Source organism: Eucalyptus grandis, chromosome 5, assembly GCF_016545825.1.
Source record: "Eucalyptus grandis isolate ANBG69807.140 chromosome 5, ASM1654582v1, whole genome shotgun sequence".
Classification (NCBI taxonomy): Eukaryota; Viridiplantae; Streptophyta; class Magnoliopsida; order Myrtales; family Myrtaceae; genus Eucalyptus; species Eucalyptus grandis.
This window is the reverse complement of record NC_052616.1, coordinates 28,734,135-28,806,223: the sequence shown is the minus strand read 5'-3', so window position 1 is coordinate 28,806,223 and position 72,089 is coordinate 28,734,135. Positions and strand designations below refer to the sequence as shown.

General features: G+C 40.8%; 5 protein-coding genes across 5 annotated transcripts; 2 read left to right on the top strand and 3 right to left on the bottom strand.

Annotated features, from left to right (window-relative positions):
* Positions 1–17,617: 17,617 nt before the first annotated feature.
* Positions 17,618–18,330, top strand: LOC104427576 (cytochrome P450 76T24-like). Its single transcript, XM_039313019.1, has one exon. The coding sequence runs from the start codon at positions 17,648–17,650 to the stop codon at positions 18,209–18,211; it is 564 nt and encodes a 187-aa protein (XP_039168953.1). The 5' UTR covers positions 17,618–17,647; the 3' UTR covers positions 18,212–18,330.
* An 11,109-nt stretch (positions 18,331–29,439) lies between these two features.
* On the bottom strand, positions 29,440–32,372 carry LOC104427577 (cytochrome P450 76AD1). Its single transcript, XM_039313567.1, is given in 4 exon segments — positions 29,440–29,573; positions 29,806–30,322; positions 30,596–31,409; positions 32,368–32,372. Coding segments are annotated over 4 exon segments (1,470 nt in total).
* A 2,477-nt stretch (positions 32,373–34,849) lies between these two features.
* Positions 34,850–37,570, bottom strand: LOC120293810. Its single transcript, XM_039313566.1, has 3 exons — positions 37,558–37,570; positions 36,193–36,769; positions 34,850–35,129 (listed from the first exon to the last, which is right to left on the bottom strand). Exons 1-3 carry the CDS (start codon positions 37,568–37,570, stop codon positions 34,955–34,957), a joined length of 765 nt encoding a protein of 254 aa, XP_039169500.1. The 3' UTR covers positions 34,850–34,954.
* Positions 37,571–38,269: 699 nt separating this feature from the next.
* LOC104427578 (chalcone synthase 6-4) lies at positions 38,270–39,937 on the top strand. Its single transcript, XM_010040650.3, is given in 2 exon segments — positions 38,270–38,447; positions 38,931–39,937. Coding segments are annotated over 2 exon segments (1,185 nt in total).
* A 10,626-nt stretch (positions 39,938–50,563) lies between these two features.
* On the bottom strand, positions 50,564–52,215 carry LOC104430945 (chalcone synthase-like). The gene is given in 3 exon segments (XM_039313565.1): positions 50,564–50,949; positions 50,952–51,566; positions 52,038–52,215. Coding segments are annotated over 3 exon segments (1,179 nt in total).
* Between the last annotated feature and the right edge of the window lie 19,874 nt (positions 52,216–72,089).

Genomic DNA, 72,089 nt, shown 5'->3' with positions numbered 1-72,089 from the left:
AACTGTCATTAATTTTGAAATCATTTCAGATCATTAAACTGTCATTAATTCCGAAACTGTTTTCGATCATTAAACCGTCATTAATTTTGAAATCATTTTAGATCATTAAACTGTCATTAATTCTGAAACCGTTTCAAATTATTAATATGATCGTTAAATCAGATATCGTTTCATATCATTGATGTGGTTGTTAAATCTGAAACCATAATATTAATGTTATCGTTAAATCTAAAACTGTTTCAGACATTTAATTTAGCCGTTAAGTCTGAAATCATTTTAGATTGTTAATTTGGCTATTGATTCTGAACTCACTTCAGATCATTAATGATGCCATTAATTATGGGCTTTACTTCATATCATTAATGATGCCCTAAGTAGTACCAACACATAACACGGACACGCGACACGACACAACACGTCATTTCCCAAAAATAGAAAATTTTGACACGTTAGGACATGTTGTATATTAAATGAATATTTTTATTTTTAATTAATTTGATTCAAATTTATAAATAAATAAATAATTTAAAAAAAGCCCATAATGAATTTACACTAATAATATTAATAAATTGACAAAAGTTATTAATGAAACTAAGAAATTAGATACAACTTATTTAAATAAATCCATAATATTTTATAATGACCAAAATTTATCACCATTCAACATTCAGTAGTTTTATTTTTGAAATTATTTTTTAATATAATTGATTTATTTTTCCAATTAAAAAAAGTCTCACCATGAGGTCCACCCTTAACCCCCGCCCTAACTTCCTTCTTTCCCTCGTCTTTGAAAGTGCTAATATAAACACCTAGAGGGGGGTGAATAGGTGTGAAGACAATTTTTCGCAAGGAACAATGGAAATATTTTGCTTTTAAAATTGAGTTTGAAAAATAATAGACTTTGAGCAAGTTCAGACTTTAGTAATTAAATAGAACTACAAACAAAATAAAGGAGTTCGGGGAAGAGAATAAGAACACATAATTTATAGTGGTTTGGCTTAGACCAAACCTACATCCACTCTTCACGCCGACAGCCTTCGGCTAGATTACACTAAAAATCAAAAGAGATTTTACAGCCTTGTGATCTCGATTTCACGGTGAAGAGTCTCTACTGTTCTCTCACTAAGTCACACTATAATATTCTCTCTCTTTTGAGTACAACTTTGAGCTCTGTACTTGGAATAACAAGGAAATGGAAAGCTTCGGATTTTGAAATTTCTCTTTCACACACTCTATCTAACAACCACCTTAAATACTCCTTCATGCATTCTCGACCGTTGGCACTTTCCAAAGGAATTATTTCAATCTACTCATTGGACAGAATCAATTAAGGAGATCTCGAGCCGTTTGAAGATTGTGATGAAAGCCCGTCAATCATGTTCGCCCCGTACAATCAAGATCTTGGTTTTCATAAGTAGATTCTTTCCATATTTACTTGCAATTCGAAAAATTTGATTTACTTAAATTGATTTCAATAAAGATAATCAATCTCGTAAGTCATATATCCATCCCAAAAGCCATTCATAAACCATACGAATCGAACTCCTGAAGTAATGAACAAGATCTCGCATCAGATAAGTCTTCATTCTTCAATAATGTTCAGTTTGGAATTTGTCAGAGTGGGCAGACTTTGACACAAAGTATGGGAGTATTCAGACTTTGACACTAGAGTCTGGTTATCTTCAGACTTTGACGCTAGAGTCTGGTCATCTTCAGACTTTGTTACAGAATATGAAAATCTTCATAATAGACTTTGGATAAGTTTTGTCAACTTCAAAACATCAAAGGAGTTTTCTCCAACAGTCTTTTCCCACCCCCACCCCCACCCCCACCCCCAAATTTATTTCTCTTTTATTTCCTTCCCCCACCACCTAACACATTGTCACTTCCCCTCTCTCCAAAATTAAAAATCAACCCCCTTCAACTCCCTTCTTTCCCTCGTCTCTTCCCCCCACCTCCAAATTTATTTCTCTTTTCGTTCCCTCCCCTACAACCTAACAAGCTATCACTTCCCCCTCTCTCCAAAATGAAAAATCACGCAAAGTCCATAGAATCCCCCTTTTTTTTTTTTTTTTTTTAATTCTTTTTGAGTTTCCTTCTCAAAAACCGTAGCCAGCGCCCTCCTTCTCCTCCTCCTCCTCGCCGCACGACCCCCTTCCTCTCGATCTCGCTTGCTCTCGGTCCTCGTCACAATCGTTCACCGCCTCACCTTCGGCCCTTCCTCCCTCGTAGATGTAGCCTTGTCGCCGATCCATCGTAGCATCACAAAGTAGTGGCCCTTGCGGGCTTGCCGTCGCTTATGGCCTCGTCTCTCGCTCCCTTGCCCTCACCTCCACCCTCCATCGTCTTTCGGACACGCGTGTCAAAACGTGTCGAGAAAAGTTGACCACATGTCGGAAAATCCGACACGCATTGACCACGTGCCCGAGTATGTTGACATGTCCGACATGTGTTGGACACAACATGGAAGCACATGCAACATGTTTGTGCTTCATAGATGATGCCATTGATTCTAAACTTACTTCAGATCATTAATACAACTATTAATTTTGAACTCATTTCATATTATTAATTCGGCTATTGAATCTGAACGTGCTTCAAATCTTTGATTCGGCCGTAAAGTCTAAAACCCACTTCAGACTTTGTATAGTCTTAAGCCCCTTCTAGATTTTTTATTTTTGACCTATTCAATCTAATTGGCTTAACTACAAACACATTTACAATATTGTCTCTTTTTTCCTTCAAACGTCATTCTAATAGGTTATGATGTGTGACATTCCTTGGTTTATCACTAAGCTAGTAGTAGGATTTTTACTAACACATTAGCATAACCAAGAGAACCGATTGTTTAGATCAATCTCCTATCTCTATAAATCATGAGTGACATCTAGCACTATATCATGGTTACTTTGAAATGTTTTAAAAACATAATGAACATGTCAACTTTGACAATTGTGTAATTCGATCATTCAGTCTCACCAAGTCTTGATCGAACAAAGTCCATAGAAGCCATTCGATCATATGCCTAAATCGAATTATCATGTATTCTTCGAGACATGAATCATTCATTCTCAATTATAATCCCGGCCGAGAATTGTTATACTCTGTCGCAATTAAATCGCATAGGACATCAATCTTGTATATCTATATATAATAAAAAGGTAGATTCCATATGGCGCACCATGTGCCTTCGTATGTGAACAAACTATAACTAGTGTTGGCACCTAATTTCTAGTTGATGCATCAAAAATGTAAAAAAAAAATTGAGATTTAGTTTCCGATCACGACGGAGCCTTTTTTCAATGAAAAATGTTGTTTATCATTTCTTTCTTTTGCATTGTTATTTTCAAGCAATTTCTAATTAATTTTCAAGAAAAACCTAAAAAGTTAAATAGTTGATTTCTTGTTAACTTTTTGGTCAATCCTTTGACCAACAATCAATCCAAAGTTGAAAATTAGTTTTTCAGCCAAAAAGATTCGATTTTTCTTTAATTTTACTTTTGTCAAATCAATTTCTCAAAAATTCAAAGATTTGATGATTTTTTGTCAAACGTTTAACCAAAAAAATAGAAAATTCAAAAATCCACAAAAACACTTATTTTATTGTCGATTTGATTTTTTTTTTTGGTAAAGTTTTATTGTCAATTTGATTCGTATGTCAAAAATTTCATAAAATTCGATTAAGAACTTTGTTTTCTGAATTTTACAATTTTAGGTTCTAAATCGTCCAAAAATAAAGTTACTTTTGTTCTAGTCACAATTAGGTGCGTTCCTTTTACGGCATTTGATCTAGGGATTATTTTAAATCCATTCGTTCATTCAATTTTGCGAATTACTATATTGAAAGACGAATTGCCGTCTTAAGCCCTGATCAAGGAATCTAAATCTTTTCTTCATGACTTACGAATGGACGATCGTTTTCCAATCATTCTCTTAAGATAAGTTCGAATTCAGGGTCAATTTCGAGAAATTCACATTAGAACTTCTTGATTTGAGGAATTTTAATCTCTTGAGCATAAGAAAGTCAAGTAATTAAGCTTCAATTGAAGAAATTCAAGTTGACCCATTCAAGACTATGGTTCAATTTCATAGATCTAGGTCCAATTTTAACATTAGGTCTAGGTTCATTTTTGACATAAGCTTGGACACTTCAATTCAAGGCCGATTTGAATACAATATGTGACCTTACACATGGGTGATTAGTTGGATATAGCAATTGCAAATTGATTGAATTGCAACATTAATTGGATCCAATTTCAATCAATTTGCAATTTTACCTAATGAATTGCAAAATCGTTCATTTTAGCCCTTTAAGCTTAATTTTAGGCACCCATGGTTTTGGTTCATTGTCTCTCATGACAATCACTCAATTAAGTCAATATAAGACCCCTAGAATGCATTTATGAAGGTTAATTGGCTTAATTGAATTGAAATTGGGCAATTTCCTCTCGAATCGAGTAAGTTTTCTCTTCAAGGACTAAATTGCATGAATTTAAACCCACATGAGCCACAAGTACATGTATCACTCAAAACTAGTTCAAACTGTCATGCCCGATGCTCGAACGCACACACATCCTTCTACTTGTTCGATTTTAGAATGCGATATCCCAAGACTATGTATCGCCGACACTTTTCTTTTATTAAGCACATGCGGAAGCAATTATAAATCCCTAGACAATAAAACAATGGGATAGGAAAGCAGGCCATATTTTCCATATTGAAATTCACAACCACACTTTCATTAACAGCACAACTTATAGTATATTTACAATATTATTCACAACGTACTTGTCTCACACCTATCTACACTAAGACAGGGTATACAAAAGGGATGGGATCTCACCACATCCGGGTTATACTCAAGATCCCTCTTTGGATCATCTTCTTCTTCAAAAGTCTTTATTCTCTTCAGGTTCCTCCTCCTTAGCTTCTCCTTAGGGTCCTGAAATGGTTATTTAATAACCAATGAGACCACGTCTCAGCAAGTTTTACCCCCTAAGACCCGATTAGTAAGGAAATATGCCCTGAGGGCTGCCTAAGCACATCATGCGTCAGAGGGCTTACCTTGGCCTCAGATCCCACCTGCATGTTAGCACAGATCAACTAGACACCCAAGCAATCACATCATATATCAAAGCATCGATCAAATCGACTTAGTCGATTACATGTCATCAAAACCATTACATGGTCATCCCGACTCTTCATTCTTGACTCTGAATCACGACCCTATAGGCATAATTTATTTTTAGTGGAATCACGGCCCCACTCGGCAAATTTTCTAGACTTGGTGGCATCACGGCCCCACCTAGCAAATGTTTTAGACTTGGTGGCATCACAGCCCCACCTGGCAATTTTTCTCGTTGGTGACACTTTCAGAAAAATATGATCACCAACTTGGAATTCCAAAGACCTTCGACGCTTATCTGCATAACTTTTTTGCCTGCTCTGTGCTGTCCTTAATCTGTCTCTGATTTCTGCCACGTCATCTACTGACTGCTGAACCAACTCTGGGCCTGTTATCTTTCTTTCCCCAACTTCATCCCAACACACTGGTGTTCTGCATGCTTTGCCATACAACGCTTCGAATGGAGCCATCTGAATACTCTGTTGATAACTGTTATTGTAGGCGAATTCTACCAGATGAAGCTGATCTTCCCAACTTCCCTTGAAGTCTATAACACACGCTCTCAGCATGTTCTCGAGGGTCTGTATTGTCCTCTTAGATTGGCCATCCGTCTGAGGATGATACACCGTACTATACTGAAGCTTTGTACCAAGGGCACTCTGCAAGCTCTTCCAAAAAGCAGCAGTAAATCTCGGGTCTCTATCAGATGTTATCGTAACTGGCACTCCATGCATTTGAACCACTCGGCGCACATATAGGTCTGCGTGCCTATCCAAACTGAGGTCCTTTCTAACTGCAATGAAGTGAGCCAACTTTGTCAATCTGTCGACTACTACCCAGATCGAATCATTTCCTCTTTGACTCCTCGGTAGTCTGGTCATAAAGTCCATCGTGATATGTTCCCATTTCCACTCTGGGATCGCTAAAGGTTGCAGAAGTCCTCCTAGCTTGCAATGCTGAGCTTTTACTTGTTAACATGTCAAACACTTGGCCACATGTTTGGCGATATCTGCCTTCATACCTGACTACCAATAGTGTTGACGTAGATTCTGATACATCTTAGTGCTTCCAAGATGAATGCTGTAATTGCTACGATGTGCTTCAGATAAAATTTCTTCTCTAAGCTCTACATCGTCAGGTACAACCAAACGTCCTTGGAACCTTAGAGTCCCGTCATCAGTAATCTGAAAATCAGCCTTCCTTTTATCTTCGTCTTCCTGAAGAATTCTCTGTACATCTGGGTCTGTCAGTTGGAGTTGTTTGATTCTAACTTGGACATCCAGTTCAATTCTGAGGGTGGCCATAAAACTTGAGAGGTGGCCTACCTCGAATTTGAATACTGAATCCCGAGCTTTCTCGATTAAGTTCCACTCCTTAATCAGTATATGAGCCACTGAAGACTTTCAACTTAAAGCATCGGCGACCTTGTTCGCCTTTCCTGGGTGATATAAAATATCACAGTCGTAGTCTTTAAGCAATTCCATCCATCTGCGCTGTCTCATGTTCAACTCCTTTTGAGAGAATAAATACTTGAGACTTTGATGGTCCGTGAAGATCTGAAACTTTTCCCCACACAAGTAGTGTCTCCAAATCTTCAAGGCAAAGATAATCGCTGCGAGCTCTAAGTCATGCGTCGGATAATTTTGCTCATGAGGTTTCAACTGACGGGAGGCATATGCAACAACTCTGCCATGTTGCATCAGCACGCAACCCAACCCTTTAAATGACGCATCACTATAGATCTTGAATCCTCCAAGACCAGATGGAATTGTCATTACTGGTGCGGTAGTCAGCTTTTCCTTCAGCTCTTGAAAACTACGCTCGCACTTGTCTGTCCATATGAACTTCTCGTCTTTCTTCGTGAGCTTAGTTAGAGGCGATGCTAACGCTGAGAAACCTTCTACAAACCGTCTATAATAACTTGCCAATCCCAGAAAACTTATGATTTCTATCACTGATGTCGGTCTCTGCCAATTGATCACGGCTTCTATCTTGCTCGGGTCGACAGAGATTCCTTCTCCGGAAATCACATGACCTAAAAACGCAACACAAGTCAACCAAAACTCGCATTTGCTAAACTTAGCATACAACTGATGCGTCCTTAAATTCTGGAGCACTAATCTCAGATGATTCTCGTGCTCTTCGTCACTTCTCAAATAGACCAAGATATCATCAATAAACACGATCACAAACTGATCTAAATATTCCTTGAATATTCGGTTCATCATATCCATGAAGGCAGCTGGAGCATTCGTCAACCCGAATGGCATCACTGTAAACTCATAGTGACCATATCGAGTACAAAATGCTGACTTAGGAATATCCTCTTTCTTAATTCTCAACTGATGATATCCCGTCCTCAAATCAATCTTCGAGAATAGTGATGCTCCTTGCAACTGATCGAACAGATCATCAATCCTTGGGAGGGGATACTTATTCTTAATGGTTACCTGGTTGAGCTGTCTATAATCGATGCACAAACGCAATGAACCATCTTTCTTCTTTACAAACAAAACTAGCGCTCCCCAAGGTGATGCACTAGGACGAATAAATCCTTTGTCTAATAATTCCTGCATCTGTACTTTCAATTCGTCAATGCCATTCTCGTACGATGCCTTTGAGATCGGCTCTATTCCCGGTGCTAGTTCAATCACAAATTCAATTTCTCTTTCTAGCGGTAGACCTAGTAATTCCTTTGGAAAGACATCTGGAAATTCTTGAACTACTGGAATGTCTTCCACTTTCAACTCCTCAACTGTTGTATCCACGACCGTTGCCAAGTAACTTTGACAACCCTCGTCTAACAGACGAGTTGCCTCTGGTGGCGAGATTAAGGAAACCGTGGGTCCTCCTCGATTCCCAACAAATTCGAAACTCTTACCCTCTAATGGGTCAAACTGAATCGCTTTGCGATAGCAGTCCATTTTAGCTCTTTGCTTGGTGAGCCAGTCCATACCAATTATTAAATCAAAGTCATGCATGGCTAGGACTAAAAGATCTATTTTCCCCTCTCGCTCACCAATCACTAACTTGCACCCCGAACAACCCAAAACCGTAATAACTTTATCTTTCAAGGGTGTAGATATGCACATTGCCGACTCCAATAATACAGGACTGACTCCTATCAACTTAACAAATTGCTCGGTAATGAATGAGTGGGTTGCTCCCGGATCAAACAAAGCATAAGCAGGTTGGTCGTTGAGCGAAACCATACCTGTTATCACATTAGGCGCAGCTTCCGCCTGACCTTGCGTGATTGCATAAATTGTGCCTTGAGCTGGAGGTCTTTGCTGTCCTCCTTGCGGCACATTTTGAAGGGCATACCCTCTTATCTGTCCTCTCGGTGGTGGCGGCGGCAACTGTGGTTGTCCTCTCATTCTTTTCGGACAATTCCTGGCCATGTGACCCAGCTGGCCACACTCAAAACAAGTGCCCGACCTAGATTGGCATGGGGCAGATCTGTGTCGCCTTCCACACCAGCGACATACTCCATTCTGGTTAGGCCCAAACTTGCTAATTCCACTCTTTCTATTGGGCGGAATCTGGAATCTTCCTCCGACCATGGGCCTCTTTCCATGTCGTATTGCATCTCTATTGGAATTAAACCTTGACCCAGACGAGGCGGCTCTCTCATTCTGATCTCTCTCGATCATCCGGGCTCTCTCATAAAGGTCATTATAAGTTCTCAGGTTCAGGGAAATCAACGTACTTCTTAAGTCTAGCTTGAATCCTTCTCTGAACCTCCTCGCTCGGTTTATTGGATTCGCAATTAATTCAGGAGCATACTGCAAAAGTTGAGCGAACTTCCCCTCATATTGATCGACGGTTAGGGAACCTTGGCGAAGACGTTGAAATTCTGCCATCTTCACCTCTTTGGCAGTTTCTGAGAAATATTTGACATTAAAAGCCTCTAGAAAGGCGTTCCACTCTGGAACAACGCCTTATGGGAATATGGTTCCTCGAGTCGTCTTCCACCAAGTATCCGCAACTCCATCCGTTGGTAAGTTGCAAGTGCTACCTTTTCATCTCATTGCACATTAGCAAAGCAAAAGCTTTCTCCAATTTCGGATCCATGAAGTAGCAGCTTCGGGTCTCGGTCCCTAAACGAGGCGGATTCAGCTTTAGGAATTGTTCTACCAACCGATGAATTGGTCTCTGCTTCCCGACCACTATTCCGGGTGGACCTTCAACTTGAGCCGCGGCGGAGTGCAACGATAGGTGCGGCAAAGCGGTATAGGCTGTAGGCTGCGGCAAAGAATAGCAAAGCATTGGCAAAGCAGAAGGTGGCGGCGTTTCCAACGCGGCGAAAGGCGCGCTTTGATCTCGAGCCTATTGCCCCATCATCTCCCGCATAACATCTAGAGCTTGGTTGATTCCAACCGTTCCTTGCTCACCCATGGCTGCTACCCCAGCACCAACAGGAGGTGGTGCTACTCTAGCATCTACAACAGGTGGAATCATTTCACTCGCGCTAGCCTGTGCTGGCGCTCAACCACGGCCTCCTCGGGTACCAACTCTAGTCGGCGCTCTGCCCCAAGTCACAGCCCTACTGGCCCTCTTTGCAGGAGTCCTCGGCTCCTGATCGCTCATGGTGTCACTTTAAACAATTGACACATGCTTCCAATTCAACACCGAATTAGAAACAGAGCAATTCAAACAACAACAATTTTAGCACTCAGCTAACACAGACATGCACCGGCATGAATTTAAAGGCCTTTCCTACTAACTATCCCATGGTTAACGCTCCTTATCACTCCAATCTTGAACTTCGCTCTGATACCACAAAAAGAGGATGTCACGCCCCGATGCTTGAACGCGCGCACATCCTTCTACTTGGTCGATTTTAGAATGCGATATCCCAGACTATGTATCGCCGACGCTTTTCTTTTTATTAAGCACATGCGAAGCAATTATAAATCCACAGACAATAAAACAATGGGATAGGAAAGCAGGCCATATTTTCCATATTGAAATTCACAACCACACTTTCATTAATAGCACAACTCATAGTATATTTACAATACTATTCACAACGTACTTGTCTCACACCTATCTACATTAAGACAGGGTTTACAAAAGGGATGGGATCTCAGTCCACATCCGAGTTATACTCAAGATCCCTCTTTGGATCATCTTTTTCTTCAAAAGTCTTTCTTCTCTTCAGGTTCCTCCTCCTTAGCTTCTCCTTTGGGTCCTGAAATGGTTATTCAATAACCAATGAGACCACGTCTCGGCCGAGTTCTACCCCTAAGACTCGATTAGTTAGAAAATATGCCCGAGGGTTGCCTAAGCACATCATGGGTCAAAGGGCTTACCTTGGCCTCGATTCCACCCGCATGTTAGCACGGATCAACTAGACACCCAAGCAATCACATCATATATCAAAGCATCGATTAAATCGACCTAGTCGATTACATGTCATCAAAACCATTACATGGTCATCCCGACTCTTCATTCTTGACTCTGAATCACGACACTATAGGCATAATTTACTTTTAATGGAATCACGGCCCCGCTCGGCAAATTTTCTAGACTTGGTGGCATCACGGCCCCACCTGGCAAATGTTCTAGACTTGGTGGCATCACGGCCCCACCTAGCAATTTTTCTCGACTTGGTGGCATCACGGCCCCACCTGGCAATTTTTCTCGAACTCACAACCTCACACAGTTACTTTCCCTTCAAGTACCGACATTTTCCCAATTTTGGGATAAATTCTCATATTCACCAATTTCACTAAAATTTCATAATCTAATTCTCGAATAAATAAATAGAAAGCACCATTGGAATCAGCACAAAATTTCTGGTCGGCTATCCCAGCCTAATTTTCGAAAAATAATTAATTAATTAAATAATTACGAAAAATATTAAATAAATGCAATAAATCCAACTTAGGCCCGTTATAGCCTAATTGGAAGCCGATACGAACCCGGAAAATTACCGAGACTCGTTCCATAAATAACATGGCATGCCTACTTGCTAATGTCTATTTTTAACCACCTAACATGCATAATTAAGTCTCTAATTTAATTGATCTAAACTAATCTAACCACCTAATTGCATTTAATTAAATCTAACCAACCCCTAAGTGTAATTAGAAAACTAATAAAGCATTAGTGAGTAAAACTCACTTGATATGAGCAAAGACCGGATCACCGCGACGGTGGCCGAAATCGGACTTTCGACGACACCGGCGGACTTGGACCGGGCCTTAAGCTTGGCCCCAACAAATCTCAGCCCAACTGAGATTTGTTCTTGCTTTTGGGCCAGACCCAAGTTTGGTTGGGCCTGCTAAATTTCTGAACTGAATTTACTTGAGCTGCAAATTGTGGACTGAAATTGGGCCTCAATCCTGCGGGCTTGAAGACTGAAATTGCTGGCCCAATCGTTGAATTCAACTAAGCTGTTGGTGGGTCGAAAGTGCTGGAATTCTGTGGGCTGGAATTGGCGATTGAGACACTGGGTTTCTACAAACTCGCGTGGGCTTGTCGGGCTTCAGCTTCGTTGGCAGATGGTCCACGAAAGTTGCTGGATTTGCTGCTGGGCTTCGAGGATTCAACTGGCCGAAGACACACGAGCTGATGACGCATGGACGGAAGCAGCTGCTGGCGAAGACATCCGTGGAGATGCAGCTGGCGTCGTTGCTGAGAGATGGAGCGGACAGCCGTAGCTTGAAGAACTCTCGTCGATGGAGTCAACACAGGCTCTTGCGGGCATTTTCTATTGACCGAAGACTTGGACGTGAGCTGGCGATGGGAATTCGGTGGATTGAAGCCACGTGAGCTTCGGTGGTCAACAATCGGGAGAAGGGGCAGCTTCGTTTGACTAGCAGGGGACGCGTGGAGACTTGGATGAAGACGATGGACTTCGGTCTTGCTGGCGTTGAGCTGGTGGAGAGATTCACATGAGTTGTTCGGTCAACAAAGAGGCTTCAGTGCTTCCGGTTGTTGACTGAAGAGAACACTTGGTAGAAGACACTTGATGGAGGAGCAGCTTCGCTTGGGCCAAGAGAGACGCGCGTTGAGAGGAAAAGGACGAGGGCAGCTCCTTCGGTGGCTTCGGTGGACTTCGTGGACGCGCGCTAGACGAGGCAACCGCAAGGGACGTCACACGTGAAGCTGCTTCGTTTGTTGTGGGCCGGTCGGTGAGCTCTCGGGCTGAAGCAACAACGAGAGGGAGAGAGAGATGAAGTTGCGGAGGGGGAGATTGGCGAGCGATGATGAAGACCGAAGATGAGGCGCACGTGAAGGAGAAGCAGCTAAGAGGAGGGTGAACTTCGATAATCCTTAGCCATTACATTGAATGCTTTGGCCCCACAAGCCCACAATCTCATCCCCTATGTCTCTCAATCACTTTCAAGCACAATATTCCACCAATAAATCAATTTAAAGTCCAAATTAATGCTGCCCTCCTTTAAATCCGAATTTCACAATTTTTCGGGACATCTATTTCTTCAAAAATTTCCCAAATTCAATGTCCAATTTGATGTAGAAAAAGCCCACATAATTTCTACCAGTCCTCCTCGCCACATGGCTCAGCTTGCAAAACAAAATTTCATTTAATTTGACCTATTCGAATTTCCGTTGATTTTCCGCAACGTCCGAATCCATTTTCCGTAAAAATCTCGATACCTCCGAAAAATCTTCTGACACCGAGTTGACGTTCCTAAAATAACTTGTGACATCACCGAACTTTCGATTTCTGAAATCTGACTTAAATTGACGGTTAATTTCACTCCGGCGTGCTTTTAGCGTGACCTAGACTACCGGGTAGTTTTCAGAACTTTTTAGGGCAATTGACTAGTGGTCGATTTTCTTTGAGCCATAATGAACCCACTCGACACATTGTCGACTCTTGATTGTCGTGAAAATCTTGAGGGCTCGACTACCAACATAGGGTACTAAAACGATAGAAAAATCAAATTAGTGCTGGTTGACGAGAATTTTCCAATTTAGTGGAGTCACCCACGATCGGCCACACATCTCAGTCAAACCGACCTATCTCTGATCTCAATTCGATCTTTAACAGTGCAGTAATGACCTCTAAAGATGAACACGGTCGAGAAGCCGATTTCTGGTCGAATTCTCAAGTCTATTGCCTTAATATTCTTTAATGGCTTACCCAATAGTCTAGTTATCTCGAGAGTGATCGCCCGAGAACAACCCTATAGACGCGTCAATGAAATGCCCAATTAATTTAATAAAAAACAATATTGAAAATTCTGGATGTCATAAAATCGATCAAAAATCGGCCAAACTGATGTGAATAGGTCTGACTGATCCGATAGGTCGCCGACGAGGCAGGCCAATTCATCCCTTTGCCGGCCGGTTCTGGACTTTCGGTGATCGGTGCCAAAATCCTTTTCATGCCAATTTTACTTATGTGCCCTCAATTTCTCATAATTTTGCAGATTGACCCTCGTATTTAGTAAATTTGCAATTTGAACCCTAATTAGGTCTTTTAGCGCAATTCTTGATTTTGGCTTGGGCTTTTGCAAATTGACCTGCTCGATTATTTACCCAACATCTCTAGATGATAATCAAGCTTTCAAAATTTGATTTTACCCGTTGGATTAAAATTTCGACTGCCAAATCGAACCGATGGTCGAGATTGTTTGATTTGGGCATGGTATAAATACCATTTTCCCTCCAAAATCAAAAGGGGCTCATTTGTGCAAATATACTTTCTCTAAAATCAATATTCTCTCTTATCTCTCTCTTCTTCCCACCCTTTTCTCTCTAGCCAAACCAACGTTGCCAGTTTTGCTTCGCTGGACTCACGTCGGTGGTTCACCGATCGCCGATCAGCCCCCTCAACGGTCCTCCTCTCTGTCTTTGTGGTTCCCCGGGTGATTGAGTTCAGCAGAAGCTTGATCGGAACTTTTCAGATCAAGCCTAATCTTGTCACTGTCCAAACCAGTCCGATTCGGACCATTTGTCTTCGTAGCTTGATCTAGTGGTCGGTGGCTACTCAACGGCCGTCCGACCTCACGATCCCTCATTGGGACCATCTCCGACCTAAGAGTGTTCAGAACTTGGCCAATTGGCCACCGGAGGAACACTCGTGGTCCAATCTGGCTCCGACAGTTCAAGGATTGGTCCAATCAACTGGTCCTATTTCCAGGCCAAATCGGTGGTCCAATCCTCATGTGTGGCAGTTCACGGCTACCCGTCCTGTTCATCGGAGGTTCAATCAAGTTCCGGCAACCATTCCTTCGTTCGATTGTGTCAAAAATCGACGAAATCACGAAAAGGTAACTTCTCGAACTTGAATCTGATGAAGTGAGGTTGGCCTATCCAACTAGGGCTAGGGTTTGCAATTAGAATTATCAAATATGTTTAGATCTGAAGATTACGTGATTGTTCGATGATTTACTGAGATTGAAGATTGATTGAGGATGATTTTGTGGTTGATTGAGTGTTTTAGATGTTGAAAAGCAATTTTCGTGTGTGAACCTAGGTTAATGTTTGGCCTAAAAAGATGCATCAGATGGCTTTGCTTGATCTCGATGTCTTCTATACTTGGAAAATACGTTCCGATACCTTCAATCAATAGGTCACACAGCTTGAACAACCAACATTTGCCCCGAAAAACACCTCGTAATCTGCTCGATTTTGCAGCGATTTTGGTATGTTTTTGGTTCTATTTTGTTCTGCCTTCTGAATTTACTATTTTTGTGCCGTTTTCTATGATCGATTTTTGATAAAATTGTCTTCATGATTTTGTTCAAAATTGTTTCGTGTATGTCTTGTATTTTTATTTTTATTTTTTAGATTTTTCGGATAGGTTTTGATGGGTCAAAACAGCATAGGACAGTCTGCCCTACACCATTCTGAATTGCACTTTTGTAAAATTGAGCTTATAAATGAGTTTAATTGGTCTTAGAATATTCATTGGACATGAATATATGTTGTGTACATTTCAACGATGCATGATTTGCATAATTTGCCTGTCATTTGGTATGTCATTTGCATAAACAAACACATTGGTTCTCCTCTAATTAGACACTTCATAACGTGCATATGTGTTGTTATTTTTATCGAGGTTTGTGTGATCTTAATTGGGCTTCGATGCCTGAATAGAAAATGATTGCCATTATTCATTCTACATGCCAAATTTTTCTTTAGTTTTTTACATGTCCTTAGGTTACCAAAGTTAAGCATGTTTTGCGACGTTGAGGTTAGGTTAAAGACCTTATTATGTATGCACTTTATCATGCTCGTTTGGGTCTCTTAGACACCAAATCTCACGTTATTGCCTTCCCGAATTTTAAAGTGTGCATAACAAGATTTTGTGTTCATATGTGCTCCGTCATGATCGAACATCATTTAGCATGTGAACATAATACCTCAATTAGGCTAGTTGCATTGCAAAAACGCCAAATATATCATTTTAGTTCTAAGTCATCTTGCATTATCAATGACTTGTATGATTCTTTTGTATGTCAACTTAGGGTTAGATGTTTACCTGAATTATTTGTGGCATCAAATCCTTTGTCGCTTGTGAATTTCATGCCATTCATGCATTGCTTAAGTGACTTTAGAATTTGTTAATACATATTGTGTTTTGTTTTGTTATTGATTGAAGTGCACACTTTCACGAGCCTCAACTTTAGAGCATTGAGTTGATTTCAATTGAACTCAGACCCCTTCCAGGAAGTCGTAAAGCACATCTAGACCTTTTAAATGTCGCTGGGACATTGTCATCATGGGGATCAATGACATTCACCGCATCCACACCATGGTGCAGTACTTCAATAATTCAATTTAAAAAGGTCATTCACATTGCTAATGCACAAAAAACAACTCATGTTTCAGAACCCACCAACCTTTATCCATTGATAAATCATAGAAATGGTATAAAACTAGTTAGTCGGCAATATCAGTCTTAAAAGACAAGTTACAAACAGATATTTATCCAAAATCCCCAAAATTGTCCCAAAAGGGCAGTTTGCACACCTTTGTAAATCACTAGCGTTCGTTAAGTAAATCAGTTCCAAAAATTACTAAACTTTAACATGATGTAGATGAAACCCTGAGGAACATTTTTTGTGAAGAACTCCAGACCCGGTTTGGCTTGTGCAACATAATAAAATTTAATCATTCTGAGCCAAAAACAGATTTAAATTCCAGAGCTCATGTGGCCAGAAAGACAGACGTATCATTGGTGAAATGAACTCTAAAAATCATGGAAATTTTATATGTTATAGTTTAAGATGTATTTTAACTTTCATACAGAACACTCGTCCAAATTCCTTGTCAAAAATTCTGTAGAAAATCATGATTTTGTAAAGGTCAGTACCGGTGTTTGAAAAACTGATTTGAAACTCGTATGTTTTTCAAATATAAAATCATCACGTGAAGTCCGAAAAATCCGAAAATAAATTATGTTATAGAGCAAGGTATACGATGCGACTTTCATGAAAAAAGCCCCAAAAAATTCGTACTACACAAATCGCTACAAAACTGACAACATTGCTGGTCTACAGTGACCCGAACCTGTAAACAGCGACATTCTTGGGGTTTCGTCCACAATTCGTCTCATTCGACCTCAAACATGCATAAACCTCAACAATTAGCACCTCAAAAACACATTCAAGTGCCTTATAAACCATGCACTCAACAATGCTAGCTATGTACGTCTTCCGAAATCGCCAATTAACACGATCGTATACGAAATCAACAGTGACTGCAGAAATCCAAGAAAATCATCCTTGTTTAGCAAGGACCGACCTACATAGCATAGAACAGAGGACAATCTACTTTCCTCGGATCTTCAGAAATGCCTGGTGTAGCTTGACGGAACGACTGCTCTTCCGGTGAGTCGAGTCAAGCTGAGAAGACAACGCGGAACGACCGAGTGGTGATATGAGTGTTGGCTAAGCCAAGGGCGCCGCCGGTGGTTGATGGCGTGAGGACGCGATGGTGCGTGCAAGCAAAGAGTACGATCGTGTGGTGACAGAAGATGCAGTTGAATGTCCATGTCTTCAAATAACCATTGCAACCATAGCAATTCTAATGACGTATTGTTAAGGGCACAACATTCTACTTCTGCGCTATACCAAAAGGGATAGTGATTTATATCTCGTAATACAATGAGATAAGCGAGGGGAAAATTTTCCAAATAATCACAAATCTATTGTACAGAAGCCAATTTAGTTCAAAATATTTTAATTTTGTCAATTTAGTCCTAAACATCTGCATAAATTCTAATATAATCATTTCGGTCAAGTTTCACGTGAAAATCACTAATGTCTACTAATTATTGGCTGTCCTAAGTGACACATTGTCGCGTTAGTGGTTTCCAATGAAAAGTAACTAGAATAACTATATTGAAATTTTGTGCAAATATTTAAGACTAAATTTAAAAGAAAAGTTACTGATCAGCTTTGGACAATTATTTTCTATGTTCTTCAGAAAAAGAAGTTGCGTATAGCAAAAATCACTCAGCTATTTCTCACAATTTATTTGCCAGACTCGTTCATCGCAGGAGTTGACACGAGCACGAGCTCGTTGGAGTGGGCGATGGCAGAGCTGCTGCACAATCCGGAGAAGATCGAACGTGCCCATGAAGAGCTCGACCAAGTAGCCCATGGCAATGAGGGAACCCTGCAAGAGCCCGACATCGCAAGGCTCCCGTACTTGCAAGCCATAGTCAAGGAGACTCTGAGGCTGCACCCGCCGGTCCCATTCCTCATCCCGCATAAGGCTGAGAGCGACGTGCAGATATGCAGGTTCCAAATACCCCGGCACGCCCAAGTGCTAGTCAACGTGTGGACCATGGGGCGGGACCCTAGTATATGGCCCGATCCGGGCAGCTTTGTGCCGGAGCGGTTCGTGGGGCGCGAGATTGATTTCAAGGGCCGGGATTTCGAGCTCATCCCATTCGGGAGTGGGCGGAGGATATGCCCCGGGATGCCCTTGGCCTATAGGATGGTGCACTCGATTTTGGCCTTTCTGTTGCGCTCATTTGATTGGAAGCTTGAGCAGGGTGTACGGCCAGAAGAGATGGACATGACTGAGAAATTTGGGATTACATTGCAAAAGGCAACGCCTCTCCGTGCTATTCCCATGAAGGTGCGACTTTAACTAGCCATGTACTGGCGCTCAGTGAGAGATACACGCAAATGTTTCTCCGTATTATACGGTAGGATTTTCGTTCTTATGTTATTTTGCTACTATATCTATTAAAAATAAATTTGATTGTATGCAACCTTGAAAATATGTGGTGACACGGTCGTTAATGTATATGCAGTGGCATGGGTGAGCTTGTAACATAACAAGACGATATAAATGACCATTGGATGTAGATACGTGTACCTAAGAGAACAACTCGAACCAACTCGGAATTTTCCTGATTGAGCTTCCTTTCGGTTTGGGTAGTAACTAAACCAATGAGTTACAAATGGTTTGTTTTGATTTCGGGTCATAAACCCAAACCAACACAAAACGCCTCACTGAACTTGTTTGGAAATCATAATAATCAGAGTCCACGGTATTTACCTAAAGAACACTAACGCATTCACCAACACAGAAATGGAAAGCCCGACTCTTGTGAGCCATCAATGGAGAATGACTTCATCCAATGTGACCTCTGGAAACTGGCAGCCACGTTCAGACAATTCTTGTAGTGGAGTGAGTTTCGTCGTAGACGAGTCCTGTACAAGAAGACCTCGGACGCCTCTCCAAGCACCAGCAGTTCGCCTTGATAGAAGACCTCCTCGAAGACTAGAAGCGGTACGTGGGGAGTGCCAACGACAAAATTCGCCGTCCGTTTGATAAGTCTTTATGGGAAAGCGGGCATGCTCGAGCGTGCCCAGAAGCTGTTCGGCGAAATGCCCACCCTAAAGAGGGACAGCTCGCTGCTGCAGCTGAATGCCCTTTTGGCCTCCTGCATTTGCTCCAAGAAGCTCGATAAGGTCCACTAGATTTTTGTGGCTATCGTAGAGAAACCATTAGAAGGAAGCGGTTTCAAGTTCCAAATACTATGAACCCGAAAATTATTCGTCGAAACATGTTCTCTAATTTTAAGACTTAGAATCTACCCTACATATCCAAAAACTTGGAATTTACACTAAAACCTGGAACTTACACTATCACAGGCTTCAAAGTCCACCTAAATTCTACATGTATTCTTAATTGAACGATTATATGAATCATAATCCATCGATTACATCTCATATTTGAATACATAAAGATTATGAAATATTAATAAAGTAAAGTCTCATATATGGATATCACTAGAAATGGAATTTTGAACTAGTGTTTCGTGTCACACACTCATCGTTAGAGGCCATAGAATGCCGCAAAATGGTGCAAAAACATATAACAAGAAAAGCACAAGAGACTTGTTCCAAGTTTCAAGTTCCAAGTAGAAATTGCCAATCGAAATAGATTCCAAAATTTTTGGAACCTGAAATCTAGTGTGCATATGCTAAAACCTAGAACTAGACCAGTTCTTAAGTTCTCAGTTCCACCTTAGAATCATGCTTAACCCTAGAAATTGTCGCTAGGCGTCAATGTTTGCACTTATAGTACAGTTACCAAGGGTTATTAATCTGATACAATGACTATACTAGATCCAAATGGTTTTTCGATTTAGGATCTCCGCAAGTCAGGTCATTGAAAACACTTGCCCTTCGTCCATATGGGGTCGAGTATCAGCGAGTACTCGAACCGAATTGACCATTGACACCCCTTAATTATGTCTTAACAGGGACAAGTTCCGAATGGGCTATCTCCACATCCTGTACAATGAAATCCGTCTATTTTTTATCGAAGAGATAAAATTACTCTTAACCATCCAATTGAAATGTAAAGTGAGGACTCCAGATTTTTCCACTTCCCTTCTTTTCTATTTTTATTTTTCAATTTTTTTCGATCTTATTGCCATGATTAATAAAACCGCATATATTAATGTTCTTTCATTAATAAGTGGATGTAACGATGCAGTATAAAAGCATTATGTTTTACTTTCTTTATTTTTAGAATTTAGCACTTCACATATTAGTTTTGTTGAAGAGAGAAATACTCAAGAAACCTTGGACGCGTCAGAAAAACTCAATGATAAAGGGAAAGCATTTTTTTTTAAAATATGATTAGTTCTCCTTTATGTGGTAATTTATGATCGAAAACGTTTTTTTTTTTTTTTTTTTGACGTTTTGATGTTTTTGAAAAATTGATTTTAATAACTGTGACACCTAAATTTTGACGATTTAGTTTATTTATTTATTGCATAGGAAATTAGGGCTTAATTTTATTAATTACATAGCATATAGATTTAGGTGCATTTTATTTTAATTGGCATTTTATTTATTGGACCGGTGCGGATGGGTTCAAATTAATTGGACTAAGCCCACGAAGCGAGCAAGTTGGCCCAAGCCCGTGTTTTTAATAATTAAAAAATTATCTCGTGGGAATATAATATTTTAAAATTTTTCCGAGATATGAATCTTTTTTTGGATAGGCCGATGGGTAAAAGAATATTGCAATTTGGTTTTGAAAGATTTGGATTTAGAGAAAAATTCTATCATAATCTTGAATCCTTATCAATATGGGATAAAATTGGTGAAGGAATATTGCGTTCGAAAAATTCTCGTGGATGTTGATCTAAAACCCTAGTTCACTCACCTATAAATAGGTTGCTACACCACAGGAAAAAAAAGGAGGCCACACATATTGAATACACGGCCATTGAGAGAAAAAGCTCTTTCGTTGGGGGACTCCTCTAGGGTTTGAATACGTGAGAAAAGAGAGAGGAATTCTCTTGGCGAAAACACGTTGTCACTGCCCTCGCTCTCATCATCCGTGACAACTTGTCGACGATCCGCAAGCCTTGCCATGCTGAGCTCGCTGTCTTCAACCTTGACGATGCTGCTGCTCTAGTTTAGCCGCGTTGACGACGAAGCTACTGTTCACTCCACGATAACGCTAAGTTGCTGATCTCACTACCCGCATCACCTGTGCCGCACCACTTGTCCCCAGGAATCAACGAAATCCCATCTTCATCATGCCTTTCCTTCTTCGACAAGATCAACACGTGTAAAGAAGACAAAAGGTGCCATTACACGAGAGAAAGTCCTCATATTCAGAGGTCAATAGTCAACAAAGATGAGGGCCGCACAATTGATACATCCATACAATTGAGGGGGAGACGTTCGTTGACTATAGGTCAAACGGAGCCCAGAACGCAGCAAGTTCCAGTGCTGATCCGACGAAGTCAAACCAGCGGACTCCAAGCGGCGTCACAGCAGTTTGTTATCGATCCCAGCAGCGCCCTCGGCTTCTCTAGCAAGCACTCAGACCTTCAAGCGTCAATTGAGCCACCAGTGGACTCCCGAACGCAGATCTTGGAGCCTTACCAAGTTGCTGCTTTAGCGAAATTTCTTAGACGATTACACGGTATCTAACTCTTGGCTTTCCTCGACAGTTTGTTGGGGCAATTCAAGTCCAATTCAGTGAGCTTCAACACCACTAAAATCCAGTCCCGACATCCAAGTCTGAGCTGTGAGCCTCGCCGAGCATTACCATATCACTCGCGAGTAGCCGCGTAACCGTTCGAGGATTGGAATTTGGGAGCCAATATTCGGAACAGGTAAAAATTTTGTCTATTTTGATTTCCGAAAATTCCGTTTCCTTATTTGATATATTCGTTGATGCACATGATTGAAATCCCTAGCGTGATATTCGCAACTCGAGGAGCTCTCAAATTAGGGATTGACAGTCCGATTTTCACGACTGAAATCCGACTCGCAATTCCTTACAAAAATCGACAATCCAATCTCAAGCCCGAGATTCGATTCGCGATTTAATTTAAAATTGGCTAACCCGATCTCATGCGCGAGATATGGTTCGCCAATTTTTGGATATCAATCTTATCTTTTGTTTGATTTGTTATCGTCAAGTTGGTTGAGTCAAATCTTATTTTCGTAAAATAAAAAATCAAAAAAATCTTAATTAGGATTAGGTTTGTTGGGTGCGTTTGGGAAGACTTTTGGGGAAAGTCTTTAGGAAAATGCAAAGACCTTTAAGTTAAATGTGTTTTCTAAAATGCAAACTGTGTTTGGTAAATTATAATTTAAAAGCTCTTTGTGAAGTATCTTTGAGTAAAATGGCATTTGGGGGACAAAGGACTTTTGTGAAAAAAAAAAAAATATCAAAAGAAAAATAAAAAAAATAAAAAATGAAAACCAAAGAAGGGCGGGCGGCATCCGGCGGCCGGCGGCGACCTCCGGCGACCCGGATCCGGGCCGGCGACCCACCGCGCCACGAGAGGTCGCCGGCGACCCATCCGGTCGCGCGTGAAGGTTGCGGCCGGCGTGGTCGCGACCGATCTGCGACCGGATGGGTCGCGCGAAGGTCGCGACCTCCGCGGAGGTCGCCCAAGCATGGCCGGCGACACAGATCTGGTCGCTACTAGATCTGCGTCACGACCTCCGCGAAGGTCGCGGTCGGCGACCCATCCGGTCGCAAATAGCGCGAAGGTCGCGACCGATGGGTCGCGCGAAGGTCGCGAGCTCCGCGGAGGTCGCCCGGCACGGCCGGCGACGCGGATCTGCGTCGCGACCTCCGCGAAGGTCGCCTGAAGGTCGCGGTTGGCAACCCATCTGGTCGCAGCGCGAAGGTCGCGGCCGGCGACCAGATCTGCGACCAAATGGGTTGCGAACGCGACCTTCGCGGCGACCTCTCTAGCGGGGTCACGCGACCCTCGCCGAAGGGTCGCGCGGCCGCGGCGGAGGTCATGGTGCGGCGGGTCGGAGTGGTGGGCGCGACGGTCGCCGGCGATTGCGTGCCCTTCATCGGCAACCGCTCACGAGGAAGAAAGAAGAAGAAGATGAGCAGTCAGGGTAAAAAGGGAAAAGCGAAAAATCAACGGGGACAATTTGGGAAGGAAATGTTTTTATTTAAGCTCACCAAGATGCCGAGAAGGCTGAAAGCCCAAGGCAGCCCCCACCTGCCTTGGGCTTTCAGCCTTGGGAATGCTTGGCATTCCCCAAATGGGGTTTGGAAATTTTTACCAAACACCCACAAATTAGCCCAAAGGGCTTTGAGAGTTCAAAGTGGCTTGCAAATGCCACTCCCAAACGTAGCCGTTGTCATATTGCATATTTAGGATTGCAATCTTATTATGAATTTTTAAATAAAAAAATCCAAAAAAAAGAAAGTGCATTTATTTAGGTTGTTAGTTTTTTTATTTGAATTGCATGTTTAATTATGTGTTAGTTTTAATTTCGAATTTCTTAAAGAAAAACACAAAAAAAAATCATTGTGCATATTAGATTAGAATTGCATGTTTCATTTTAAATTTATATCATCTTTTTAGATAAATTGCATTTTAGATTTAGATAATGTCTTAGTTTAAATTAGGATTTAATATGACTTAATCCCTAGTTTAAATTAGATAGAATCTTAATCTAGCTAGATCATTTCAAATTTCATAAAATTTGTCTTAGGATAAATTAGTTGCAATTTCTAGGATAGATTGCATTTTTAAAATAAAAATGTCATTTGCATGTCATATAGAATTAGGTTCATGAAATGCATGTCATTTTAGTGATTATTGTTAGGTTCATTTCTAATTAGAAATTGTCCGTCATTAGATTATGTCATTTAATAAATGTCGCGTGACATATAGCTCGTGTATTAAATTATATGCTGCATGTCATCTTAGTTTAAATAATTTTGTATGTCATTGCATCGCATTGCATGTCATTAGAATTAGGTCATTTAGATTGCATCTAATTATTGCATTTCTTCATGTCATATAGTTTAGGTCATGCTGCCATATCATATTAGATTATTAGAATGCATTGCATGATTTTCATTAAGAAAAGCGAAAACATAAAATTGAGTAATTGCTTGTTAATTAGAAACCATATCTAGGGATGTTGATGTGGAATTCTGATTTAACAATGCAGATGCTTTCATTGCTCCTAGGTATGTTTTGCAATATTTAATTATTTTCTTGAGTGTTAAATTGGTGGTATGCGCACATGTATGATCACCTCACATGTTAGGAAGTTAGTTTAAAATCAATTCAATTGCCAAACACTTTTGAAAATAAAAAGAATGGTACCGAAAGGGCTTTAGAAAAATCTAATGTAATCAAGTCCCCGTACCCTTAGTCTCTGGTTCGTAGGAGTAAAGTAATTCTCCCATTATTTTACTTAGGTATCTAATCGACCTACTATAAACTGATTAGTGACGACTCCTAAATAAAATCAATTTGCATGTTAAGAATTCAAACCTAAGTCGCGAATTGGTATGGGCTTGGGAGAGCCCGAGTTAAGTTTAGGCTTAACAATCCATTAGCCAAACCCTAGGTGGTTCACACCCGAAAAAATTGGTCGCGACAATAACTTTATTTTATTTTATGTTTCCTTTTACTTTTTTCTTCCTCTCCACCGGTTCAACAACCGGTCCACAGGCTTGGGCTGACGCAACTCAAGGTCACCAGAAATGGCAAGGGTTGAGCTCACCCAAGGCTAGCAGGTAAATTTGATAGAAAGTAATAGAGGGTAGATTTGTCACAAATGTGTCTATTTGGGGTTTTTAGTGGTCGAAAAGTTAGTTTGAGATAAATTTATTATATGTGTACTAGTTTAGGGTTTTTGATTGGTCAAAAAATTTGTTTTGGATAAATTTGTCACAAGTATATTGGTTTGAGATTTTTTGTAATATTAACCCTTAGTAGAAAGTTCATTTTGGACAAGTAGAAAGTTCATTTTGGACAACGTATTCCTAGCTTGAAGTATGCATTAGAGGCGCAATCAGCACCTCGTTAGGGAGATTTAGATACACATTGAGCACATCTTTGCTCTCTTTGATCTTCTAAACAAAAATGTTCGAATATATGAGACATCGAAAAAGAAGTTATAAACATCGCCTGCTTAAATAACAATCTACATATTAGAAGTAGCTAGCTAATGAGCTACTTTTCATTGAAAAATATCCATCTTTTCACTTGGTAAGTTGGGAAAAACCACAGATGACTTGAAAGACACAAAATGACCAAAAGATTAGCTGAGATAATTTTGATCCGAATATAATTATCATGGAACATACTTTGTTATTGACACGTTAACAAGTTACCAAGGCATATATAACGTACATGTATATTATCCCGATTCACTGATTTTGTGTTAAAATCAAGTTGTCTTCTCATACATGTGCAATGCCATGTGCCGTGTTTGAATTGTAATTTATTGTGTCAATTAAGAACAGGTACATAAAAAATAAAATTTTTAGACAGTTGCATCAATTTAAACGGACAAAAATAAGTTTTTGTAAGGAAAAAGAACTTGAAAGAGTAGGTGGAGGTTAGAGTGGCATTGAAATACTACTCTTCCTTGTGTGTGGTCAAGAAGAAATCAACTTTCCAAATTTCAATATATATATAACTTGCATTCATTCTTGTATATCACCTATATTATAAATCAAGCCAAAATGCAATATTCGGCCTCGAACATTCTTCGAAAAGTACCATGAAAATCCGTGCTTGCTGTTGTAAGATGAATAATTAGGAGTGAGTAAGGTCCGAGTTTGGTCGGTCCAATACCTAACCCAAGGACCGACTCGCATAGTGTTGGTCCTCAATTTTTGGGATTGAGTACCAACCCTACTGAGCCTAGAACTAAAGATCGAACCGACCATATGGGTCTGTTCTAGCTCCAAGATCAATTCTAAATCAACCTATTATTTTTTATTTCATTTTTTGTATTTCTTCAATGTAAAATATATTCTTTCAAATTACATATTTATCAACAATGCAACATTTTGCAATCAAACCATGAACGCCGGTACATATCAAGCATAAGTGAGTTAATACTTTGAAAAATCTCAAACTAATTTTTTGACCAAGAAAAATCTCTTGACTGGTATACCTGTGATAAATTTATCCTAAATGACCACTATAAACTTCAAATTGTTATACTCATGACAAATTTATAACAAACTATATATATATATATATATATATATATATATATTAATATATTGGTGACCGAGAATTCGCCAGAGCATGCCCTTGTCGGCTTACGCCGATTCGGGGTCTCATGAGCCTCCGCGATGGAAGACCTACAATGCCTATACCTCAGGGAGAGTTGGCCCAACAACCCATCGCTAGGACCCCCCACTTAAATCGCTAGCGACGCAAGGTTTCAAACTCTCAACCTCCATGCGCTAGAAAGAGTTGATCTTAGCCAACTGTGCTGCCCATGGGTGAGTTATGCCAAACTAATTTGTTCGATCGTTAAAAACCCCAAATTGATACATTTGTGACAAATATACCATTCGCTAAAGTGAATTAATATCACAAGAAACCACAAAAATGATTTGTGACAAACAGAAAATAAAATCCTAAACTAGTACATCAGTTAACTATCACGTGTCATCTAATTCAACAATTTGACAGTAAAATTTAATGGAAACTAATAGATGGCATATTTATAACAATCGTATTAGTTTGAGATAAATTTGTTCACTTTTGCAATTGTTGAGTTAATTCATGAGGCAGGCCAAGAGAGGTGAGGGATTTTCATTGGCTAAAATGTGCTCATGAGGCGAGCGAGGCCAATGAAGAGAGCAAGTGGTGAGCAAGGTAAGCAAATAGAGCAAGGTGAGCAAAGAGAACTTTTTTTTTTTTTTTTTTTAAAGTTGAATCTAGAATGGGTTTTTACTTTCTAATTCACACAATAGAAAAGAAATAATAGAAGCAAAGGCGCTAGGGTTTAGAATAGATAAAAATAATAATAATAATAATAGGGTTTTTTTAGGTTGGATCAACTCTAAAGTCTCAAGACCCAAAACCAACCTACACAATGTAGGGTCCAAAGGTCCTAGGACCAAGAATCAACCCAATCTCCCTAGGAACCAGACTAGGACTGGCCGGATTGACCCAACCTAGGGTTGGTCTAGGTTTGATTCTAGACTAATACTCACCCCTACTCCCTACAAGACCAAACAAAGGGAAACTACTACTTAAATTGATTGACAACACAACCACGTCATCCAACAAAATTCTCATGGATTCCAAATTCTTCTTTTTTTGAAAAAAAGTACATTCAATTTTTTTTTAACATAAATCAAATCTCAAATATTTCCCCATTTTATTAAAACCCTTTTTAATTTTTGATAAATAGTTGTGTGAATTTTGCTAGTGTTCATAAAGTAAACAATGGCTGAAAATTTAGATTCTTCATTTGGGTAAAATAAATAAATAAATAGATGGATGTGAACTCCATCTTTTAAGTTTGGCATTGCAAATCGGAAAGGATTACCCTTTTATTCTTTGTTGATGACCTATTCCTTTTTACTCGTGGGAATGTGAACTCCATCTTTTGCCTTGTTAATGCCCTTGATTATTTTACGGCTCTTATAGGAATTCGGCTTAACCCAGACAAATGTCATAACTTTTTCTTTGGGTTGTTTGAGGATGAAAAATTCTTTATATTGGATCCCACGTCTTTTTCCATGGGCACCCTCTCCATCAGATACCTTGATGTCCCACTTGTTATACGAAGGCTCATGCACAGGATTATAAGGGCCTAACGAAAAAGATATTCTAGAAAATAGATGGATGGGGCATGAATCATATTAGTTAGGCAGGATCACTTTAATTTGCCAAATCGGTACTTTTTGTTCATTTGTACTTACTAGATGCAAATGTTTCTCCTCCCAGAGCAAATTATATATGAGATTGAAAAGAAAATTAGGCAATTATTATGGTTAGGAAACGCTGAAACTCACAGATCCCACAAAGTTGCAAGGAAAGTAGTGTGCTCACCAAAAAAGGAGGGAGGACTAGGTCCGCTTGATTTGAAACTCTAGAATAAAGTATTGATGGGTAGTATGCTTTGGAGTCTCATCAATCATTTGTCCTCATCTCTATGGACTACTTGGGTTCATCACAGTAAATGTAGAGGTTCTCCCATTATACAACTTGACGTAAAGGGTAATATGGCTTGGAGTTGGCGATGCATTCTCAAGCTAATACTTGTTCTAACACTTATTATCCCTAGCCAAACATACTATTGCAAAGGGATATAGAATGAATCTAGGCAAGAGGGACTGGCAGATAATTGGAATCGATTAATTTGGACCAGCAGTATCAACAAGCATAATTTTATCAGTTGGCTTATATGTAAAGATAGGCTACTGACAACAGTAACCATATCACAATGGTTGTTTTTAGTAGATACTAAGTGTAACTTTTGTATGATTGGTATAGAAGACAAAAATCACTTATTCTTTGAGTGCACCTAGACAAGTAGCGTATGGCGTATTATTCGAGCACAAAATGGGATTTGGCGCTCTGCAAGAGGTTGGAACTTAGAACTTCAATAAATGATCGAGGCCACTAAGAGCAAAAACTTGGAGGCATGACTCCTCAAGCTGTCTTTCTTAGTGACTATCTATGGCATATGGATGGAATGCAACCACATACAGTTTTAAAACAAGTCAACTAAGCCTCATCTTCTGTTTTAAAACGGTTTTAGGTAGCGCATAACTCTATCAACAGTGTAGGCCTTTTTAGGCAAATATTTTATTGGCTATTTTATATAGGCTTCCCTATATTCTCACATAATTAGTCTCTTTGAAATGCTTATAGATTCTCCTAGTTTATACCTCATTTGATTAATGATATTCACATATTTACATCCCCACAAAAAAAAAAAAAAAAAAAGGTTCGTAGCTTTTTTATTTACTCCCACAAAAAGAAGTAAATATAGGGATGATGCGAAATCTCGTCATTAAATTTGGAAATTAATGATAAGATTTGGTGGGGACGTAAAAAAGTTATTCTCCTGTTTTTTTTTTTTCCAGAGAAAATTAGACGTGTGTAGGAGATGTGGGAAATTGTCCTATTAGTCTTAAATCAATTCAATCTAACATTTTCAATTTTGCTAATCTAGTCATAAACTTTTATAAGAAATTTTAATGTAATCATTCTAGTTAATTTTTGTTGGAAATTACTGACGTGGTGGTTTAGTCATTATTGATCATCCTACATAATACAATCGCCACATTGACGATTTCTAGCGAAAATTGATTGGGATGACTACATTTTAATTACACGCAAAAATTTAGGACTAACTTGACAAAATTGAAAAAGTTTAGGATTTAAGAAATTTAAAAGTTTATAATTAAATTGACATTCATTCAATAAGTTTTACAGTGATTGGGTAATTTTTCGGTAGGAGATATTTATAAGTTGTAATTTTTTTGTGGCGAGGCATTTTTCGTGCGCTCCCATCAGAAACTTTAGGATAGAAGTTGTCCTATGGCTTCCAAGTTCCATTACCGACCCAAGTCATTGATCAGTCGTCTTTCCAATCATTAACAGATATGTACTCATTCCAGAGGGACTCCATAGAAGCCGAAGAAATGCAATTCATTACAAGTTCAACCCATCTCATGCTTTTTATAAAATGTGCATATAGCTCCACCCCTTCTGAAATTTGTCACCATTGAGACTCAGCCATGATCATACACACCTTTTCATCGTACAATCTCATATTACACTATTATCTATCCATGTCACCACATACTCATTAACACCATAAATTGCACGCACAAATACATCATAGATGACGTGAAGTCCATCGAATTTATTTCGACCATATATATAGAAGCAAAAGAACATAACGACCAAATGAATGCGTGTATCTCTACGGGCCTCACACCCTGTTCGAGCTTCCAATTGAATCAGCACAAGAGAGAGGCCAAAATCGGGTGCACCATCCTATAGGTCAATGGTATCCCGGGGCACATCCTCCGCCTGCTCCCAAACGGGATAAGCTCGAAATCCCGGCCCTTGAAATCGATCTCGCGCCCTAGGAACCGCTCCGGCGAGAAGCTGTCCTGGTCGGGCCATACGTTCGGGTCCCGCCCCATGGCCCACCCGTTGACCAGCACCTGGGCATGCCGGGGCAATCGGTACCTGCATATCTCAATGTCGCTCTCGGCCTTGTGCGGGATCAGGAGTGGGACGGGCGGGTGCAGCCTCAGAGTCTCCTTGACTATGGCTTGCAAGTAGGGGAGCCTTGCGATGTCAGGCTCTTGCAGCGTTCCTCCATCACCACCGACTACTTGGTCGAGCTCTTCGCGGGCTCTCGCAATCTTCTCTGGATTGTGCAGCTGCTCTGCCATCGCCCACTCCAGCAAGCTTGAGTTCGAGTCGACTCCTGCAAGGAACAAGTCCTGGCAAAAAGCAAATCGTGAGAAATAGCCGAGGGATGTTTGACAAATACACCTTCATCTTTTGAAGCAAATTTTAATTAATTGTCCAAAGTTAGTCAGTAACAAATTCGAGAGCATCGAGATATATAGAAGTCATCCTTTAGTAGTCTAAATAAAGAGCGCACACTGCATAATTTAAAATGAACCTAACAAGAACGAATGCAGAAGAAAATATTCAACAGAAAAGCATGAATAATTCAGATCAAGTCGCGTTTCCCTAAATGATGTACCGACGAGAAGCAAGCTCTTAATATCATCGCCACTTAATTCTCCTCTCTCCTTTAGATTAATCAGAGAATCGAGTACGTCGTTGCTCGGTGAAGATGCAACCTCTGAGGCCCTGGCCCTAGTCCTTTCCTCGATCATGCTGTCGACTTTGGCAAGCAATCTGCTAAAGTAACCTGAGATCCTCCGGCACGCGCCCTCGGGGTCGAACCCCCGGAGCACTGGGAAGAAATCCGACACATTGGGCTTCCCGGTCTCCTCCATCACGCCCCACACAAGGTCCTTGAACTCCTGGGAGGAACGTGCATCGTGGTGTGCCAAGTCGATGGAAAACAGCGTGTTTGAGATTGAGTTGAACACGGTTGTGAAGGCGGCCTTCCCGATGTTGACGCAATGGCCTTGCTGGCAGCTCTCCCGGATGAAGCCAGCAAGCTCCTCCAACTTCTTGCAGCGAAGGAACTGGGTTTCGTCGAGCTTGCGTGCCGTCAGCATCTGCACAGTGCACACCTTCCTGAGCAGCTTCCACTTGTCAAAGGCGGGCAGCCACACGACCGACTTATCATGGTGACCGGTCGCCTTGGCGGTGTCAGGGACCTGCCGGCTGGACAAGTGCTGATCATTCTTCTGGAGGGCTTCCTTAGCAGCCTCTGGAGAGGAGATGACTAGGGTGGTGATTGCCCCCAGCTTTATGGTCAAAACAGGGCCATATAGCTTAGAGAGCTTGGCGATTGCCCGGTGGGGCTTGTCCCCGAGCTCGAGGATGTTCCCAATGATCGGAAGCGGGCGTGGGCCAGGCGGAAGGCGGATGCCACCCAACTTCCAGCTTGACGATCGCCAGATTAGATTGATGCTCCACCACAGGAGGATTAGCAACAGAAGGTAAGGTAGATAGTGTTGGGAGTTTGTTTGTAAAAAGAAAGTAAGTGCAGGTTTCCTTATCCCACATAAGAAAAGTGGGAAAAAGTGGGCAAATTAATAAGTGTGGGGGTTTCTTTAATGTACCTAAAGAAATAATTTGATGTGGGTTAGATCTTATCATACTCGCGTGCGGGTGAACGATCATTAGGCATACTTAGCGCAAAGCACTAACCCCTTTGTTATTTTTATTTTTTTTCTTTTGTACGGTTATCTTATTAACTTTAATCAATTCAAAAGTTGTTTTTGTTTCTTGAGAATTTTTCGGAAATTTAAAAAAAAAAAAAATCGAAATTTTATTTATTAAAATAATAATATTTATTTTTTAATTATTCCGAATTTTTGTTTGTGTCTTTCAAGACAACCTTTGAAAAAGATATTCATTCAGTTTGCAACATTTCCTGAAGGGTTGCATTTGTTCATTTTTTCAACTTCTTCCGAATGGATGCCTTTGTTTATCTAAACAATTTTCGAAAGGATACGTTTGTTCATTTTTGCAATTTGTCACGAAAAGTTGTTTATGTTTTAAGACTTTTTTTTTTTATATATACATGTAAGTTTTCAGAAGAATAAAGTGTGTTACCGTTTTATCATTTCGAGCATTCTTTCTAAAAAAAACTACAGTCATCTTTTCAAACATTTCTTAGAGAGACCATGGAGAAATACTAGAATTGCTATCTAGTATTATCATTTTGAGACTTTGTTGTATTCTGGAGAAAATTTGCCGGTGACTATTAGCAACATTTTGGAGCAAATAAATCCTTAAAGAAAGTGATATCACACCTCAAAGTCCGACTTGATTACTCTAAAGATCCGACTTTATTATTCTACCCAATTTGAAGCCATATTTTCCCAACAGATAGTACTCCATTAAGCGTATGGTGATGCTCCTTTGTTTGGTAAATTAATAGATTGGACGATCAGCCAAAGGCAATGGTATTAATTTTATGCTCGAGTAAAACGTTAAACTAATTAAAATTGACCAGTAAATGGAGCTTCGAACCGACAAATTTGAATTTTCAATGAACAACTTCTGTTCAGGCATGGAATACAGTTTTTAGCTTGAGTTATCTCGTTTGTCCAAAGGATAGATAGTCAACCTCTTTCAACTGGTACTGAAAGAATGAGTTCAACCTAGTTCATTACAAAGTTTCCGAGAAATATATGATTAAAAGTTCGGCCAAAAGAGAATGTCTTGTCTTCATATTTTACCGGACCTATCCTACTTAATCATTCATGTTGGAGATAATAAGGGATATTTTCCAATACTATCCCTAACAATTCATACTTAGTTATTATATAAATTGATATATTTTCGTGCGACTCACTTGTGACGACTTTTGTATGCATTATGAATGCAGGTATAGCAGCAAGAACCTGATTTTTTTATTACAAAAGAAATACATGTGCATGAAAAATGCTAGATAAGTAACGATCGACTTTGTTTATAAGGTACATTCTTTTAATATTTTCGTTTTGTTGCGCGTCTCGTGGTCGCCGAGTCCGCGTGTGAGGTTGGTCTTGAGCCCGTTTAGGGCCGTGGCCGGCCTTGAGCCTCCACAGCACGCTCCCAAACGACGCAAGTATTGTCGCAGAGCTCGGCTATGGAGTAGATAGACTGCTGAATCACGTAAATCCATTGTGTACTGGTTTTATATGTGGAAATTACTTCTTACTTGAATCGCTTGGTTTGTTCCCACTTCCGCATTTAGCGAACCGGGTCGAACCCAACCCAGAAATCCGACCCGAGTCACTTACTATATAATAAAAAATAATGTTTTAATAAAAAAAGTTCATCATTGCTTTGGTCAATGGTGACTAAATCAAATTGAACGAAGTTAATTTGATTACCAAATTTGATAATTATTTGACTTAATTACACTTTTTAAAAGTTTTGCTAAAGTACATTCATATGCATTATGAATGTGAGTATTGTAGCAGAAACCTGATTATTCATTAAAAAAAAAATTTAGAAGTGCGTGAAAAATGCTTGATAAGTACAGAACGAAAACAAAGGGGACGGTCCCCCATGGCATTATCATTTTCAATACTTTAATAGATAATGTTGACGCCACAAATCTCATAAATGAGTAATAACACGAAAACAAATCGACAACAAATTAGCATAAGAACGCTATCTCGGATATAAATATCACTGATTTGCCCGAAACATGGTGGGAGATCCATATGGGATCTCACACTTGATCTTTATTTAGTTTTTTTTTTTTCACTTTTAGTTATCCCAAAAAGGTGTCCCACATTGATCTACAAGAACAAAAGTATTGCTATCTTTTTCTTCTTTTTTTTTTTAACTTTTAAACCATTTGCAGAACAAATGGTGGACATTTATGCTTAGTCATGTTCTCAAGAGTCGGATTGGATAAATCAGTTTTGGAATCGAATCGATACTTATTAGTTTGGTTGTTGCTTCCAAAATTTTGGAATCAGGAGCCACACGATCGATTCTCGACCGACCTTTACTCGATCACCTGTAATGAAAGTAGACCCAACTAAATATGTTGTGAGTTCATATTTAGGCTCCTTCATGGTGATCACTTCAGGTGAAGGTTGAGCCTTTGCTATACACTCTCAACAAATAAGCTTTCGAGGGCTCCTTCTTGCACACCCTTGCTGGCGGCGAACAAGGGCCCGACGACCTTCGTTGGCCATAGTAAAAAATAATAATAATAATAAAGAAGGAAAAAGGAAATAAAAATTAATAAAAGTATAAAAATATAAAAATATTATTGAAAATAGTCCATTTTAGCGCCGATTGTGTTATGTAAAACGATTGATGTCCACGTTAGCAAATTCTAGTCAAATTGGTTAGAGGGACTGAATTGGCTAATTATAAAAAGGTTTGTGATTAAGCCGATAAAATTAAAATGTTTAATAATTGAATTAGCAAAGGAATAATAGATTTAAAACTTTTTGACAATTTTCCCAATTTTGGTGGTCCAGTCTTAATTATGTCTATTGGCCTTCTTCAACAAGTTTCACGATGCTTAGATTATTAATGTTCTCGTAATTCCTTTTGGCCATTATAATAATGCCTCACAACTCAGCTTTCCTGCTTTAGCATCGAGGTCATTTTCTTGTGAAAAAAATGGCCAATCTGTTCCATGTTAGTATCGTGCCCAACAAAACACTTCGGACCAAATAAATATCCGCATCTAGTGATAGTCAGAGTGTCACGCCCCAACTCTCGAGAATGCACATATCCCACTTCGGTCGATACAATTGCCACTTCCCAGGACTAGTCGCCGACCCTTTCATTGTTAATGCACATGCGGAAGCAAACAATAAGCCCTAACAACAAACAACATGGGATAGAAAAGCAGGGCAACATTTCACAAAAGCACACTTTTATAAACAACTGAGTTTATCTACAATAAGAGTCTAGGTAAAGGTCTACAAAATATCGGCTCTCAAAGGAAGCTATCCTACAACATACTAGTAGGACATAAACATCGATCTTTCAGATTCCACCTTCACCGACTCCAGGGCTTTGATCCTCCACCAATACCATTTAAGGACCTGAAAATTGTTATATAATAACCAGTGAGACAATGGCTCGGCAAGTCCACCTTCTAAACCTCTATTAAGAAGGAAATACGTCAAGGGTGACCTAGCCACACAATCATTCAATGAGAACAGGGAACTTATCTCGCCTCAGTTCCTTCTTGCATGTTAGCATAGTTCATATCTCAAATGCATATCATTGATGCACACAACAATTGAAACGTTTCATCAGCTTAATCAATCATTCATGCGTTCCAATTGTTAATATTTTCTCCTTAAGGGTACCACCTACTCATAGGTTCAGTGTCTATTGGCACAGCTAGGTATCGCCTCACCACCATTAAGCACAACCACATTTATATCTTAATAGACTGCTTTTCCGAAGGGGCATAGGTTCAAAATTTACTGTGACCCGCGATCCAATGAATGGATATCTCATATAGGGTAATGTTTGGCTTAAAAGCTTGAGACTAGTCCTCCTTAACCAACACACAATCAAACAATCTCGGCCTAGAACAACATACATTTCACTCAAATATCTCCATTAAAATAGTGATCATGGCCTGTTTTCTTCATATTAAAAACACCCGATGAAAATAATCGTGTGGGCACACGGTCGGCCTAAGCTAAAAATATAATATCATTACTTTAGAAAATCCACTATTTATACGGAGTCTGAAAACATGTTTGGCATTGTAAACCGATGTCCCGGTAATCTATAATTTATTAATGAAATTATACAATTTTGGGATAAATTCCCAAAATTACAACTTAAATTCAAATTGCATAAATTAACATCTAAACACACCATTGCAGTTAGCATGAAATTCCGATCACTGGCTATTTTGGCCTAATTTCCAAAAAATATTTAATAATTAAATAATTACCAAAATTAATTAAATAAATCAATTAAATACCAAAAATAACTAACCTAGGCCAAAATTGTCCGATTAAATATCGAGACGGTCCTGAAAAATTCCTAAACCAATCTAGATAATTAATAAAATCTACCTAGGCCCTAATTAACCTAAATTAACGACCTAATAGGAAAAATATGATATTTAAATAACTAATCTAATCTAACTAACCACCTAAACATTAATTAACTTAATCTAATTACCCTCTAAGCATAATTAACCTACTAATCGAGGTTTAGTGACATAACTCACTTGATTCGAAATCCGCTCGGATCAAAACGACGGGATCGCGATGAGGCTCGACAAGTCCCAAAAGGGCGACGCCAACAGGTCACGGATCGGGCCTGAAATTGGCCCGCAAGCTCGCTGCTTGAGCTGAGGAAGTCAACTCTGAAGCTGCTGGTTCGGGGCTGCAACTGCGGAGATGCCGGGCTCGAGGGGCTGTGCGGCGTCGTGCGAGGATGGCTTCTCGCGGACGGGCTGGGGTCAACACTGGGTTTCGGTGTGTGTTGCTGTTGACTGGCGGGAAGATTGCTGGCAAACCGAAGTGGAGGAGGGCAGGCTTCTTCTTCGGTGGGCGCTGCTGGTTGTTGACTCCGAAGGAACCGAAGAACCGAAGACACGAGGAGGGGACAACACTTGGTGGACGAGCAGCAACGTGGATGAAGGGACGGTGCGGTCAACAATTTGCTTCTGTGAGTTTGAGGTTTGACCGGCGTGGGGTTACGAAGAAGGAGGAAGCATTCGGCCGCAGGGAAAAAATGAAAGGAAGAAAAGCGCCCCTTGGGGGTGGTGGGGGGTGAGGAGAAGAAGAGAATGCGTGGCTGAGCTTCGGTTGAGGTGGGGGCAGTCCAACGAGAGATAGAGAATTAGTCTAACAAATATCCATCTAACTGAATGCTCTGTTCCCCTAAAGTCCTCAATCTTATTCTACAAATCTCCCATTACTTTTTTTTTTACCCAGAAACCCGTAAGCCGACAGCCGGCAGGCAAATCCTGGGGCCCATTGAGGAACCCACCACCCCCGTGAAGTGGATGAGTCCACCTGCAATGTATTGGAGATTCGAACTTCTCACCTTCGTGAGGAGAAGAAAGCCCGAAACTAGCAGCGCCACTCAGTGCGGTGGTAAGTCTCCCATTAATTTCTTGTAGATAAATTCCTCAAAATAATCCATTTTGAAGCCAAAATCCAGCCCCCTCTACAAAGCTCCGAATTCCACATTTTTGGGACATCAATTTTTTCGACAAATTCCCAAATTCGACATCCAATTTTTGATGTAAAAAGAGACCACATAATTTCTGAAAGTCCCTTTTGCCAAGTAGCTCAGTTTGCAAGTTGAAAATCTCTTCAATTCAGCCAATCCGAATTTTTATTCGTTTTCTGAAACGTTCGAATCGATTTTCCATAAAAATCCGGAAATCACCGAAAATTCTTCGAATGATGAGTAGACATTCATAAAATAAATCGTGACACGACGGTACTTTCAATTTCTAAAATTGGGTTCAAATTCGTGATTAATTTCAATCTGACATGATTTTAATGTAACCTACTAGATAGTTTTTAGGATTTTTTAGTGCAATTGACCCGTGGTCGATTATTTTCGAACCACAACGTACATCTTTGATACATTGGTAACTTTCGGTTTTTGTGAAAATCTTGAGATTTCAGTTATGGACACATGGTATCTAAAATGACAGAAAATCGGTTTAGTGCCGATCGACAAAATTTTGCAATCAGATGGAATCACCCATACTCAATCACACGTCTCAGTCGAATTGACTTATCTCCGGTCTCTAATCGATTTTTAAATATACATAATGACCTTGCAAATTAACACGGTCGAGCAGTCAATTCCTGGTCGAATTCTCAAATCCATTGTGTTAAAATCCCTTAATGACTTTCATAAATAGTATAATTATTTCATGAGTGATTGGTTCAAAGAATAACATTATCGGCATGTCAATGAAATGCCTGATTTATCCAATTGAAAATTGAGGATGTCACGTAGAGGTTCTAGGATCACAAAGACAGGTTTATAAAATTTGATTACGCATTATCCGATGATGTTTAAATGAATCTCATCTAATCAAAATAGTTAATAGTTACACGTGGAAGATTTTTTTTTTTTTTTTTGCCAACGTCATTGCCTCAAAACCAAGCTCGAGCTTGCCCACTTCGTATCTATAAAAGGCAAGGCAATGGGCTGCAAAAGTTTCACAGCCGGACAAAGTTGTAGTGTCTCAGCTTCACTTTGAACTTCAATATATCTGCAATACGAAAATAGGGTTACATAGAAGTTCCAAAGTTTCGAACGCAGGTCTGAGATAGATGAGTGCCGTCGAGAAGATCCGCGAGAACCAGCGGGCCAAGGGGCCCGCGACCATCCTTGCCATTGGGACGGCAAATCCGGTCAACTGCGTGTACCAGGCCGAATACCCGGACTACTACTTCCGCATGACCAAGAGCGAGCACATGACGGCCCTCAAACAGAAGTTCATCCGCATATGTGAGTCGCATTCTCGATTGCCCTAGCTACAAAATATACATTAAGTTTTGAAATCTTATCCTAACTTTATAGCTTTTTTTTTTTTTCCTGATTGCCCTAGACTACAATATATATACTTTAACCTAACTTCGTAATTTATTTTTCTCGTCAAACACGTGTTGTGTTTCGATTAATACATCCTTTAAGAAAGTTTAACTGTCCACAGTTCTGGTTATTCTTTCCTTAGTTCTCCTAGAAGGCTAAATCTTTCTTTTTGGATCTTATTCATGGACAAATAGCACTTCTTTGCGTAATGAATTTGCAATCATTCTTAACAATCTTAGAATGGTTGAAAGAAAAGTTTGTCGTATAGTATATGTAAGCTAGCCATGCAAATTTGTGTGTTACTATTGCGAAAGAAAAAGAAGCAGAACAAAGAAAAACTTCACTGCATGCATGTCAACGTTGTTCTTGGATAGTAATATCAACGTAAGGATGTCGCAGGTGACAATTCAATGATCCACAAGCGCTACACGCACTTGACCGAGGAGCTTATGGAGAAACACCCCGAGATCTGCTCGTACGACGACCCTTCTTCCTTCAATCCACGCCAGGACATAATGATCGATGCCATCCCGAAGCTCGGCAAGGAGGCGGCATTGAAGGCCATCAAGGAATGGGGCCAACCCAAGTCCAAGATCACCCACATTGTCTTCTGCTCCTTCTCCGGCGTCGACATGCCTGGCGCCGACTACCAGCTCATGCGCCTTCTCGGTCTGAGCCCCTCCGTCAAGCGTGTCATGCTCTACCACCTGGGCTGCTTTGCTGGCGGTACTGCCCTCCGCATCGCAAAGGACCTCGCCGAGAACAATGCCAGTGCCCGTGTCCTCGTCGTCTGCTCTGAGATCACTGTCACCGCCTTCTGAGGCCCGTCTGCTGAGAACCTTGCCAACCTTGTCGGCCAGGCCATCTTTGGTGACGGAGCGGCCGCGCTCATCATAGGGTCGGACCCAGAGATCCCTGCTGAGCGGCCCGTATTCCAAATCGTGTGGACTGCGGAGACCGTTTTGCCAAACTCTGAGTGCGCCATCGAGGGGCAACTGCGCGACGTTGGCTTCACCTTCGGGTTATCCGACAGGGTCCCGCATTTGATCGCGAGCAACATCGAGAAGAGCTTGAAAGAGGCGTTCGATTCGCTTGACATAAGTGACTGGAACTCCATCTTTTGGGTGCCTCATCCGGGTGGCCCGGCCATACTCAACCAAATCGAGGCCAAGCTAGGGCTGAAAAAGGAGAGGCTCCGAGCCGTGAGGCAGGTGCTTGGAGAGTACGGGAACATGTCGAGCGCAAGTGTCTTGTTCATCCTCGATGAGATGCGGAGGAAGTCGGCGGAGGAAGGGCTCGCGACCACCGGTGAGGGGTTGGAGTGGGGCGTCCTCTTTGGGTTTGGGCCGGGCCTCACGGTGGAGACGGTGGTGCTTCACAGCGTCCCAACAGTGACCCGTGGATGAAATCAATTAATAATCTATATGATATGTAATTAATTGACATTCTCCTGATGTTATTTCCTTCTATTGCGAAGACAGTTTCGTTTGGAGTGATTGATAACTAAATAATCGTATGTGGGATTTCTTATTCATTAATGTTGTAATCATTGTGTACTTTCTTAATAAGGGTGAGCATTAATCAACCAGTCATGAGAGTTTTTCAATTATATATGCTCATCTTTCTCTTAATTTTTTCCCCACTTATGAACTTGTGCGTTGGAGTTCGAGGATATAAATGATAAGCGGGAAAAGAAAATCGATCCAAGAGATAGTCGACGGTAATAGAGTTTTTAAGATACATGTGTGAGTTGTTTTAGAAAGGTCCTACATTGGAGAATTGATGTAGTATTCAACAATTAATATATATAATTGGCCCATGAATGTGGGTCCAACTGAATATATTGATGGGTTCGGACTTGACTTTCTTTTAGGATATCTACTTTGGTGAAGGTATCAGGCTTCTGGTGCCTCCAATTGTTGAGATGCACGTGTGAGTTATATTATAGAAATCTTGGAGAATTCATATACTCTAGAGTAATTAATATATATCCTTTTTTTCATCATATATATCAAATTTGACTTATAGCTAATTGATTAAGTTTTTGAATGAAAATGGATCTAATCAGATATATTGATGGGTTCGGATTTGGACTTTCTTTTGACGATCTCCTCGAGTGAGGGTATTAGACTTCTGCTTGGCCTTCCCAATATGATTCAATTGGAAAAACTATTGCATCAACAATCAGTTGGTGAGATCTACATCCTCAAGCATCACAAAATTTTATAAAATCATGCGATATAAGGTACATTATAACCATACTCAAGTTACTCAAATATTTAGAAAAAAAAAGTCACTCAAATACTTTTGGTGTTAATAAAACTCCCCAACAATAAGCAATCATTTCGTCCGAAAACTATGTCAATCTTATTAAGAAATGCATCAAATTTCATCATAAGACTTTCACTAGTTTTAACCCTTTTTTATTTATTCTTGAATTTAACAATGAATGCAAGTTCGCTTCATAATTTGATATCACGGCGAGGACTCTGCTAAATTATGGGCCCACATGGCGTACAAGAAAAATCCCAATACGTGATGTGTATATATATAACTAAAAGATGAAAGCGCCCGACTTCAACTACCGAACAAATTTACTTTTTCCATTAGTGGATTGGAAATAGAGACCGCTTCAACCGTCTGGATTTCTTCCCTGTTGACAGTAGCCAATTCAAAGAGAAAAGATCCCCTCCTTGTGCTTCTGGGCTTGTCGAAGCTGGAAGTCCCGTTGATGAAACCACAACATCTGGTTGCTCAGGCACATTGTGGGGAAAGGATATTGCTCTGGCTTGTGAAGGAGTTGGGCAGAGCAAGGTGGAGTGTACGAGCTCTTGGGAACGGCTTGATTCCAACCGTATGCTCGTACCTATTACGTCCTATTTTTCGTTTCCTGTAAATAGAAGAGAAAGGACATCATTTCTAAAATTATATTCAGAGAATAAAACTTACCTTCTTTGAAGTGGGATGATATTTTCTGTTTGCCCCATTGTCTTCTTGAAAGGGTATTTTCGAATTTGGCGAGCTCACATGATGCGCCAGTTTCAAATACCTTTTGTCACACTAAATCAAAGAGGATGATGTTCTGAAACATAAAGTGAGAGGGTTAGAAAGACAAATGTGCTTAAATTTATCATCTTGTTTTGACAAAGCTTTTGGGTGATGAAATATTTTTTTTATTTTCAAAATGCATCTTTGGGGGGAGAAAAAGCATGAGGAAGCCCAGCCCTCAGTATTCTCCTTGGATGATATTTTTTTTTCATGGTTGGATAGCATCACCGGGCTGGTTTGGGATACCGCCTCATGCTCTCAAAATATTTTTAATTTTATTTAATATGTGGATTTACATTTTGGAAGAGTGATTTCAAAAATTAGTTCCTCAAGCGGAACTGATGTTGAAAATAAAACAAGCCAGACTTAAGAAAAATGTACAAGTTCCCATGTAGGGGAGTACGCAAAGAAATTAAAAAGGGTTCTACTTGAGCGAGCCTGCACCCATTTCCCCTGACGGTCCTTCGTTGATGGCGCCCATGAAAAGGTCTCCAAACATGGTGGTCGTGTCATCGAGGCCCTTCTTTTTTTTGTTGCTAAGGGTGGCACTTCATTGCCTGAATAATACCCGGCCTCCACCAGCCCTTGATGAATGTCAGCAGTATGCGCTTCGACGCTTCTACTCTGACTGTCCTCAGAACTGAATACCGTGTTTACTTTGTCGGTGTGATTAGGGAGCGGATTGCTCTGGAATGAGAAAGCTTTAGTGTCTAACAGGTTTTGGATTTGACTTTTGAGAGCGAAGCACTCATCAGTCGAGTGCCCCACTTCTCCCCTGTGATAGTCGCATTTTTTGGATGGAACATAGCTGGAGAAGCTTTCTGTGTTTGGTCGCTTTGGCTCAGTTGAGAGGAGGTTCTTATTCTGGAGGACTACCAAAACCTGTGATGGAGATCCGGGAAGTGGAGTAAATTGTCTCCTGCCGCTGTAACGCTGGGACGGCTGACATTTGGTGGTCTGTTGTTGTCCTGCCCTTGTCTGAATTGTTGAAGTATGATTACAGGTTGCATTGACATTTACTAGGGATTCTTTGTCTTTCTTCATGCTGAGCCTACCCATGGGTGCAGATTTAGTGAACCAACCATCCCTCAATCCTATCTTGATTTGCTCTTCTACTGGAAGGAGTTGATCGATCGTGGTTACCATTCGATTGTGGTACTCATAAGGGAGGGTTTTGATAAACATTTTTCTCAGTTCGAAATCGGTTGGTTTGGGACTAATTTGGGTGGCTAGATTTCTCCGCCCAATGGCATACTCTTTGAATGATTCATACTTTTTCTTCTCGGTACGCTCAAGATCCTCATGAGAAGAGGTAATATCCATTATGAACTCATACTGCTTGAGGAATGCCTCACTCACTTCGCTCCATGTTTCGAGGAGGCTTATGTTCTTTGTGATGTACCACCTCAGGGCAGGACCTACTAGACTTGATTGGAACAACTGGATCATCAAGGGTGCATTATTAACGTATTGGGTCATTCGAACCAAGTACATTTGCAAATGAGCCCTAGGGCAAGTCGTGCCGTCATACTTTTCAAATTCGGGCATTTTGAATTTTTCTAGCATTGTGACTTTGGAATAAATGGAGAGGTCCGTCGAAGTAGGATCTTGGAGGCCTTGCAGTTGTTTCAATCTCTCCTTAAGCTTTTCGAGACGTTTGTCATGCTCAGCTTTAGATAAACTGTATGGCTTAGCTTTCTCAATCGCGGTTTGGTGTGGATCATTCTCCAATTCGGGTATGTTATCGTTAGTATCTCCACCTTGATCACCCATGGTAGATGATTGTGGCAACAATACCTCGATTGAGGCCGGGGCGGGAGTAAGCTTGCCTTGGATGGAGTCTATCTGCTTTGAGAGTTGTTGAAGCACATTGAAGACTTGTTTCATTTCGTTTTCCATGACCGCAACACGGCTTGGTACATTCTCTTCGGCCATTCTTGCTCTTGCTTTTGAGCGAGTCTGGATCGACGAACGTGATTACCTGGCCATGAATAAACAAGCATGTGTGAAGACAAGGCGTAGATAGGGAGTTTGTCCATGATGACGACCTAATCCTACTCTTTTCGTTTATTCATGAAAAGGTGGAGGATTTCCTAAGCATGAATTGAAAAAAGGCATGTGACATGCTAGCATGGGCTAAAAGGCTATTCCATTCGAAAGGCGAGGAAAGCATGAATTGTAACAAATTTTGAAAAAGACTTCTATCCCTTTTTGAGGCAAATGAAAAATCTTGCGAAAAAGAACTTTTTAACATGCTTAAAAAAAACACCAACTGAAAGTAATTTCTTTTGCAATTAAAAAAAAACTTTATGACAATTACTCCCAAATTTAGATGACCGTGATATTAAATCCTACACTAATCATGGACTACTCAATATATACAGGAAGGTAAGTAAATTGCAAAGTACACGAAATAAAAACTTACTTCACGTGAGAAAATTGATGGCAATTACATAGACATGCGCATGATATATGCGGCTCGATTTCTAACTGAGAAGGTTTGTTGAAATTAAAAGGATATCCGCCCGTCGCAGTCTCGCGTTAGCAGCATACCCTCCTAATCTCGGCTAAGAAATTCGGGGAAAAGAAAGGCAACCTCTACATCGCAGTCTCGCGTTCGAGGTCATATCTTTCTTAACACCATCCTAGAAATCCTATGGCGGCCCAGGTCCGGCGGTCGGGTTGTGTGTGCCATGTGTAGTGCTAAAACAGTAAAGCATGCACAACAATTTATAATCACAAGATAATCTATTTTAAGCAAAATTAAAATAAATTTCTAAGCTTTTGACCTGCATGAAGAAAAAACCTAAGTTAGTAAAGAATTTAAACAAGACAAAAATGGCCTAAATCCTCAAAGTCCCTAGTGGAGTCGCCAAGCTGTCGCGACCTCTCTTCTTTTTCTCGGCGCCCGCAATTGGGGACGGGCACCTAAGGAGGCTAATGGCTCGGCTGAATTTATTAAGCCCAGACTCTCCCAAGTCCACCAATTCACGACTTTAATAGTCTAAATTTTTAACCTGTAAATTAATTTTAAAACGGAGTCGCCACTAATCGGTTTGGGGTGGGTCAATTAGAAACCCAAGTGAAGTATCGGGAGAAATACTCACTCTGCGCAACTAGAGAAATTGGGATCGGGGACTTGATTACACTAGTTAATCACTAATGCCCTTTCGGTACCTAATCTTGTTTAAACCTTGAGTTTTTGGATGCTTGAGGGATTTTACATGCATTTTTGGGAGGAAAAATATTTTTTGAGTCTTTTTCTAATTTTTTGGACACAAAAGGGATTTTTCTGGGATTTTTTGGTATTTTTGGAAAAATACAAGTCTTTGTGGCTTTTCTGATTTTTTTGGCTTTTTTTTTGGATTTTTGGTAATTTTTGGAAAATATGGAATATTTTTTTTTTTTTTTCGGTATAAAATATTTTTTAATATTTTTCAAAATATTTTTGGAAAATAAATTATTTTTCGATTTTTAGAAACTAAAACATTTTTCGACATTTTTAAATATTTTTTCGATTTTCTGAAATTAAAACATTTTTTAATATTTTTTTTCAAAAATAAATTATTTTTTATATTTTTTTAATTAAAATATTACATAAAATAATATAAAAGCCAACCCGGGTCAGCCCTAAAACGCGGAGACGGGCCCGCTACGCGGGCCGACATTTTTATTTTAAAACGACGCCGTGGCGGGCGTTGATGCCGTGGCCGGGCGTTGACACCCGGCCCGGCTCGACGACCCGCTCCGCAACCCGCTCCCCGCGAACCCTACCCGGATCCGACCCGAATCGCGACCTCGACTCCCGCCGCCCCGAATCTCGCGAAACCCTACCCGGCTCTAAGACCCGGATCCGACTCGGCGACCGGAAAATCGCAAACCCTAGGGTTTGCGAATCCGCGGCGCCGAGGGGGGAAATCGAGGTGCTTGTCGGCGACGCGACTACGGGCGGCGGCGACGAAGGTGACAACGGCGACGGCAATGGTAACGGCGACGCCCCCCCTTTTTACCTTCTCTCGAACGGGACGGCGACGGCGGGAGGGCGGCTCGCGACGGTGGAGAAACGGCGAGCGACGACGGCGACGGCGAGACCTCGCTTGGTCAAATCCGGCCGAACACTCTCTCTCTCCCGGGGTTCGCTCGTCAAGCTCCCCCGAAGTCTCTCGGGGACCCCTCCGAGCTCACCACACCACGGCCGGCCTGCACTCGAGCTCCCTGAAGTCTCTCAGGGGACCCCAAGCTCCGGTGGCCTCTCTCTCTCTGTCTCGGTGTGTCTCTGTGCTCGCTTCTCCGGCCGACCTTGGATCTCGGCGTGCTCGTCCTCGGCCCCCTTCCGAAGTCTCGGTGGGAGGTTTCGAGGATTTGCAGCTTTTGATCCTTCTCCGGCCTCGTGTGTGTTTTTCAACGACGGAAACGGAGGCCTATTTATAGGCCGAGGGGCGGCTGGCCGATGGAGCTCGACCGGTGGCTGCCGTGGCCCTCGCCGGCCGAACCGGCGTCCCATCCGACGCCAGCTACCCCCATACTCCATGTGCCATTGCCGTCCGGTGCCAGCTGCTCCATGTGCGTCGCTGTTCATTCCGTTTGCTCCGGCGTCGCGCCCCCTGCGCGTGCGCTGCAACTGCACGAGGAAGAAGAAGACCCGACTGGGCCGGGCTGAGGCGGAAATGGGCCAAGGGCCCATGCGGAGGCTGCTTCTCTTCTTTTCTGTTTTTTCTGGTTTTTTTGTTTATTTATTATCCGAAAAAGATAAAATAAAAAATAAAGTAAAATAAAGTAAAACCTAATTAATTAATAGTAAATTTTAGGCGTCAGCAGATATTATATGCAGTCTCACCACATCTTGGCTCACCTCCAACCATAAAAGCTTCTAGGAAAATCTTTTATGATGTTTTGAAGATGAAAATTAGTCAAAAACTACTAATGTTTTTAATAGTTGAGTAACCAGGTGAAAGATGTACAAGCCTTTATGTAAATGATGTCCTATTGTCCTTTTGCTTCCATATATGTTTAAAATTAATTCGATGAACTTAGTTTCATAAACGATGTATTTATGTATGCAAGTATATGCGGTGACATGGATGAATAATTGTGTAACATGAAATTGTCCGATCATAAGTATAGTGTGATATGTCTAAACAGTGACCAGTTTCAAGATAGCTGGAGCTTTAGTTTATCTCTAATCATCCAATTGAAATTTAAAGTGGTTAATCCCGAACTCATTCATTCTTCTTCTTCTTCTTTTCTTTTAGTTCGAAATTTTATGTGCGATCTTATTGCCATAGTCGAGAATATCACATGTTAAATATATTTGTAATTGGATATTACCACGAATAGTATAAACATCATGTTTTCCTTTTTTTTAGATTTCACCTCCTTCATGTTTGCTTTGTTCAAGAGAGAACCTCCAAGAAACCTAATTCTTCATTACCTTATTGAGCAAAATTTTGAATTAATTATCAAATAGAATCGAGAAAATTTTGAACTTAAATTACTTGTTAACATAGTCAATATTTACAAACTTTTACTTTGTAGTGCATTTCGCTATTGAATTTTTTCTTATTAGTTATCTTTTATATTCATGTAACAGCCCTCACCACATCTGAGCAAGGGCGTCATGCCTTTGCCTTGCCCTAGCCTTCACCTTGCCTTGTGTCATGTCGCCTCGCCCTTGCCCTCACCTTGCTCATGCTGCGTCATGTCGCATCACCTAGGACTCAATGATAAGTGAAGAAAAATAGGAAAAAAATTCAGAAATTTTAAAGAAATTGCAAGAATTGTCCATGTGAGGACTAATTGTGCCACGTAGGATGGTTGTCATTAACTAGATCGTCACATCATCGATTTTTCATCAACAGTGGCTATAAAGACTAGATTAGCAAATTGTCAAAAGGTTTTCTCCTGTCCTGACCCATCTTTGGGTGTTCTGCATGTGGTTGCCTCCTAGGATGATCCCCTACTTGAACTCAATAATGAAGATGATCGCTTTCTTTAGCGAGGCAGTTCGGATGACATTGTCTCTGCTGCGTCTGCTTGGGACACTCTTCGACCGACCAGCCATCTGGTACAGTGGGCGCCCTTCATTTGGAACAATTCATTGGTTCCCCACTACCAATTCCTACTGTGGTTGATTACAAAAAATAGACTACCGACTAAGGTACTACTCCTTACCTATGGTAGAATACCGGATGTGAACTGTGCCTTCTGCTATTGTCGGCCAGATTCAATTGATTACTTGTTTTTTGGATGCCCCATTCCTACTGCCTTAACTACTTTTTGGGCCGCAAGATTAATTATGCATGGCGGAATAAATCTTGGAAGGAAAACCTGCTTTGGGCAATCAAATCTCTCTTAGGACCCTCCTTCCGCTCTTCTCTTGCTCGCTTTGCATTTGCTGCTTTATGCAACATCACTTGGAAGGAGCGTAACAATATACTGTTCCGGGGTAGACCTCCCTCCTTTTTGGCCATGAAAAGGCGCCTTGAATAGGTTATAAAGGACAAAGCCTTGCTTTCCATCAAGTCCCTCCCACTGCGGCTAATAGGAGATTATTGCAAAGTTGGTCGCTCAACCCCTCCATTTTGGCGAGCTGATCACCTTGTTAGTCGACTGGTTTTTTCTAGTTGGCTTTCTTCCTTTCTCTTGCCTGCTCGGAGGTTCTTTTGGATTTCGCCCTTCTTCTGGCTTCTGAGACGGCCCTTTACCAACCTTAAAGCTGTGCTTGGTTTCTTCTTTTGGTAGTGCTTTCTCTTTGTTGTTTGTGTTGGTTTAGGCTTGCTGGTTTTATGCCGTTGTTTGGCCTTTTTCCTTCCTTTGCCCTTGGCTTGGTTTCTTTTACCTTGGCCCCCTTTCACTCGCTCTGACTTGTTGTTTGCATGAGTGCAAGTTTTTGGGACCGAGTTTTTGTTGTATAGCTATATATAGCTCTTTTGGTTTAAAGTCAATATATCTCTTACCTTTCACTAAAAAAAAATAAAAAACAAAAAACAAATTGCCAAAAGGTTTAAGTTTAAATTAGCAAAATTGAAAAGTGCATGACTGAATTGGCCACCATTTAGTAGATTGAGAATTTTTTGGACAATTTCCCAAATAGACATAGTCTCACTTTTTATTGGTAGCAACTGCATATGTTCTATTAAGACATGATTATTTCCACCATACCATCACATGTACAAATTGATAGTTGCTACCATCCACCTTTTCATTCACCACTATATCAATGGGAAATTGCCAAAAAAGTCCTAAACTTGTTACAATATTTCCAATTCAATCTAAACCTTTTTTTTGGCAAATTTGATCCTAAACTTATTGTTACCTTGTGTAATTATGTTAATTCAATCTATCCGACCGAATTTGGCTAATTGGTGCCGTTGGACAATTTGTTAATAATATTTTATTTTATTTAATTTCTCTTTTTTCTTTTTCTTTTTCTTTTTCTTTTTATTTTTCTTTTTCTCTCTCGCTCTTTTTATTTTTCCTCCTCCCTTCTTCCTCTTACTTCATTGACAGGCATGAGGGGAGGGCCAATCGCTAGCCAGTAATGAGCTCACCTCATTGTCATTGGGCGAGGGCAAGCTCACTTAAAACCACTAGCAAGGCGAGCCTCCATTGAATCTGGCAAGGGCTCGCCTCACTAATGGACAACGAGGCCAACCTCACCCAAATCTGACGAGGCAGGCCTCGCCTAGCTAGTGGATCAAGGAGCTGCCTCACCGTCGTTGGGGGAGGGCAAGCTCGGCACTAGCTAGTGACCGGCCCTCCCCTCTAGCTATTTGCCAAAGCAAGGGAAAGAGGAGAAAAAGAAAAAGAGAGATTTTTTTTTTTAATACAATATTATAAAAAAATTGTCTGCCGGTATCAACCGACGTTCATGTTAATGCCAACTAGCCAAATATGGTTGGATGGACTGAATTGGCACGATTATAAAATGTTTAGTACTAAATTGGCAAAAATAAAATAAAATTTATGATTGAATTGGAAAAATTGCAATAGGGTTATGATTTTGGTTAATTTTCCCTTGTATCAATGGTAGATGAAGCTGCTCATGGAATTCTGTCGAGATTTATAGGACTATGGAAGAGTAACAACATATATTACAGGTTCAGCAAAATGATTTAATAAAACTATGTCTTGAATTTGAGCTTGTGTACAAAACTCGATCCGAATTAATGCATAAAGAAGTGCCGCCCAAATGGGAGCATGCTGTTTAAAAGAAAGTTCGAAGTTTGGACTTTTCCCAATTCACTATGGGAAAAGTAAATTCGTTTTTTAGTTGAAGTCGGGCACTTTCATTTTTAGGTTATACATACACACATAATATATTGGGATCTTGTCTTTCACGCCTTGACCGTGATATCAAATTATGAAGCCAACTTGTGTTCGGCATTACATCCTAGAGTAAATAAAAGAGTGTTAAAAGTCGTGAAATCTTATGATGAAATTGGTGTATTTCTCAATAAGATTCAAATACTTTTTCGTAAGAAATGGCTACTTATAATTGGGGTGTTTGATCAATATTAAAAGTATTTGAGTGATCAAAATATGATTATAATATTCATTATATCACTTGATAAATGTTGAAATTTGTATTGTTCTTCCTGCGAGTGTAGGTCATATCACACGCTTATCTGTGCAACAATTTGCCAGCGGAGCCTTGTCAATGTCAACTATCTCTTGGATCGATTTTCTTTTCCGTTGATCGTTTATATCCTTAAAACTCCAACACACAAGTCCATAAGTGGGAAAGAAAAAAAATTAAAAGAAGAATAAGCATATCTAATTGAAAAAGTTTCACAACGGGCTGATTAATGTTCAACCTTATTAAGAAAGCACACAATCATTACAATATTACTGGAGAAGAAATGCCACAGACGATTATTTAGATATAAATCACTCTAAACTTCTTCCTACTATTAAAATAGCAGGAAATAACATTACAACAATATCAATATATGGAATTATATCATATGTATTATTAATTACTTTCACCCACGGGTCACTGTTGGCACACTGTGAAGAACCACCGTCTCCACCGTGAGGCCTGGCCCAAAACCGAAGAGGACGCCCCACTCCAACCCCTCGCCGGGGGTCGCAAGCCCTTCCTCCGCCGACTTCCTTCGCATCTCATCGAGGATGAACGAGACGCACGCGCTCGACATGTTGCCGTACTCTCTGAGGACGTGCCTCACGGCTCGGAGCCTCTCCTTTTTCAATCCCAGCTTGGCCTCGATTTGATTGAGTATGGCCGGGCCACCTGGATGAGGCACCCAAAAGATGGAGTTCCAGTCACTTATGCCGAGCGAATCGAATGCCTCTTTCAAGCTCTTCTCGATGTGGTTTGCGATCAAATGGGGGACCTGTCGGATAACCCGAAGGTGAGGCCAACGTCGCGTAGTTGACCCTCGATGGCGCCCTCGGAGTTTGGCAAAACGGTCTCCGCAGTCCACACGAGTTGGAATATGGGCCGCTCAGCAGGGATCTCTGGGTCGGACCCTATGATGAGCGCAGCCGCTCCGTCCCCAAAGATGGCCTGGCCGACAAGGTTGGCAAGGTTCTCAGCAGACGGGCCTCGGAAGGTGGTGACAGTGATCTCAGAGCAGACGACGAGGACGCGAGCACCGGCATTGTTCTCGGCAAGGTCCTTCGCAACACGGAGGACGGTGCCACCAGCAAAGCAGCCCTGGTGGTAGAGCATGACCCGCTTGACGGAGGGGCTGAGGCCGAGAAGGCGCATGAGCTGGTAGTCGGCGCCAGGCATGTCGACGCCGGAGGTGGAGCAGAAGACTATGTGGGTGATCTTGGACTTGGGTTGGCCCCATTCCTTGATGGCCTTCAACGCCGCCTCCTCGCCGAGCGTTGGGATGGTGTCGATGATTATGTCCTGGCGTGGGTTGAGCGAAGGGTCGTCGTACGAGCAGATCTCGGGGTGTTTCTCCATGAGCTCCTCGGTCAAGTGCATGTAACGCTTGTGGATCATTGACTTGTCACCTGCGACGTTCCCATTTTACTTTCCAAGAGCAACGTTGACATGCGTGCATTGGAGATTTTCTTTGTTCTTTTTTTTGGGGGCATATAGTAATAAAGAATTTGCATGGCTAGCTAACATGTACTACTCGATAACCTTTTCCTTTGACCATTCTAAGATTGTTAAGAATGATTGCAAATTCATTACGAAACGAAGCAAACTATGGTAGCAAACTATGGTAATGCAATTTATCCACCAATAAGATCCAAAAAGAAAGATAGTTAGACTTTCTTAAAGGGTGTAATAAGCAAAACACATCATATATATTTCATGAGAAAAAATAAACTGTGAAGTTAGGATAAGGATACTCGAAACTTGAATATATATTTTGTAGCTAGGGCAATCTAGAGAAAAAAAAAACTATGAAGTTATGATAAGGATACTCAAAACTTAATATATATTTTGTAGGTAGGGCAATCTAGAGTGTGGCTCACATATGCGGATGAACTTCTGCTTGAGGGCCGTCATGTGCTCGCTCTTCATCATGCGGAAGTAGTAGTGTGGGTACTCGGCCTGGTACACACAGTTCGCCGGATTCGCCGTCCCAATAGCGAGGATGGTCGCCGGCCCCTTGGCCCGCTGGTTCTCGCGGATCTTCTCGACGGCACCCATCTATCTCAGACCTGCGTTCGAAACTTTTGAGCTTTGTCGCGACCCATTTTTTTCGGGGTTTGGACCATCTAGGGTTTGGCTAATGGATTGTTAAGCCTAAACTTAACTCGGGCTCTCCCAAACCCATACCAATTCGCGACTTAGGTTCAAGTTCTTAACATGCAAATGGATTTTATTTAGGAGTCGCCATTAATCTATTTTTGGTGGGTCGATTAGAAACCCAAGTAAAGTAACGAGAGATTTACTTTACTCCTACGAACCAGAGATTATGAATTCGGGGACTTGGTTACGCTAGACTTTTCTAACGCCCTTTCGGTACCTTTCTCTTTTATTTCAAAGAAAATGTTTTGCAGGCAGCTTGGATTAATTTTAAATCTAATTCTCTAACATGCGAGGCGATCATGCGGGTGTGCAATCCATCAATTTAACACCCAAGAAAGCAAATAGAAAAATGTAGGACTTACCTCGTAACAACGAAAGTATCTGCAATGTTAATTTAAAATCCACATCAACAACTCTGGATATGGTTTTTAATTAACACGCAATTTCTCTTTTTTTGTTTTCACTTATTTAATAAAAATTATGCAATATGCAATGCAATATTAACTAAATGACCTAACTCTAATGACATGTAACTCCTAGTTGAATGGGCCTAGCAACAACTACCACATGACATGCATTTTAATGAATCTAATCCTAATGATGTGCATGTGACATTTTCTTTTTTTCCTAAAAGAATGCATTTTATCCTTAATAATAAAACTAATTCAACCTATGACATTTTTTGTATTTTTCATGAAATTGGAAATTTGGTGAAATGTGAAAATTACCTAACTAGATTAAGATCCTATTTAATTCATATTAGGAATTAGGTTGAGCAAAATCCTAATTTAAACTAAAATATTATCTTAACCTAAATAATCCTAAAATGCAATCTATTTAAGAAAATACTTAAACACATAATAAATTAAGAAAATATTATCTAAGATTAAACTAAGTGCAATTTAACCCTAATATGCAATGACGTACAAAATATGCCATAATTCTACATGACATGCAAATGCATTTTTTTTTTTTTTTTTTTTTTTTTTGTATTTTCGAGATAAACATAACAATTAAGAGATAACAATCAAACCGTCCATGATCATCAAAAACGCTATCCACCATTTGAATTGAAATTCAAACTTAATTATTTCGCTAATAAAATCGATAAATTGATCTTAAGCCTTGAAGATCAAGATATCAATTTTATTCCGCGTGATTAATTATTCCATCTAAAGCCTTATAGATGGAATAAAAATTCATGTGCGGTTGCGAATTTGGCAATAAATCATAATTGGGAACACGCCGATAATTCAAACATACACGTAAGATATTGAAAAGCATGCATTAAGCAATAAAATATCCAAATCAAATTTAGATAAGACACTTACCTAATTTCGCAAATAATATTACCAAATTTGAACTCAATGGAATTGGCTTGACGGATGACTGGCGATGGCTCGCTATATCGAGGGTCACGGCCCAAGGGTCGATGGCGACGGTAGTGCTCGGCTCGATCTCGAGGCAAGGCAGCGGCGGTGGGACGCTCGGAGTCGTAGCTCACCCGAGGAATTTGTGAAATCAAACCTACAAAACAGAGAAACCGGCCCCCTTGGCTCGACACCGGATCCACAGTGACAGCGACAACAGCAACTCGATTCGTCGGTGGACGGAGCAGCGAACACGCTAAGACGTCTGTCTTGATGTAGAACAGATTAGAATAAAAGCAACAATGGTGGCACGGGTGAGGCAGGTGGCGGTCAATGATGGATCGGCGGCCGTGGGTGTTGAACTTGCACTTCACGCTTGAAGACCCCCACCGGAACAAGATAACCCCACCCTTTATAGTTTTTTTTTTTTCTTCTTTCACGTGCTCTCCATGCACCTCGTCAGAGAAACCCCACCCTTTGTTGACCTATTGACCCAAAAACATAAAAGAACTCTCCCTGCTCTCTTTTACGAATCGTGTTCCCTTCACGTCTCTATGATGAGCGGGGGTTCGTCAAGAAGCAGCGAGCGTCTTGAGGGAAAATTGATGGCGCCAATGTGCTTGGTTCGTCTCAAGGAACACCGGGCTTCGTCAATGAGGCTTAGATCAGATCGGATTTCGCCAAGGAGGGACGCGGTAGCTCTTCACGTTGTTGATGTTGTGGGAAACTCCTCGGATCAGCAAGAGGAGGAGTCGCAATTCCGTGGCACGGCGACAAATTAGCAGCTGGGCCAGTGTTGTGTGCTAGGGTTCGAAGTGGGCTCGCCGCAAAGTGGTATAGGAGCGGCAGCGAAATCGTTGGTCGTCGATAATGGGGCTAAACAGCAGCGCGTCTTCTTTTCTGTGAAGGCAGACCACACTCCTCACTCTCTCAATTGTGGCCGTATGTTTTCAATTGTGTCGCCTCCCTTTTTTTGTACCCCATCACACCTTTTATAGGGTAAAAAATTGAATCTTTATTGCATATTTCGCTTTCCAATTTTGCTCGTGCAATATTCTTTTTGCTTTTTCCGCATATTCCATCCAAAATTCCTTTTCAAGCAAAATACACCCCTAGTGTATATTACTTGAATATGTGAAAAATCTGAACGGAATATGTAAAAATCCTCGTTTCACCGGCGGCCTAAAATAAAACAAAATAAAAATGAAATGTTTCTAAACTATATGCCGTGTGTGTGTGTGTGTTTTTTTTTAACCCTAAAAATTATGCAAAAATTTAGGTGTCAACAGCTGCCCCTCTTTGAAGGTGAGCTCGAAGAGATTACCTTCAAAGACAAATTGAGACCTAAATTTTGGTTATGCACATGCAATGAATGATTTTTTTTTTGGAAAATGAATTCCATTTTTTAATGCAAATTATATGATGCATGAAAATACTAATGCAAATGATAGATGAACCTACCTGGGATAACTTACCTTCGAGGAGGATAAAGTAATTCGAGGTAGTGAGTGTTACCCGTCCAGGACTCGTACCATTCTACGGTCGCCTAGAATAGTAACATGACTTTGTGAAGATGCTGCTTTTCTAGGACCCGTACCATTTTACGGTCGCCCAAGTATGGCGAAAAGGAGCTGCTTTCTCAGGACCCGTACCATTCTACGGTCGACCAATACAGCAGAAAAGTTTTATAAAGAACTGCTTTCCTAGGACCCGTACCATTCTACGGTCGCCCAGTATGGCAGAAAGGTTTTGTCTAGGACCCATACCATTCTACGGTCGCCTAAACGGGGATTCATTTTCCAGGACCCGTACCATTCTACGGTCGCTTGAATAAGGAATAGGTGTTGTCGAGGACCCATACCATTCTACGATCGCCTTGACGAAGAAAATTATTTTTCCAGGACCCATACCATTATATAGTCACCCGAATGGGGAAATTGCTTTTCCAGGACCCGAACCATTCTTTGGTCGCCTGTTAGAGCAATAAATGTTGTTTAGGACCCGTACCATTCTACGATCACCCAAACTGAGGTTTTTCTTGGCTAGGACCCGAACCATTCTTCAGTTGCCCAGCCTTGTGACAGAAATCATCCGATCAAGACCCGAACCATTCTTCGGTCGCCTTAATCAGATTGAATCTGGGGAGAAATCTTTGGGGGACAACTCAATTGAGTGTCGGTATGCTTAAAACGGAATATCTGTGCAATGACAAATATTCAAGATATGGATAGAGATATACTTACCTGGTGATATCTCCGATTCTTCGAAGATATGTCTTTTGAAATTTAGATATCATAGGAGAGGTCTTCCACTTCATGGTAGAGGTTTCATCTCAATATCATGAAACATTCTGAAAGAACTTGAATTTCCATTAATCTTGATTTACCTAATTTTATCAAAGAGATAGATAATTTGAGCTAAAAATGCACATTTCAAAATTTAGTGAGATTTTCATTAATGTGTCAAATGCATAATGACCTTTGCATCACCCAAATTTCCACTTGAGAGAATTATCATTCAAGACAATCTTCATTCAACATGGATTTCAAGAATACCAAATGAGGCACTTTGATGCAGGACTTTTGTCAATCACTCTCATTTAGAAAGGTGAATCCCAAACATAGGGTCAAAGCAAGTCTTGCAAGTGGTACGATCTTACCAATCGAGAGGTCTTTAAAAGGACCGTAATGTGGGCATAGTTAACGGCTTAACAAAGGGGACTCTTTGAGTCGAGGCTTTTGAAAAAATGAGTGATATTCTGTAATCATCCCTAGGTTTACAAGTCAAGAACCCTGCAAAATGAGAAAGAAATAATCTTGCTCGCACTTCTTCGAGCGATGCTTAAAACATGTGAACCCCTTAGTTAATTCAAATGCCATAATCAGAAGAGACTTTGCAAGGGACATAACATAGGCTTGGTTCATGGGTTGAGAAATGAAATGATCATTAGGCTCAAAAAGTGTTTAGGGGGGGTTAAAGTTGGTGATCATCTTGACATTTCCACCACTTTCCTTCTCCACTATCGAAGATTTTTTTCACAACTTCATTGATTGCAACAGCATTTGAGAGTTTTTATTACCACCTTGATGGGGATACAACTTACTATACCAAGAGTTTGATTTTTTTTCTTTGGGCATTGGCCTTGCTTTTACCAGCACACCGTTTTCATGCCCCATTTTTTTGCACTTTTTTTTTTTTTGGACAAAGTCTCCATTTTTATTAGCATTGTAAATCATGCTATTTGAGTGGTTTGATTTTTCTTTCCTTGCCCCGGTGTGGGGGATGATCACCAATCGGGTTTAAAGAAATGAAAATTTCAGGCTCAAGTGGGCTATGCAAAGGGTATAAGTATGTAGGATAGAGAAAGAAATGCTCTTCGTCATCCTAAGGCACTTAAGTTAACCCATGAATTCAATGCAATAGCACGACTTAAAGATTGATGCAAGTGAGAGCAAGAAAATTTCAATTCATTTTTCTCACCTCATGATGCCATTTTATCTCCCATTTGCCCCAATGTGGGGTGATTCTTGACAGGGGTAATTCGAAAAGAATATCCATAAGTGTATGGGCTCAAAAGGGTTAAGCAATGGATCACCTATAGTGTTTAGGATAGAGAAAAGAATGCCTCTCATCACCTTGGTTGACGTACCCTTTGCGAGATAGCCCTTTTCCTTGTGGGCATGGAATTTCTTCACGCAACTCACCGATGATTAGTGTATGGGATAGTGTATGGAACAAGGCTTGCCTTTCATCATTCCAAAGTATCTCATTTGACACATTCAATTTATCTCACATAATTCATCAAGGAAGAAAAAATGCAAGATTTATGACAAATTTGAACAATTCAACTCGATTGAAGCAATTTATTCATCATAAAATACTTGTAATTCAAGACAAGACATGGCAAATTCTATCATGGATAATACTTCTTGACAAGATCTAAATTAACAGAGTGGAAAACTCACGACCATCCATTTCTGCCAAGATCAAGGCACCTCCAGGAAGTACTTTCTTTACCACATATGGGCCGCTGTAGCTTGGGGCGAACTTGCCCCTAGGCTCCGGAATTGGATTGGACCATTTCCACACCTTCATATGTTACAAGACTATCTCTGAAACAAAAAGTGGATGGGTCAAAAAGATAAACAGAGTAAATCAAGTTTTATTTTTATTTTTTGATTTTTTTTTTTGATAAATTTTTTTTAAAAGCATTTGGAAAAGCATTTTTTGAAATATTTTGACACGAGAAAGCATGATGAAGCCCAGGCCTCGGAATTCTCCTTGGATTTTTCTTTTCTTTTATCGGTTGGATATCATCATCGGGCTGGTTTGGTATACCTCATCATGCCCTCAAAATAAAACTTGCAATTTTATTGATATTCATCAATCAATTACATTTATTGAATGGAAATGCGATTTTCAAGCCCTAAAAGAAAGCGAAGAAAAAGAAATAAAAAACAAGCCCTAGAAAGTGATAAAAATTCCGCGAGGGGAATGTGGGAAAGCAAGAACGAGTTACTCTTGTGGGCTAGAGCCCATCTTCTCCGGAGGTCCTTCATCAATGGTCTTTATGAAGACGTCATCAAAGAGACTAGTGATCCCTTCCAATGCATCATCGGGGTTCTCTGTTTCTGAGGGTGTTGGATCATCCATGCCACCCCATCCATCTGGGACAATGCTGTGGGGATCAATGTAGAAACTAGGAGGAGCCGTATACTTCACCAAATAGTCGAATTTTCCGCTTGGCTGCCCTAGGGTGTCTATTATTTCTGCTTCATCCTGCATCATTACCGGGGGGCTAAGGAATGTCTCACGAATGTTCGGGGGTGATGGGTTTTGCCTTCCTCGCTCGTGGTTAGGTGACGGGTTCCGCCTTTCATGTCTTCGTCCTCCGTAACTTTCCCCACCTCTTCCATGGTACCCTAATCTAGCAACACGAGACCTCTGAGGGGCTTCATTGGGACTTCGAATGCCCTGACCATTTCTTTCAAGGCCACTACCAGGAACAAAACCATTCCCAACCATCATCCTTCCCATCATAAGGGCAACATTTGAAACTTCAGGAGTGGGTGGTGAGTCTCGAGGTGCATGTATGGTGGACACCAACTCCAATGAGTGGTAACTCGATTCGACTTCAACGTCTGGATCCAGAATAGCATTGACCATACCCTCATGCTCTGGTAGTGGATTCTTCTGGACATTCGGCCGAGCAGTTTGAAATGAGAAGGCCTTCGTGTCCAAGAGGTCTTGGATCTTATGCTTGAGAGTGAAACATTCATCGCTGAATGCCCCAATTCACCGTTATGGTAATCACACTTCTTCGTCGGGTCGTAACCACGAATGCTTTCACGATTAGGGCGCTTTGGTTCATTAGTAAGCAAACCTTTCTTTCTTAGGATTGCCAACACTTGGGATGGAGACCCGGGGAGAGGAGAGAACTGTCTTTGCTTGGGCGGCTTGTTGCTGTTTGATTTATCCGGATAGTCGGGGCACGATTGGTACTTTCTTGGCTATAAGCCACGTTCACATCCACGGCTGCTTCTTTCTCCTTCTTGGCAAAGAACCTTTTAGTAGATGGCTCGAAAACCATCCTTCTCTTATCCCCATCTCGATTTGTTCCCCTACAGAATAAGTTGATTGAAGCTTTCGACATACGTGCTGGCCATCCGATTGCGGAACTCCGGATGGAAGGTTTTCATAAACAACTTCATCAACTCCTTGTTGGTAGGCTCGGGAGTAATTTGAGCTGCCAAGTTCCTCCATCTCACAGCATATTCTTTAAACGACTCACTCCTTTTCTTTTCCATCCGCTCCAGGTCTTCTCGAGAAGGTGCGATGTCCATGTTGAACTTGTACTGTTTGAGGAACGCATCCGCCACTTCGTTCCAGGTTTCGAGGAGGTTTACGTTCTTCATCACATACCGCTTAGTGCGGGCCCGATCAAACTTGCGTGAAACGATTGGATCATGAGGGGCTCATTTTTGACGTGTTGGGCCATGCGCACATGATACATCTGCAAATGAGATTTCGGACAAGACGTCCCGTTGTACTTCTCAAATTCTGGCATTTTAAACTTGCTCGGCATTTTAACCTTCTCATAGACCGAGAGGTCGAATGGGAGTGAGCTTTGCGACTCCTGCAGCTGTCTCACTTTCTCCTCTAGCTTTGCAACACGCTCATCCCGATCTTGGGAACATTGTCTAGCTTGGCCTTCCCAACAAGGACCACGTCATCTTCCAACTCAGGCATTTCATCATCATTCATTTGGGCCCTTTTGCTTGCCTCGGGACTACTATCTCGGGAGAGCAGGTGGAGGAACCGGGTTCACTTGGAGGGATTGAAGTTGAGCTGTTATAAGCTCCATAGAGGCAACTAACTGTTGAGTTGGCCTTCCACGGAGGACATGCGATCGCGCATCTCGCTTTGGTCGGCCATTCTTGCTCTTAATCGCGTGATAATAGGCGAGCGTGGAGAATCCGTTATCACCTAATTTGAATAAATGAATACACATAAGCACTTCATATAAAACAATGCCGGTCCATGACGAAAGTCTAATCGCTTTTATTTATTAATGAAATTGTTTGACATTGACAATGTAAAAACACTTGAAAAGCCCTAAACAAAAAGGTAAATGGCTCAACTTCCTAAACATTAAGCTAAAGTAAAAAGACTAAATAGACTCAAGCCACTTTATTTGGCCCGATCCATAAACAAATGGGAAGCCAACGCTCGACGTAATTGCCTCTTCTCTTTGGCATCCTTCTTGGCTTGCTTCTCAAGTTCTTCAATCTTCCTCTTGTGACGATTAAGCTCTGCTTGCCGAGTGGGCCTTTCAGTCACATCTGGGACCTTTGGGAGATACTCGGTTGGAATCTTGTGCTGACGGATGTATCGAATAGTGGCATAGTAAGTCTTTTCCTTCCCTTCGAGCTCTTCTTCAGGCAAGCTTAACTTTTGCTCGTGACATGCAAGCCAAGCTTGTTCGATACAACGGAGCCATTTTTTATGATCACCATCCATGGTAGTGAATCGGACTTGGAATAGACCAAGCTTGAGTGGGGGCGGTAGATCCTGCACGACTCGATATTGACGGGCCACTCGAAGTGGGTAGTAGGAAGTGGCACCGGTGATCCCCAATAGCGGGATCGGCTCATCATCACCATGAAAGAGACGTGCCTTGGAGACTTGGAACCATTTAGCATGCCATAGGAAAATCTTGGTATTGGGATTTTTCAACAATTTTACCCATTTCGAGTAAGAAAGATTTGGAGTTCGATTCTGATGATTTTTGAATACCTCGATGGGATGATGGGAATTAGTGATATTAATGATATTCATGCGAATATTAATCTTACTCATATGAGAAAAGAACCAAATTTGTAAGAGTTCAATTGGTGCATGAAAGGTTTTATCTTCATTTTCCTTAAATCGAGTGAGTGACAAAAATGTTTCAGCTAGAATAGTGTTGACAAAACTAATCCTAGCACACACTTGTTTAACCACCCATGCGACAGCGAGGATTAATGGCATCTTTACGAAGGGGAAAAATAATAAACCCGAAGAAGGCTAGGAGGAATATCTTACTTTTTAAGAGAGTGTTAGCACTAGCAAAACTCCGATCTAGGAAGGAAAAAGGACATGCAAGACAATTATCTTTCAGCACTCTTTTAATCTGATTCTTATCCATCCTAAGAAAGTCATACAAAATTGATTCGGGTTCTATTCCGAGAGGTGGGTTTATTAGTTCCAACTCCAAAGGTTTTCCTATGGCGATGCTATATTCCTCCAAAGTCGGGGCCAGCTCGTGCTTACCAAATATGAACGTTGATGTTTGAGGGCACCAAAAATGAGCGAGTGCTTGCATGACGCCACTTTGAATATCAATGTCGAGGAGGGGAACAAGACGACCAAGTCTGCTTTCCACATAGCTTTGACCATCGTGGCCTAGACAATCCCACCATGACTTGAGTTCAGCCTTTGGTGCAGGTACGAATCGAATGTCGGATCTTCCCATTGTTTATAGACCAAGACTCGACCAACCTAACGTCATGGACCGACCAAAGACATAAATAAGTAAATTGCAAAAGTAAAGGATAGAGAGCTTACTTTACCATACGATTAAAGCAACCACATAAACAAGTGCATGAAATGTGAGGCTCGATTTCTATCTAGACGGCTTAGCAAAGTGGAGTTAAAAGGATGGGATGACTTAGTTGCAGCCTCGCATACTAAGCCAAGTCCTCTTAACTCCAGCTCAGTCAAGAATGATACCCCAATGCGACGCAGCCTCGCGGGCAGAGGTAAACATTCTTAACACCAAGAAAAACTTTCGGGATTAAGTTGGGCAACCTCTACTACGCGGCCTCGCGGTCGAAGTCGTATCCAACTCAATACCATCCTAAATGTCCTAGTGCGGCCCAGGTCCGGCGGCGGGTTGTGTGTGCAAAAGTGTAGTGAAAAATGCAAAGCATGCACTACAGTTTTATATCAAGCAGCACTTCAATAACTTGAATTTAAAACATTCATTTCCAACTCCAACCTGCAAGACTTAGCAAAGACTACTCCCCTTATATCTCCTCATCTGCAAAAACATTTAACACCTTAAATGTTAGGGACGTACCTGGGATCCTCGCTGCCAAACAAAAATCATTTTTCAAAAAGAAGAAAATTGGCCTAAGTCCACTAAGTGTTTTAATACAAGTCCCCAGCGGAGTCGCCAAGCTGTCGCGACCCAATTTTTTCGGGGTTTGGACCACCTAGGGTTTGGCTAATGGATTGTTAAGCCTAAACTTAACTCGGGCTCTCCCAAACCCATACCAATTCGCGACTTAGGTTCAAGTTCTTAACATGCAAATGGATTTTATTTAGGAGTCGCCACTAATCTATTTTTGGTGGGTCGATTAGAAACCCAAGTAAAGTAACGAGAGATTTACTTTACTCCTACGAACCAAAGATTATGAATTCGGGGACTTGGTTACGCTAGACTTTTCTAACGCCCTTTCGGTACCTTTCTCTTTTATTTCAAAGAAAATGTTTTGCAGGCAGCTTGGATTAATTTTAAATCTAATTCTCTAACATGCGAGGCGATCATGCGGGTGTGCAATCCATCAATTTAACACCCAAGAAAGCAAATAGAAAAATGCATGACTTACCTTGTAACAACGAAAGCATCTGCAATGTTAATTTAAAATCCACATCAACAACCCTGGATATGGTTTCTAATTAACACGCAATTTCTCTTTTTTGTTTTCACTTATTTAATGAAAATTATGCAATATGCAATGCAATATTAACTAAATGACCTAACTCTAATGACATGTAACTCCTAGTTGAATGGGCCTAGCAACAACTACCACATGACATGCATTTTAATGAATCTAATCCTAATGATGTGCATGTGACATTTTTCTTTTTTCCTAAAAGAATGCATTTTATCCTTAATAATAAAACTAATTCAACCTATGACATTTTTTGTATTTTTCATGAAATTGGAAATTTGGTGAAATGTGAAAATTACCTAACTAGATTAAGATCCTATTTAATTCATATTAGGAATTAGGTTGAGCAAAATCCTAATTTAAACTAAAATATTATCTTAACCTAAATAATCCTAAAATGCAATCTATTTAAGAAAATACTTAAACACATAATAAATTAAGAAAAATATTATCTAAGATTAAACTAAGTGCAATTTAACCCTAATATGCAATGACGTACAAAATATGCCATAATTCTACATGACATGCAAATGCATTTTTTTTTTTTTTTTTTTGTATTTTCGAGATAAACAAAACAATTAAGAGATAACAATCAAAACCGTCCATGATCATCAAAAACGCTATCCACCATTTGAATTGAAATTCAAACTTAATTATTTCGCTAATAAAATCGATAAATTGATCTTAAGCCTTGAAGATCAAGATATCAATTTTATTCCCGCGTGATTAATTATTCCATCTAAAGCCTTATAGATGGAATAAAAAATTCATGTGCGGTTGCGAATTTGGCAATAAATCATAATTGGGAACACGCCGATAATTCAAACATACACGTAAGATATTGAAAAGCATGCATTAAGCAATAAAATATCCAAATCAAATTTAGATAAGACACTTACCTAATTTTGCAAATAATATTACCAAATTTGAACTCAATGGAATTGGCTTGACGGATGACTGGCGATGGCTCGCTATATCGAGGGTCACGGCCCAAGGGTCGATGGCGACGGTAGTGCTCGGCTCCTGATCTCGAGGCAAGGCAGCGGCAGTGGGACGCTCAGGGAGTCGTAGCTCACCCGAGGAATTTGTGAAATCAAACCTACAAAACAGAGAAACCGGCCCCCTTGGCTCGACACCGGATCCACAGTGACAGCGACAACAGCAACTCGATTCGTCGGTGGACGGAGCAGCGAACACGCTAAGACGTCTGTCTTGATGTAGAACAGATTAGAATAAAAGCAACAATGGTGGCACGGGTGAGGCAGGTGGCGGTCAATGATGGATCGGCGGCCGTGGGTGTTGAACTTGCACTTCACGCTTGAAGACCCCCACTGGAACAAGATAACCCCACCCTTTATAGTTTTTTTTTTCTTCTTTCACGTGCTCTCTCCATGTACCTTGTCAGAGGAAACCCCACTCTTTTGTTGACCTATTGACCCAAAAACATAAAGAACTCTCCCTGTTTTCTTTTACGAATCGTGTTCCCTTCACGTCTCTATGATGAGCGGGGGTTCGTCAAGAAGCAGCGAGCGTCTTGAGGGAAAATTGATGGCGCCAATGTGCTTGGTTCGTCTCAAGGAACACCGGGCTTCGTCAATGAGGCTTAGATCAGATCGGATTTCGCCAAGGAGGGACGCGGTAGCTCTTCACGTTGTTGATGTTGTGGGAAACTCGGATCAGCAAGAGGAGGAGTCGCACCCGTGGCACGGCGACAAATTAGCAGCTGGGCCGTGTTGTGTGCTAGGGTTCGAAGTGGGCTCGCCGCAGTGGTATAGGAGCGGCAGCGAAATCGTTGGTCGTCGATAACGGGGCTAAACAGCAGCGCGTCTTCTTTTCTGTGAAGGCAGACCACACTCCTCACTCTCTCAATTGTGGCCGTATGTTTTCAATTGTGTCGCCTCTCTTTTTTTTGTACCCCATCACACCTTTTATAGGGTAAAAAATTGAATCTTTATTGCATATTTCGTTTCCAATTTTGCTCGTGCAATATTCTTTTTGCTTTTTCCGCATATTCCATCCAAAAAATTCCCTTTTCAAGCAAAATACACCCCCTAGTGTATATTACTTGAATATGTGAAAAATCTGAACGGAATATGTAAAAAATCCTCGTTTCACCGGCGGCCTAAAATAAAACAAAATAAAAATGAAATGTTTCTAAACTATATGCCGTGTGTGTGTGTGTGTTTTTTTTTAACCCTAAAAATTATGCAAAAATTTAGGTGTCAACAAGCTTCAATGTAACCCCTTTTTGTATTGCGGATAGATTGAAGTTCAAAGTGAAGTTGAGATACCACAACTTTGTTCGGCTGTGAACTTTTGCAGCCCATTGCCTTGCCTTTTATAGATGCGAGGTGGGCAAGCTGGAACTTCGTTTTTTCTCTTGAGGCACTGACGTTCAAAGCATAAGTATTGACTAAATTTAATGTAAAGGCTCATCGAAAGAAAATCTTCCACGTGATTGACTAGGTTGATTCGATGGTTGGTATTGTATGCTTTATTTTTTATTTAATTAATCAATTAGGTGAGATACATTTAAAAGTCACCGGATCGTGCATAATAAACCTTTCGTTGTGATCCCGAACCTCTAATTATCAATGGACGCAGAAGTTTTGTTCGATCGGTGGTGTTTGGTGGGACCAGACGAGGAACAGATTGGTCATTTTCCCGAGAGATTGAGCTCAATGCTTAAGTAGGAAAGTTAAGTCGCGAGGCCTTCTTATTAGTATCATTCACGACGACTTATTATTATCTTGAATAATAATGTAAGCATCATGAAATATCTTGAATAAGACCGATAGACAGATTGACAATGGACCACCGATCAACCGGGAAAATTATCCAAAAAAAAATTAAGCAAACTTTAAAAAAATAAAAATACACAAAAAAAAGGAGGGAAAAATAAAGGAAAACTTAGGTGAGGGATTGTAGCCATCGCTGCTTCTGCCCAACCATTGCTGAGACGGTGGGGGAATATGGTTCATGAGGGCCACTACGCTGAGGCTGCCTTGGGTAGACTTGGGCGAGGGCTTGTCAGCCTCTCACCATTGTCCCTATGCCGCATAAGATCCTGTGCTTCTTATCGGTTGGTGAGGGTCGTTATAGGAAAGACAGTCGATGATGACCGATGTCTCTAGCTTGGGACAAGAAAAACCCATCAAGAATATCTATCGCTGTATAAGATCACGTGCTGCTGCCTAGTCTTTATTCCGTGAATTTGACTTTTTATAGGTTCAATTTTTCTCAACAAAAATAACAATGTTCATATTCGAATTCTTTTTCTTGTCTAATTTTAATTCTAAATCTATTTAATGAATATGTTTCTTTTTTATTTAAATAAATCCAAAATTAATCCTTTTTAAATATTTCTAACTTTGATTTCTCTTTATTTTTATTCCCATTAGATAAATAATTTTATGAAGTTAGCTATCTTCATATAATGTATTTTAAAAGGTAAAATTACCCCTTGTTTTTACTTTTCCATTTATTCGGATCTCTTCCCATATCTTATTCGGATCTCCTTTTCTTCCAAAAAGAGGGAAGGAAAAGGATCTTCCTTGATGGATTTCTTTATTCTTGTTTAGATTTCTTGGTTTCTAAAGTTGAAATTTTTAACAAAAATGAATAAAATTGATGTGTCAATTATATAGATTAACGATGTCGACATACCTACTTAATGGAGATATAATCCAATACCTATTAATTTTAGGATTAATTGGATTAGCATCCTCTAAAATTAGAAGGCACCTTATGAACTCATCCAAAAAAAAAAAAAAAACCATAAAGTCTAAAGAAATTCACTCAACGAGCAAATCTCTCTCGAATTAGAGGTCGCCAGAGGTCGGTGACTTCCGATTTTGAGGCCGTGGCCTCTACTGGGGCGAGGGCAAAACAAAGAGAGGTTGAGTGCTGTAGAGTTGGAGAAACGGTATGAGGGAATAGTGGGGCGAATGGAGGGTTGTCGTGCTGGCTGTGACGGGCGGTGGTAGTGCAGTCACGTGACTTGTCGTGGCGGCGATTAGCGGTCTGTTGACGAACGGAGAAGAGAGAAAGGGTAGGTTGTCCGTGTCTATGTTATGTGGTGATAGGGGAGGGCTATGGAGCACCGCCCAAAATGCCCTGCGGTGCATTAGGCGGGCCGGGCCGGTATTGGCCCTGCCTCACCCCTTGTTTACTTTTTAGTTATAAAGAATTATTTTATTTTGTTTTATTTAAAAGGTTTTCAGCACGAAATACTACGAGGAAACAATTCCTCTTAAAATGTAAAAATGAAAAAAATAATAATAAAACCCTAAGAACAATCTCTTCTTGCAAGTCTTACTTGAAAAGGAGATGCAAGTTTATAAAGTCATCTGGGTAACCAATGTGGGGCAATTGCTTTTCATGTGGTCCATCTTCACATTGTCTCACATTGACTAATTTGCAAAGGCTTGAGGTTGTTTTGCTCTATAAAATCAATCCGTTAAAGCCATTCTTCTTCTTTGTCACATCAACAACCACATCAGCTTATCGTATCACGTCAGCCATTCCCTAGCCTATGTACCTATTAACTATTAATTCCATACCATCGATTGATTACACTATTGATGTCTTTATCGAGACAAATCCATCCGTCCCAGTCAACTGATGCTAGGTAAGCGTCACCGGGATATTCCTCCCAGCAGGAGACGAAACTGGTTTTGCTTGTACTCAAGTCAACCTAGGACTTCCAAGTACACGACGTGGTCCAATCTCTTCAGGTCCCTTGTGTTGTCCCAACAACCCTCGAAAGAAAAAAACAGTTTCTTTTGTGTTGTTTTTTCTTTTGCGTTCAGTCATTATTCAAAATCAAAACCAGGAATGCTCATTGCTGTTGGACCTTCTCTCAGTATTCACGTCGACACTTTGACACTTATTTCCTTTTCTTGAAAGAAAGTGGAAAGTTAGCTTAGTTGACTAAAGGGTTCTCTTTGTTTTGGGCTGTGAACATCGCGATGAAACTTGTCGTGTGCAACTTAAAAAATCGAAATCGGTTGGTGATCTAGCTTTTTTTACCCTTATGAAGACCAATGTCTACTTAAAAAATTTAAATAAAGTTATGTACACACTTGTCGAATAGCTTCTGCAATACACGGATGGTTCTTCCCTTGCCATTAAGATCTCTAAAGTATCCAATGGTGTTTTTGACTTTTGACTTTCATTCCGTTTTGGGTCACTACTTGCTTGAGATTCATTGAACGATCCAAGGACTGGTGAGATATCAAACGGAATGATCCTAGCTTTGGACTTGCAAGCCCACCCTAATTTGATTGCCTCCCTCGATGTTTCGGGATAAATAAACTAGAAGTGCCAAGAGTTGTGTACGGTACTCATTTTAATGCCAAAAATTTTCATCGGCTCATTTAAATGCCAAATTGGAGAAAAAACAATCACTTAAATGTTAACAGTGAGAAATTCCGGCCAAATTGATTACGTGACATTTATAATTAAAATTATAATATGACTTCGCAATGTTTTTTTGAAAATTCTGTCCACGTGGCATTTCCATGTGGTATGCTTAGCATTGAAGTGATCACTTCAAAGAAAATTTGACACTCAAATGATCATTTTAAACAAAATCTAGCATTTAAATGATCACTACCTACAACTTTAGACAATGTCATTTAGGTGTTATGTGCTCACTAGGCACGCCGGTGAGCCATGTAGGACTGAGAATTAAAAAAATATTACCATAATTATTTGCATTTCTAGGGCGCGCATGACAAAATTTCTGCGACATAATTCAATTTATGGCCAAAAATTGATTTCTCAATTTCTATTCCATGAACGAGTTTTTGAGCAAAGAAACATGTTTGATAACAATTCAAAATTTCTAATACTGAAATAAAAATTCGTTTGATAACAAAATAAAATTTATATTTCTAGGAGTAGCAACGACCGGCATCCGGTGGCCAAAGTCTCGACGTCCGCGATCGACGGTCGACGTCCAGTGATCAGCGGCAAGCGGCCAAAGTTCGGAGTCCGACGTCTAGTGTCCGGCATTGGAGTCTGGTGACTGACGACGAGCGGCCGAAGTTCAGAGTCCAGTGACCAACAACCGGCATCCAACATCTAGAGTTTGACGTCCAACATTCAACATCAGGAGTTCACCGACCGGAGGCTAGCGGCAGGTGGCCGGTGGCTAGAGTTCGACGGGGGCGGCTAGTGGTGAGCGACGACGGTCGACGGCGGACGGCTGTGACATCCTGATTTTCAGGTTCTGATTTCGATTAGATCAGTTGGGCTTTTCATCAACGTGACTATAGTGTATTTCTTTGAGTTGGCCACTCATGAGATAACTGACCTATAATGTGAAGTCATTAAGAGACTTTAATGCAATAAGCTTGAGAATTTGACCAGGAGTCGACTTCTCGACCGTACTCATCTTTAGAGGCCATTACGGCACAGTATAAAATCAATTTGAGATCAGAGATAGGTCAGTTCGACTGAGATGTGTGGCCGATCGTGGGTGACTCTACTAAATTGGAAAATTCTCATCGACCGGCACTAGTTTGATTTTACTGTCGTTTTGGTACCCTGTGTCCATATTTGAATCCTTGAGATTTTCACGACAACCAAGAGTTGTCAATGTGTCGAAGAGGTAAGTATGGCTCGAAGAAAATTGACCATGGGTCAATTGCACCAAAAATTCCTAAAAGCTACCCGGTAGGCAAGGTCACATTAAAAGCGCGTTTGATTGAATATAACCGCAAATTTGAATTCGATTTTAGAAATTGGAAGTCGTATCATGTCACGAGTTATTCTAGGAATGTTGGCTCACATTTTGAGGGAATTCCGGCGAGTTCTGGATTTTTTTATAGAAAACCGTTTCGGACATTGCGGAAAAACAACGGAAATTCGGATGGGTCAAATTGAATGGATTTTTGGCCTCATTACCGAGTCATTTGGTGATGAGGATTTGTAGAAATTGTGTGGGCTTTTTCTATGATTAAATTGGACATCAAATTGAGAGATTGGAGAAGAAATTTAGGTCCAAAATTGATGAATTCAGATTCAAGCTTGGGGCTGGAATTTTAGGCATCAATTTGAGCTATTTATGGAAATAAAAGGGTTAGAAAGTAATGGGGGAGATTAGGATGTTCCTGTGGATTATAGGGGGAACCAAGCATTAATTTGTTCGGATAAATTCTTGACTTTGTGCCCCCACCGGTGGCTTCCTCCTCACGTCGAGCATGCTAGTTGTTTCCCCTCCATCTTCGGGCGTACGTTTTCTTCTCAACAGCCGACCATTGAAGCCCTCATCCACATTTCCTTTCTCTAGCCTATCTCTCTCTTCCACTCACTCTCTCTCTCGGCCAAAGAAACCCACCAACAGCTCAACAGAAGCCGATGCCACGAAGTCCACCAGCGTGTGTTTTCTCTGTGGCAAATCGGTCAATGCTCAGCAGCACAAAGCAACCGGTGTTGACCCCAAACATCCATCGAAACCTCACTTTGCTGCCACGTTTTCAGTCCACTGAGACCGTCTTCAACGCCGCTGCCCAAAACCCACCGATGCAAGCCGCACAGACCCACGAACTCCACGACAGCTCACCACTGAAGACACCAGCAACTGATTCCCTCTTGCTTCACCGGTCCACGCGTCTTCTCCCCCTCCCCTTCGATTTCTTTGTTCTGCCCAGCTGCTGCCACTCGCCCGTTTCTCCTTCATTGGTCAACCACGCTAGCCCACGTTCCAGCAAGTCTCAAAGACCTGCAGCTCCATGCCATCCCATCTTCTCTCCATCGCTCGACGCCAGCAAACTGCTCCCATCGTGCATGTCTACAACCTAGTGATGTTCAGCCACATCAACGGGCCCAACAGATTTTCAACGGCCCATCTTCAGCCGCAAGACCTAGTCTAGCAAGCCCGCAAGATCAGCCCATTTAAAGTCCCAATTCGGCCTAGTTTTCAGCCCACTCGAAGTCAGCCCATCTTCAATTGCATTTCAGCGAAGCCCGTCTAGTTCGGGCCAACCTGCAGCAAGCCCATTTCAGGCCCGCGAAGTAGGCCCAAGCCCAGCTTTTTGCTGTGGGCTTGCGAGACTTTTGGGCCCAGCCTGAGTGTCCGCCGACGCCGCCGAAAATTTGGATTTCAGCCGCTGTCACGTCGCCGTCGTGGTGTTCCGGTCTTCACGGTAAACAAGTGAGTTTTGCTCACTAATCTCCTAATGATGCTTAAGGGTTGACTAGATTTAATTAAGTGCAATTAAGCGGATAGACTAGAGTAGTGCAATTAATTTGGAGCCTTATTAATGCATGTTAGGTAAATGGTTAGTGACATTAGCAAGTAGATTCGTGTTATTATTTATTGAACGAGTCTCGAAAATTTTCCGGATCCGTTGTGGCTTCCAATTAGGCATAACGGGCCTAAATTGGATTTATTGCATTTGTTTAATAATTACCGTAATTAATTATTTATTTATTTTTTGGAAATAAGGCAGGGATAGTCGACAATCGAAATTTCATGCTGATTGTCATGGTGTAGTCCATTTATTTATTTGAGCTCTACGTTGCATGGAATTTAATTAATTGTGATATTTGAGGAATTGTTCTTAAATTGATTGAAATTGAGTGGAATTGAAAGATCAGTTGGTAGATGGCCGAATATGGTTATTTAGCATTTACAATGCTTGATGAGTTGTAAAGTGGAGAGAATCGTAAGAGTGAATTGGGAATACTCTTGGCTGAGACCGATTAAGTACGAGGTATAGACATACGTGGTTCAGTAATAAGGAAATCACTGGAGAAAATGGCGCCTTAAAGAATGCACAAATGCTGTCTATTACCTGCATTAGTATAGACATACGTTGTTCGGTGATAAGGAAATCACTGGTGAAAACGGCGCATTAAAGAATGCACAAGTGTTATCTACTACATGCATCATTATAGACATAAGTGGTTTGGTGATTAAAGATATCACTAGTGAAAATGACGACTTAAAGAACCCACGAGTGCTGTCCATTACATACGTCACTTTGGCGAAAACGACGCCCAAGAGCATTATTGTAACTCTGTGACTGAATATACTATTGGAGGTTATACAGTGTGGAGTGAAATGACTTAGAAACGGTCCGACTGACATGTAATCGACTAGGTCGATTGATCATTGCTTTGATATGATGTCGTGAATTGATTGATTGAATTGAAATGACCGATGAATGGTCCG

Bases quoted from the DNA above. Each gene is read 5' to 3' on its own strand.
- LOC104427576 (XM_039313019.1), top strand. From the start codon at position 17,648: ATGGCAGAGCTGCTGCACAATCCGGAGAAGATCGAACGTGCCCATGAA.
- LOC120293810 (XM_039313566.1), bottom strand. The intron at 35,130-36,192 runs GTGAGTTATGTC...TTGTGTGGCTAG, and splicing joins CCGAGCGGATTTCGAATCAA to GTCACCCTTGACGTATTTCC.